Here is a 72,089-nt window from a genome sequence, read left to right on the forward strand (position 1 = left end):
TCGTACGAATCAGAAAGGGACTACATGATAAGATCAACCTATAATTCCTTGTCCATATTCATTTTGAGCTTGTGAAGCTTTTTAATATCTTTGATCATTGTCAGACAATGATCGTGCACGGATTGTTTATCACGTATCTTTGCTCTAAAAAGTCTTCAAGAGATTTCAAAGCGAGCTATGTGATTCTGCTCATCATATAATTCTTGCAGATGAGTTAGAATTTACCTGACAGTTCTCATATCTTCATACTGGCACTTAAGATCGTTGGACATGGATGCAAGAATATAGCATCTAGCCCTATTATCTATGTACATCTATTTTTCAAGTGCAACTCGTTGATCAGAGAATGGACGAGCCAGCAACATAGGCATCTACTGGTCTAGAACATTGGTCAATTTTTTAGAGCTGAAAATAAATCTCAAGTTTCGAAGTCAGTCTTTGTAGTTTAATCCGATCAACCTATTTGTATCAAGGATTTGGGCTAGAAGATTTGAACTCGACATGGTTAATTAACTACAGAGAAAAAATAATTTTTAATTAGATGTTTGTACTTGTAAATATTTATTATAGGAACTTTAATAAACAAACAATGCTTCCATTATTTCTATGAGTCTTTGACACTCTTTGGATGGAGAAACGAAAATCTATATGTGATCAGTTTTTAATGGGTACTGCGCTCCCACTGATCCACATGTACCTCATCTAATAGTTATTAGTAACGTGTAGATCAATGAGTGGACAACATCTTGTCCATTGCTTCACTAAGCAAGATGTAGCAGGTTCAGTCTCTTAATTCTGTGGCCTCACCTAACAGTTATTAACATATTTTTTAGTTAAGTCGACCCACCATACATTAGCAGACGTAAAGCTGTCATTAGATTCCTCACCTAATAGTTATTGGACCAACCCTATCTCTACCTTGGGGTATCTTATGTCATAAAGTGATTGTGTCTTCCTGATGCAATCGAACCACTGTGACCAATCAAGAATGATCAACGTCAGGAAGACACTCACATCTCTATAATGCTGGAAGACCGTTAGACATAATATTTGATTGAGAAGATTTAGGTTCAGATCTCATCTTTAATTAGTCATAACGCTTATGACTAACCTAATGACATGGGCTAGCTCAAATCAACAAGTAACCTAATACAAAATATAATCTTCCAAAATGGCTAGATAAGTTAAGATGAGTAGGAGTCCCTCCGTTGCTTTCTTTAGACACCAACGAATTGATCAGGTCAGATAATGAAACTAATTAAAGAATCACTATCTAAGTACTTGCCTTAGACACCAAATTGATTTATTAGAATTGATCAAGTTAGCCTATTGACCCGAGCTCAAACTACTGAGCCAAATTAAATCTTAAGTTGATCAATAGCATGTAGCTGTTAATCGATCTGACCAAACTACAACTAATTGGATTGGTCATGAGCATATTTGATCTAATCCTAATCAATATTTGATTCAGTTTGATCAACCACTCAAACTAGACCTAATTGAGCTATCCACACCTAAAGCCTCATATTTTATACGATAAAATTTAGATCTTAAATTTATAATTCTAGATCTTTTAATTTTAATTCTTAATTCTCAATTAAGTGTATTATAAACATAGATTTAGTTTAGATATCAAAATAATTTTTAATCTAAATTAATTTATATTGTATCGCATATAATTTTGCTATCTGCAGACTCAAGTCGACTCACTTTGGAACTCGAGTTGACTGGTCTGTGATGAACAAAAATTATAATGCTCGGCCTGCAAGATTGAGTCGATTCATATATAAATGAGCCTCTCATCAAGGTTTCGAGTTGACTCCAACAAGGATGAGTCTACTCGTTAAGGACTCGAGTTGACTCGAACTAAATTCGAGTCGACTCGACAGGCATGCTAGCCACAATTTTAGGATTACATGCAAACAAATCCTAGGATTTCAGATCTAAAATTTTGCAGAAATTAAATTTTAAATCATGTATCAACAAATTATATATTATATATATAATTTTACGATATAAAATTAATCAAAAATATATATCTAATATATGCATGAAAACAAAATTTAGATCAAAAACATGTATCTGATACATCTAAGATCTTTTGTTCGTGGTTCTTCTTCATGGGAGATCATCACAAATGGTACCTCTATATGTCATAAGAGAACCCATTGACTGGATAAGTGAGGGGCTTTAACCCTTGCTTTCTTTTATGGCTGGATGGCCATGATGATGCACCCAATCTAAGTACTAGGCTACTAGGAATTTAATCTAACATATCAAAATATGTAATCTATTAAATTTCAGATTAGATTATCTTTTATATATTAGATATATGAACAATAAATCAGATCATATGAATATAATTTCAGATCTAAAATTTATTTAAAACATGTTAGATCAATGTGGCTTTAATACCACTATTAGTTTGCAGGGTGATTCGCATGCAAGATTATTCAAGTTACGTTAACTACAGCGGAAGTAGAACATAAAAATATTTTTATATAATCTAAGCATGCTGATATTAAATCAAAATCACCTAAAATCATCTAACATGTATAAATAAATTTATAAATTAGATCTAAAATCAAAACAGAAAGAAAGAAAATATATCTGATCGCTTTTCTTTATTTTTTCTCGGATCGGACCTATGGATGTCTAGGATTCCTGTCGTAGCCGCACACGTACTCAGACTCTGCTGGTATCCACATGGAGATGTCTCAATCAGAACTCCGAAGCCTCCGGAGTGCTAGCTTTCTTGCAGACTTTGTTCCTCAGCTTGCATCAAAGTCTTTTTTTTATATTCTTGAAGCAGCCCTATTATTGAATCCTTGGGATTGATCCCAATCACCAAGAAGAATCAAGAACCCTTTTTTGATTTTTCTTTCTCTCTCTAAAGGCTCTCTCTCAGATCTGATCTAGAGGGAGTGGGGCGTGGAGATAGAATAGAGAGGAAGGGAGGCGTGAAGAAGGAATAACGATGGGAAGGAGTCAACGCACACTTCTATGGAAGAAAAATTATCGCACTACCCCAACCCCCTTTTTATTTTGTCGCACAAAATCTCCTCCTTTCCCACACCAAAATATGATAAGGATTAATCCATAATTAACTTTAAATTCAAACTAAATTTAGTTAGGATAAAAACTTATCATATAGAGTCCTAACCAATCAAGAAGGTGGGTGCAACAACCCACGTGCTCTAAGAAAGGATTGCATGAGAAAAACCATCACCCCATCCTTTTTCTGATCAGCCAAGTGGAGAGAGAAGCCTAGGGAGCTTGGGCTTAAGAGATTATGTTCAATTGATTCAATCTGGGTTCAAATCGAATCCAATTCGAGTTAGATTTGAATTAAATTTAAAAGGCTGTCAAACTTGATCCAATCATAGTTGAAATCCAAATCTAATTTGAATAATTAAACCCAATTAGCATTAAATTAAATCAAACCTAATTAAATCAAATCTAATTTAAATTAATTAGAATTTGATTTATAATTTAATCAATCTCAATTAAATTATAATATTTACAATTAAGATCCTCTGTTAACAAATAGTAGTTACTAAATTTATAATACTTACAAATCAATTCAAATCATCAATCCAATTGATAATTTGACTTTGATCGAAATCGTTGATTGGGTCAAGCTTTTTTTGTGTGTGAAGTCTTAGGTTCTATTCTGTCTGATAGTGAGACATATTATGATTTCTATCACAGTATCATTGAAACTCCTTTCAATAGATTAGAATAATTCTAGCTCAACCCAACAAGAATCATTGATTCGTAAACAATCATAGTGAGTTCTCACAATCCACCAGTGACATCTAACAGCATGTAATGGCAATTCAGTAGAATAAAAAAAATTTAAACTTCTAGATGTAGTTACCATATGATTCAGTCTTTCTATCGTGAGTTTCAACTCGATGGAGGTCATAGAGAACTCGTCAAATTCTATCACGAGTCAAATACTAGATTGGCTCGACTCGAGTCCATATGTGAATCTCTTAGAAATTTTTTTCAGTATTTAGACTTGTTTCGATCGAAGACCTCCTAAAGTCAGTCTTGTAAATCACATAGGACTACTTCTTTTCTATCAAGATCGATAGATTTCATCTAGGTGCATCCTACTCCAAACAGCAAATTTGAACTTATTGAAGTCAATATACATAACAAGAATCCGAATGGCTAGGGACCAAGTGAACATACAGTCAAACTCAATAGCCTCACTACGAATAGCCAATACACCACAGATCAAAGAATGATTCACACCACTGTAATATTAAAAAAATCACTGGTGAGTGAGTAGACATCTAAATAATTTTTCGTATTGATCACGTTCGATGCAAGTTGTCTCTAACAACCACCTGCACTCTCATCCTAGTATCTTTACACCACAGACTCAAGGCTCATCCATTTGGAAGGGAGGTGATCCATGCATTGATCTTAAATAGATTGATCACTGTCTTCCGTGATGATTCTACGATTGAGAGCATTTAGAAACTAATCACTAGTAATGTATGTCTCAAATTCTCAACACTTTGAGAATATACAAAATTATCTTTGTTGATTTTTAAGATAAATCATGGACACATAACTATGATTGAAAATAAAAATTACTTATTATCAATAATAAAAAAATTATAAATATAAAAATAGGTTCTAGAATTATAAAATGTGTCAGCCAACAATTGGCTTCTAGGGCACACATCTAACATAAAGACCTCGGCGATTAAAAAGAAAGAGAGATGGAGGCTTTTTCTCAAACTTTTTGATAAAAATAATTATTAATAAAATAAATATTTTTATATATTAATGAAATATATATTTTGATAAAAATATTTTCTAAATATTTTATGTCTATATATTTATATTTTCTAAATATTGTAATTAATAAAAAAATATTTTGGAGAATATAGGCTTTCTAAATAAAAAAGATGGGATTGGCAAAGCCTCCCTCTATCATGTTTACGATTAAGTATTCATATATGAAAGGATTTTTGAAGGATATTTTTTTAATATAGTAGAAATAAAAGAGCATTTCAATGTAGAATCTTGCAACTCTCCAAGTATTTCTATGGTCGGTTTTGTTATAATCTTAATACGACAATATTAATAATAATGATGATAAAAAACAGCATCTTCATAAAAACATAATTGAGAAAACTAATATTTTTATTAATAATATTTTGAAAAATTAATAATGTTTAAGAATATATTAATGTATTATTTAAATAAAATTTTAATAAAACTAATAAAAATATTTATTAAAAAAATAAATTTTATATACTAATAAAATATATATTATTGTTTAAAAAATTATATAGATAACAAAAATAATTCTTTTAGGATGTTATATCTTTTAAATAAAAGATGTATCCCGCACATTGTGTGGGTTGCATACTAGTTATATTCTATTTTATCTATCTTATATTAAATTTCAAAAGATTAGAGGAAGGAGGAAAATTACACCATGTACATTGTTGGGTTACGGTGGTATGTATCTAAAATAAAGATTCAACTATGCCGAGCCCTTCATTCATTTAATAGGATATTGTTAATATATATTAATATGTTATTATATGGTTCTTTATTATATTTATTTTATTATTATATCTATTTTATAGAATGTTAAGGGCCAAAAAAGGGAAAAAAAGAAAAAAAAGGTAATGCAGATGTTAAATTACTGGTAGCCTCAACACCCGGAGAGCTGCTAACGCATCGGCTGCGAGGTCTTGGGCATGTCAATGTAACCAGAATTTGGCTCTGTGACGGGTCATGGTAACTGCTTGGTTGGGTGGCAGCCCGGCGGCCTTGGTGGCAATTTTCTGCTGCCCCAGACACCGGTTCGACACCGACCTCCCTGTGCAGCGGTTCGCTTGCCGTAGGATAAAGATCGAACGGCAAGGAACAGAAGGTAACACCCACCGCACCGATATGAAATTCGGCAACCCGGAACAGATTTCTTCCCGCGATTCGGACCCAAGCGGCAGGCCAACTTCTCTCTGTTCGCGTGGGGTGAGCGAGCAGAACGACCGAGGGAGAGAGAGTGAGAGGAGGAGCGGACGAGAGCGAGAGAGGAGTCCTCCTCTCTGTCCTCTTCGGCATCGTCGCAGCGTCGTCGCCTTTTGATTCCGAGCGACTTCGGGTATTTCCCCCTTGTTCGCCCTCTCTTCCCCTCCCCCTTTCTCCATGCTCGAACACGGAAGCCGGAACAACGAACAACCGTAGAAAGTCTCGTTCCTTTTCTTGAATGATCGCAATAGGGCTTCTTTGAAGCTTCAGAGGCTTCGGGCACAATTTGGCTTGTTTTCCTTTAAAATCCCTTTCCTTGGTGGTAGTTGCCGCCATACTTTCGATTGTCCGTTTGCTTGGGTTCTTCAAGATTACGTGCAACATGGTTGGGGCCTTCAGATTAGATCAAGTGGCTTGTTTTCTGATGCCCTCAGGCATCAGTGTCGGAGCTTTTTGCTCGCAGAACTGTTTTTAGTGAGAAAGGGTCAGATAGGGTTCTTTTATCTTTTTTGTGTGCTTAAGCTAAGTCTCCCCATGTGGTAGGGTTTAGGGATTTATCCATTTTGCATCAAAATTTGAACTTTGCACTCTTCTCCTGCCGCATCAGGGCAGAACCGATATTGACCTCGGCACATCTCTGTGTACGGAGACTGTGAATGGTGGCGCCTTCCTCTGGGTGAAGGGTAAGCTATGTCCTTTAATCCTTTGCTTATGTGCATCGACATGGGAGTATGTGATTCTGATATTTTAACTCCAAAGTCTTGTCCTTTGTATGAAAAATTCTACGATCCATGTCTGATTTCGTTAACATTGTCATACATATTAATGCCAATGTTAAAGTAGTCAGCTAGCCACCTTAACTCTCCTCCCATAACTTAAAATATAAAGTATTATGATCAAATAAACATTTTATCCTCGTGTTGGTACCAAAATTAAATATGGAGGACCACTAAAGTTTCAGCTGAAAAATTGACCTTGATTATTTGGCTTAAAATATACACTCTAAGCAGTTATTTAGCTATTCAAAATTTGAAGGCTTATGTGAGTTGGAAATGAATGTTACTGTAAGATGGGCATATAATAAACCATTTTCTTTTTTTTTTCTTCCCTAACACCTTGTTTTCCTCGTTTGTCTTAAAGTTTATATTGCAGTCAACTGCTTTTTACTATCATTTTTTTATTAGAGGAAAAATGAAAGCCATGCATGCTGAAAAAGTATGAATATTGGTATGAACTGAAGGAGGTGAAGTTTAGCGGTTCAGATGTTCAGTATATAGAGAAGAGCTGGAGTGAGAACAATAGAATCCATGGTACATTATCAGTTCACAATAGAACAATGGTAGGCTTATTCTTTAAAATTTAATATTATAAGCCGAGAATGGTTATTCCTTCGAAATTGAATCTTGGATTGTTGGCTATTGCCATATTTATTAACAAGACTATCGAGATTATTTTGAGGGGGACACGGCCTTGTTTGTTGTCTTACTTGAAAGAATTATCTGTATATTGGAGATGTATCGATCTCTGCATATAAACAGGTGTACCTATTTATAATGAACATGATGTGCAAGACTATTTCCAAGAATTTTGGCATATCAGGTGTTTAGTTGGGTAGTTGTTTAGCTGCATTATGAATCATGAATGCATTTATGGATGCCCTGAACGACCCTTGTCTCTATTTTCTGAGGACTGCAAGAGAGATGCCTCTTTAAGCTGTATTTTATTCCCTAAGAGGGATTTTTATATCTTTTATATTTTGAATGTCCATCCCCATCATGTACTTGGATATCAGGTCAAAGGACATGGATTTTCTGCTGTCCTTTATCATATCAGTATCCAGTTTTATTTCTTATGCAATAGCAACACTCAAATATTTATTTTGTTGAATGGTTTGATGGTGCTGAATGATAATTGCTTTAATTTGTTGTCGAGTAGACATGCTTGAGTAAATATCCCACATGAAAAGATACATTATAATGGTTATTTTTTTGGTTTGAATAGATTGCCTAAACAATAATTTTCTAGCAATGAGTTTTTAATGCAATGAGATCATATACTGGTTAAATATTTCTTGTTCACTGAGATTCTTAGTGTATCATGTAACAAGGTTTGAGTAGGGAAGGTTTATCAGGCCATTTAAAGTGAGGTCCTGGTAACATTCATAATGTCCTTGATGAGATTTTAATATCTTAAATGTTGCTTGTGTGTTAGAACATTGGCATGGTGTGTTACAAATTCAACTATATGTAATTTCTCATTGTTCGATGGTAAGGAAATTAGAAAAGTTCAGGAGGAACCACAGCCAACTGAATGGCTATGCATTTTGGTATGAACGTAAAGAAAACTGAACTAATCTTACTACCAAATGCTGCCTCAAATGCATGTTTATTTTATTCTTTTTTGACTTTTGAAAGTTTGACGAGGGATTTGGATCCTTGACTGCCTTTTTAATCCAATTCAATTATTCATTTTTACTATTGATGTTAGTCTTACTGCTATTCTAGTGCTTGTTGCTGCTTAAATCTCTGCTATGAATGGCCAGCAATCCACATTTTTCTGGGGCACATGTAGCATACATAACTCTTTAATTCTCTTGCCATTTTAATGATGTACCATCTTGTCAATCTAAATGAATTTGCCCCCCTTTTGTTTGTTTGGTCTTTTTTCTGTTGCATGAACATAATACTGTGTTATTTTATTTTGTAAAGCCCCTTAGGCCTGCAGTGGTCAGGTCCACAGTTCCACCTCAAAATTTTGGTCCACCAATGCCTATGCAGGCGAGAATATATTTCTCTGCTGGAATTTCAGATATGTTGCTATATGCTGAATTCCCTTCATTATATCTAAAAGCATGCTATTATGAGGATGTTGCAGTTTAGGCCTGTGGTTCCAGCTCAACAAATGCATCAGTTCATCCCAGCAGCCTCTCAGCATTCCGACCTGTTGGACAAGGTGTTCATGGTTCAAATTTTGGAATGCCTTCTAATCAAAGTCAACAACCTGCACACCATTTACCTCCAAGATCAGGCCCAGCAACATCACAGTCTTCACAAGCAATTCCAATGCCATATGTTCTGCCAAGCAGGCCTATGACATCTGGGACACTGCAGCCCCAGCAAAATCCTCAGATGCCTAACAGTCATCTGCCTAATTTAGGTGGCTTAAGAATGCCTCTTTCTTCATCTTATACAGTAAGATCTCTGATATCCATATTCTGGAGTTGCCGCTAACATATTGCTCCTTTTTTCTTTTTGCTTTTGTTAGCTTTGGTTATGTGACTTTGTGCTAATACATGACTGCAGTTTACGATGTCTTATGGCCAGCCACAACATACTATCAATATCCCATCCCAATATCAACCAGCATCCCAGGTGCAAGCACCCATTACACCTGCAGTCGGACAACCTTGGTCTACACCTGGGACTCAGAATGTACCTCTTGTTACACCTTTAGTGCAGGTTGCTGCACAATCTTCAGCTGTGGCAGGCACAGTTGCTGTGAGAATCTTCCGTACTTTTAATTACTTTGCATGAAAATGTTCCCTCCAAATTCATGTTGATCATGGAGCTTGCTTGCAGCTTTCTTCTCTCCTTCTGAAAAATCGAGACAACAAATGCACAACCTAGCTCTGCTGAACAGGCCTTTTCTGATTGGCAAGTGCACACATCTGATGATGGAAAAAGTATATTTTTAATGGACATTCATACTTCCATGGCATTCTTTTCCTTCCGGCGTTTTCAGATCTCGCATTCTTTTGCTTTTGGCTTTTGGTTTTATTATAAATGTAGGCAGCGGCTGATGTAATTTCTACATCTTTCATTGGCTCATTTGTATCTTTGTCCCCCTACTGTGTTGGACCATTTTTTCTTATTCTGATTCAGCTGCAACATTTAATTATTTAGACATTATTACAATAAGAAGACCAGACAGTCTAGCTAGGAGAAGCCCTTTGAGTTGATGACACCTATTGAGGTAAGTCATACTATTGGATGTCTAGATGTAATGACTCTACTTCCTCTTCCTTTGCTATCATACTAGTGGTTGCCATTATGGTTCCTTTCATTAATGCTGCAGTTATAAGTTATAACTGTACTAGTGTTGATCAAATTTGTTTTATGTGGATTCTCTGTTTCTTTGCATGTTCTTCTACTGGTCTGTAGATGTCTTTTGGCACGTCTGGAGCAAAAAAATGACTGCTCTATATGGTCATTTTGAAGACGGGGTTTCAGTTTTCTCAAGGCAGCCAATGATTGCTGAATTCTTTCTTACATCAAGGGGCCTGCCGTTTTGTAATTTTAGTGGTGGTGGGTGTGATCTGTAGAAAACATGAAGTAACAAAACATGATTCATTTCCTCTGTATATTTGGATAATTTGGAGTGAATTTTTGTTGCTTTTAACGCTTAAGGGTTGTCACTTGCTGAACTGCTCACTCAATGAAATCTTTAATTGACACCAACAACAGAAATTCCATAGCATAGTTCTTCCCATACTATTGTACCACAGGTTTTATATGATTTTGTTTTGTCAATTGTTGACTTTTTTTTTTTAATTGTGGACTATGGTATTATCAATGTTGTATACCTGTTTTACATGATAGCATGGTTGCAAGTATTGGATACAGTAAATTCTCAAAAAGCGCATGCAACATGGAAGGTATATGATGGTGACATGAATCTGTATCCTAATTACTATGATCCAGCTGATATGCTTAATTATTTCAAAACAATTTGTTGCAGTATGATGAATGACTTGATTTCAATCACAGTAAGTTTTTTCTATCATCCTAGATCTCACTTTCACTATCACATTCTAATTTACTTTGAATTGCATGGGCAAGATTGATACTGATGACAAACACAGATATTGGGTAAAATGATACTGACTTGCTACAGATACTGAAGCTTCTATCTCAAACTTCGGTGTTTCTAAATTTGTTCATTATGATACAACTTTGTGAGTTCTTTATTTATGTAAATGGCATACCTGATGACAATTGAAGATTTTACTATGAGCATTAATTCTAGTCTCATATGAATACCCAAATGCTGTGTAAAGTTTCTGCTGTCAATCATGAGCTGTGATTTCAGGACCCATCAAGTGCTGTGGCACAGATGTCACAAGCATTTAGTCACTTGCTTATGATGTTTCTGAACTCGTTGGTTTGACTCTTTACTCTGCAAAGGGCACTCTTTTCATTTCTTCCCCTTCTGTATGAAGCATACATTCACCTATTTCTGTCGTGAAATTATTTGTCCTATTTGGCTCATAATGGTGATCCATGTAATGGCGTAATTTTGATTTCCTCAATGTTGATTCATTTGACATCAATACTTTCTTAAGGTTGCTCATGGGTACTTGATTTGTATAGTCACAAGAGAGGTATGATATGTTATGTGGTGCATGTTCATTGCAATATTTCTTGGTCAGATTAAGTTAGACTGTATTCATTATTCTGTTTGTCTGTCAATATCACCTGTGAGATGCATTCTGCACATTTTTAGTTGAGGCTTTCTGCCTGCATTTTATTGTAAACAAGAGTATTTTGCACCATTGAGTCTTGTTGCATTAAATTGTGTTACTTTACATGCATAAGCATGTTGTTTCAAGTTTCAGCAAAATGTTAATTACTTGATATTGTGCGCGATGTTTTTAGTAGAACCTTATGATCAAATTAATTGTTATATAACTAAGTCACATTTCTGCCTGCTGCTTTGTGAAGCTTGGTACTATATTTGTGGGTGCATTCTGGTTTATTTGCTGCTTATTGTGGATGGCTGAGTCATCATCATCATTATGATTATTATTATTATTGTTGTTGTTATTATATATAGTTCCTCATTGTGAAACTCAGGTAGTCAAGTTGTTTTACTGAAGCTTTAACTCCAAATCCTATCAGAGAGATTGTATTATGTATATCTCATCAATGTCGTAGAGTATTGAGAATTCTAATTAGTTCATTGATTTGGGACAAAGCCAAGCGATACATATGATAGACGAAGGAAGTGCCCACCTTGCAGAAGGGCGTGTGCCCTGTAGTTTTTCAGTTGCAAACTCCTTGAAGTCTTAGCCCTGAGTTTTGAAGCAACAAGCAACGGCTTTCACTGTTGCTCGTTAGCGCAACTGTTTTGAAGTTGAGGAAGGCAAGTTTGATCAGGGATGGAATATATGACAAAGGTGGAATGTTGTAGTGTATCTATTAATCAGTCGTGTCATGTAGGTCCGAGTCAGAAATCAAATTGCTTTGATTGAAAAAATAAATAAATAAATAAATACATACATTACATGTATACATATGTATACATCTATATACATACATCTATATATATACATCTATACATCTATGCATACATTTATATACATACATCTATATATATATATATATATATATATATATATATATATATATATATATATATATATGTATACATGTATACATATACATATACATGTATACATATACATATACATGTATACATATACATATACATGTATACATATACATATACATGTATACATGTATACATGTATACATGTATACATGTATAGATGTATACATGTATACATGTATAGATGTATACATGTATACATATAGATATATGTATGTATGTATGTATATGTGTACATACATACATACGTACGTACGTATGTATATATACATACGTACGTACGTATGTATGTATGTACACATATACATACATACATATATATATATGTATATGTATATGTATATGTATATATGTGTGTGTGTGTGTATGTATGTATGTATGTGTATATCTATACATACATACATGTATGTATGTATGTGTATACACATACATACATACCTATATGTACATACATACATACATGCATGCATATATATATATATGTATGTATGTATGTACACATACATACATACATATATCTATAGATATATATATATATAGATGTATATATATGTATGCATATATACATATATGTATAGATGTGTATACATCTATATATATATGTGTGTGTGTGTGTGTGTGTGCATATATATATATATATATATATAGATGCATATATATGTGTGCATATACATACATACATATAGATGTATATGCATCTATATATATATATATATATGCACACATATATATACATCTATACATACATACATACATATATATATGTATAGATGTATATATATATGCACACATGTATGTATGTATGTATGTATGTATGTATGTGTGTGTGTGTGTGTGTGTGTATGTATGTGTGTGTGTGTGTGTGTGTGTGTGTACACACATACACACATACATATATATAGATATATATATATGTATAGATGTATATATATGTGTGCATATATATATATAGATGCATATACATCTATATATATATATATATCTAGATGTATATATATGCATACATATATATATCTATACATATATATATATTTGTATAGGACTTGCGAACTATCATAAACTTGTGGCTCCATCCCACACACATATCACTGCTTCCATGCATACGCGCGTGGTCCGGGTCAATTTTGGTATCAGAGCCAAGTTGTGTCGTGGAGGGGATCTGACGATTTTTACCTTAGCCATCTGTGATCGCCGTTTGGTTGTGCAAGTATCCCCATGTTAGCTGTGAGGAAAGGCATAAAAAAGGGTCAATCTAGTCGCTTGATTGTTTTGTGTTGTCCCCATGGTTGGTATTCTTAGATCTTTTGCCTAACTTTTTAGAACTGATATTGATCTATAACTTATTTATGCTTATAAAATCCTCGTAAAAGCAAAATGAATAAAAAACTTGTAACTATTGAGGAGTTAGAAGATAGTTCAGATGTTTATAGTATAGAACTTAAAATAAAAACTTCAGTTGACTCTTTTGGTAATATAAAAATAGATGTAAAATGAATAGCTAGATTAATTGTAGAAGACATATTTAGCACATATTTAGATGTAAATACTTAAAAGTAGCTGATGTTCAAATAGATAGGGAACTGCTTAGTGCAGACTTCGATTCTATTAAAAATCAAAAAAAAAAGTATGGTTTTATAAAATCTATAATAATAAACAACGAAGTTTTATAAGAGAAGTTTGGTTTGTCCAAATGAGAACTGAAGAAAGAGATATTTTTTTCTTTGACCGGTTTACAAAGTGTTATCCTAAAGGTCTTGAAAATATAAACCTTAGATTTCAGGAGTTTGGAATTGAGGTTTTTTCTCAAAACTGGGTGATATCTCCATCTAGAAAAAAAAAAGCAAATATTCAGCCAACAAGATGCCAAAAGTCTGCTAAAAATTTTATTGAAGATCTAAAAGTTATCCTAAAACCTTGTAAGCCAATGACTGTTCCAAAGAAAATAAGCACCAGTCTGCAGAAGGTAATAACTAAGGATCATAAAGAAACTCCTGTAGTAAAACATTTGGATCAGATTGAAATACTTCCATCCAAACCAAACTCTATACTCAACCCCTTAGACGGACAGATTGAAGAATACAAATTAAATCCTCTTTACTCTCTAAAAACTCTAGATCAGCCTACTTTTATAGAATCTCCTTTATTTTCTAAAATCAAGAGGAGTTGTAGATCTGAAGAAAATTTCAAAAGTCTATGCTTCTCTAAGAAGAAGGATGATTGTTTATCTGATGATAAGATCAGAGGACAAAAGGAAAGGGTCTTTGAGTTTAAAACTCATTATTTTAAATCTACCTGTGATAATTTACAAATCAAAATTCCTCGATTAAATAATCCTAAACTAAGCTTTAGAGTGACATTTAGAAATCAATATGAACAACAAAAGGTTCTAGATAAAAGAGAATTAAGTAACCTTTATTATCAATATGAACCTAGCAGAAATTATGACAAAAGAGCTAGAAAAATCCCTAAAAAGGAGAATGAAAAGGATCTTATCAGGCTATATTCTGCAATTTCTCTAAATAAGGAACAAGAAATTGAACATGATGATCATCAATGTTTTAAAAAGAAAAGCATTTTAGAAGTTTATACTAGAGAAAATATGATCTTAGTTTTAGCCAGAGATGAACAATTTATAGCTGAAATGTCAATTTTTCTATGAGAAAAAAGAGATTAAAATCTCTCCTAAACCAAGAAAAGAAGCAAGGAGCCGATAATGAAGAAGTTGAGAAGGATAAAATCTCCAAATCAGCTGATAGAAAATCCCATCTAGAAGATCTATTAAAAGAAAAAGCTTTGATGAAAAGAGAAATAGTCATACTTAAAGAAAAGTTAAAATTCTTTGAAGAAACTCCTGACAAAAGGTTAAGAGTATCTCAGCATATCTTAGACATCATTTCAGAAGATTTTGTAGAATCTATTGAAAGATATGTAAAACAAAAATGATTTTGTGAGATTTTATTTAAACTAAAAGGAGGATTTCAGTTTAAACAAATAGCTTTAATTGATTTAGGGACTGATGTAAACTATATCAAAGAAGGACTTGTTCCCTTCAGATATTTTGAAAAATCAACTCACAAAGTCCAAACAGCTAATGGAGGAGAACTTAAGGTAGAATATAAGATCCCTGAAGTTCATGTTTGTGTTGGGAAAACATGCATTCAAACCTCATTTTTACTTGTAAAAAATCTTACACAAGGTGTAATTTTAGGAAATCCTTTTTTAATCCTAATACAACCCTTTACTGTTACTGAAAAAAGAATTATCTTTTCTATAAAGGGTAAAAGAGTTAGATTCAGATTTTGCTCAAAATCAGAAGAGGCTTTTCTTAACCAACTAGAGAAAGCCATTAAAGGTAAAGAAAAATTTTTAGGTGAAATATCTTATGAAATAAAAAATATGAGGATTCAAAGAATCTTATCTAGTAAAAAATTTCAAGAAAAATCTTTAACATTAGAAAATTAATTTAAAGAAAATGTTTGTTCAAAACTATTCAGCCTTCTGGTATAGGAAGAAGCATCAGATTAGCCTACCTTATATTCCTGATTTTCATGAAGACAAGATCCCTACAAAAGCTAGATCCATTCAGATGAATAAAAGGCTTCTAGAAATTTGTAAGGAAGAAATTAAAACCCTATTAGAAAAAGGCTTGATTAGGAAAAGTTCTTCACCATGGAGTTGTGCAGCCTTTTATATTGAAAATGCAGCAGAAAAAGAAAGAGGGTTACTTGGATTAGTAATTAATTATAAACCTTTAAATAAAGTTTTTTAGTGGATAAGATCTCTTATACCTAATAAGTAAGACTTAATTAAAAGGATTCAAGGATCTAGGATATACTCTAAATTTGATATGAAATCGGAATTTTGGCAGATATAAATTAAAAAAGAAGATAGATATAAAACTGCTTTTATCACACCCTTTGGCTATTATGAATGGAATGTAATGTCTTTTGGATTGAAAAATGTTCCCTCTGAATTTCAAAAATCATGAATGAAATCTTCCTTACACTAATTTTTAATTGTATATATAGACGATGTACTTTTCTTCTCAGAAAATATAAATCAACACTGAAAACACTTGAACATCTTCTATAAAGTAATAATTTAAAATTGATTAGTAATTTCAGCAAGAAAAATAAAACTCTTTCAAACTGAGATTCAATTCTTAGGCTTCAAAATAAAATTTGATCAAATCTCTCCTATAAATAGAGTCATTTAATTGGCTGATAAATTTTTAGATGAAATTAAAGATTAAAGGCAATTACAAAGATTTTTAGGATGTTTAAGTTATGTTGCCGATTTTTATGAATTTCTTGCTAAAGATAGAAAAATTCTAACTGATCGACTCAGAAAAAATCCACCATTATGGAATGAGCACCATGCAATGGCGGTAAGAAAAATCAGTGAAAAGGTAAGACGTCTTCCCTATTTAAATATTGTCCATCAAGATGCCTCCAAAATTGTAGAAATCGATGCATCTGATATAGGATATGGAGGTATTTGAAACAAAGAATAGATGACAAAGAAAATCTGGTAAGATTTACTTTTGGTACATGGAATGATACCTAGAGAAACTACACCATAAAAAAAAAATCCTTGCAATTGTTAAGGTAATATCAAAATTTTAAGGAGATTTATTAAATCAATAATTTTTTTTACGAATTGCTTGTAAAGCAGCTAAAGATATTCTACAAAAAGATGTTGAAAATTTAATATCTAAACAAATATTTGCTAGATGACAAGCAATTCTTTCTGTATTTGATTTTAACATTGAATACGTTAAAGGAGAAACAAATTCTCTTCTTGACTTTTTATCTCGTAAATTTTTATAGGGGAAAATTCTGAAAGGAATAATCAAGTCAGAAGGACTGCTCTCAAGAATTTTTTTATTTTATTTTATAATCCGGGGCTACCATTCGAATCATATAATCTAATTAACTGGATATGAAAAACTCATCTCTTAAACTAAAAGGACTTTTGAAATGCCTTGACAGCCCTTGCTGATCATATGATAAAAAAAAATTATCTTTGATGATGATAAGAGAGCAGATAAAACTAGTAAGAGAACAATCAAGACAAACAACTCCTGAATTGATCACTCTCTATCAGATCTATAATCTAGTAGAGACGCCAACAATGGTTAAGCTAAAAAGACTTGATTGTTGGAAAAAGGCTCAAGAAGCTCTGAATCCTGAATTGCTTGATGATATTCTTCATAGGACAACTCAGCCCAATGAACTAAAAGATTTGCTTGAAGGACTACATATGTTTCTTATAAATGGATGGGATTATCCTAAGCTGTATCTACCACTATTTAATATCTTTGCCAAAAAGGAAGAAGTTCGAGCGCTATATAAGGTATTGGTCCAAATAGTATCTGTGGATCTCTTTTCAAGCCTACATATGTTTCCAACAGTAGTTAGTGAAGTTCTTTATGAAGTAGGAAGAAAGTTTCATAATTTATTGAAAGTTGAAATCTTTAGTGGCATTGAAAATAGAGAAATTAGAACAGTAATACATCATTTTCAAATCTATGAGATCAGTAGCTATAAGGAGGAAGAAGACTTTATTGTGATAATTGACAGACAAAAGAAAGAAAGAACTAAAAGTTTTTGATCTCAAAATATATCAAGCAAAATGTTATTTACAAGTCTATTGGGAGGCTCAAAAGAAAAAGACTCAACAATGCTGGTCAGATGGAAGGATTTGGGTAGCTACATCAATCTATATAAAAACAAAAGAAGCAATAGAAGAAGCTTGGGGTAGGATATGGGAACCTTTGCTGAATATCGAAAACTATCTCAAAGAAGTTCAAGACAAATTTTGGCATCAAGAAGATATTTTGCAAAATCTAGGACAAGACTATCAACTTGACGATCGTGTAATCTTTGAAGATCTGGCATCTCTTATTTTTGAAGATCTGGCATCTCCTGTCTTTGAAGATCTGGCATCTTCTGTTCTCGACCAATTTACTCCAGACAGTTGAGCTTTGAAAAAAAAAAGAAAAAAGAAAAGAAAAATATTTTTCTACCAATCCTTCTACCAAAATCTTGATAGAAAATTTTTTTTGTAGGTACAATTTTGTGGTTCTTTCATTAGCCACTTCAAAAGACCATACTATGTCTACACTAACAATCACGACTATTGATCTCGAAGCCGGTTTAATTCTCAAAGATGGTTCATCTTTAAAAGTCGGTTTACGTTAAGATTCAAAGATGACAAGCAAGTTACAAGAAGATTTCTGACATCACTACTATTCATCTATAGGAAGATTTCTGACATTGTACAAAGACAACAAGACGATATAGGAAATCGGACTTAAAGCCAATTAAGTTTCGACTTCGGTTTTGACTTCTACAAGCTTTCGAATTTCAAACCAAATGAAATCCGCCGGACTCCAAACTGATTGAAGTCCGCATATTTTCTTGTCTATAAATAAAGAGAAAGGCCTTCGTCCCAGGCATCAATCGAGCACGGGAGAAAGGCTGAGAGAGGTATTTCGGTTCTGAGTAGCAGAGTCCCTCTTCTTTCTTCTCCTCTCCTCTCTTCTCTTCTCCTCTTGTCTTCTTCCCTTTAATCTTCTTCCTTTCCGCTCATCTTCTCTATAGATCTCCTTTCCTCCTAATCCTACTCCATCTGCTTTCTTCATAGCAGACATTTTCACTGAAGGCTTTGGCTTCTCCGCATAAACAAAGCCTCTTCTCTGCCTCTTCACATGTCACTTCATTAAAATAACCTCTCCACATCCCATCTCTTGAGAGAGCCTCCATCATTTTTCTTTTTGTTTATTTATCATCTTCCACTCTTCTTTTGTTTCTTCCACATAAACAATGTCTCCTCTCATCTTTCTTCCGTTAAAAAACTCCAGCATCCCTTCTACTCTCCATTTCTTCCATTAAAATATTCCACCCTCTTCCTTCTTCCACAGATTCCTCCACATAAAATCTTGTTTCTCTGTCATTTAGCTTTGTAATCCATGTGAGTTTGTAAATAAGTGTTTACTCATGTATTAGTATATATTAGTTTTTATGGTGTGTATTTAAGTTTGCTTAAGCTTGATTAGTGTACATAAAGCTTATACGGTTTGTATTTCAGTTTCTACAAATCCCATGTAAGTGTGTTTTTGTAAATAAAGTCCATTTTTCTTTCATATTACTGCTTTTAATTATGTTTTAAGCTTTCTTTATATTTTAAGCTTTCTTATATTACTGTTCATAGTACTGTAGCTAATTACTGTAGTATATGCATTGTGCAGTACTGTAGCAGAAACACTGTATAATATTGTTGCGAACTGTAGCATGTTACTGTAGCACGACGGTAAACCACTCGAATACTACCAAGGTTGTGAAGTAAACAACGGATCAGTCTTAAGGATAAATAACCTTAAGATTGGTAGAGATTGTGAAGTAAACAACGGATCAATCAGGATAAACAACCAAAATACCATCTGTAACATGCTATAAGGTTGTACTAAAAATATAGTACAATCTATCGTACAATTGTGCTGTAAAGCAACAGCATAATTATATGCTATCGGATTAGCGAATGTACTTTATTTAAATTTTGCTTTTAAGCTTATGCTTATTTCTTTTATTCTTTATATTAAGCAGTTTTATTTTATTTCAAGCTTTGTTTTTATTTCAAGTTTTACTTACTGTACTTATGTTTATTTATCCTTATTTAAGCTTTGTTTCTTTCTGTTAGTCTTGCTCTTACTTATCTTATTTAAGTTTTACTTGTCTCACTTATAATTTTAAATTCGCTAATCGAGCATAGTTTATAGCTTAAAGTTTACAAGTTTACAGTAATTTATTCAGTAGTTTAGTAGTTTATTTACTGTATTTATGTTTATTTGCTTTGCTAGTTTACTTATAGTTTTAATCCTTCGTAGCTTTCAGCCTAGTCTATTTTATGTTGGATAGTTTTAGTTTTAATTATTTTAATCATTCGAAGTTTAGTTTATAGTTCATAACTTATGTTTTCTAGTTTACATCTGGTTATTAGTTTATGTTTCAACTTGTGTTCTCTTATATTAGCTTAGATCGTGCTCTAATTCGCCTTAGTTTATATTTTCTTACTTTAGCCTTCCATTAGTCTGTGTCTTAGTCTATATTTTCATCTTTTTAAGTTAAACTTAAGTAATCTGTCAGTGTGCTTGTTGTGTGTTCTGTCTGTATCTGTATGCTTGATCTTCTTAACTCAATCATAATCCATTTTGCTTTTACACTCTTGGGTTCTGGACTGTAAGTTATATGGTGCATGCGGGCAGTATCGTATACCTCATATTTTGTCTATCTATTTACTGCTTCCATATGTACGTACGTGGCTTGTTCGTCTATCCATTTACTACTACATGTACGCATGTGGTTTGTTCGTCTATCTATTTACTGCTTCTACGTGTACGCACGTGGCTTTTACTGATGTGTCACACTGTTATGACAAATTACTGCTGAGTCACTTATTACTGTGTGATACTTTCGCCTCGTGGTTATCGGGGTTCCTGATTTGCATCAAGAGAGTCTGTTAGGACTTGTGAACAATCATAAACCTGTGGCTCCGTCCCACGCACATACCACTGCTTCCATGCGTACGCGTGTGGTTTGGGTTAATTCTAGTATCAAAGCCAAGTTATGCCAGAGAGGGGATCTGATGATTTTTACTTTAGCCATCTACGGTCGCCGTTCGGTCGTGCAAGTATACCCGTGTTAGCCATGAGGAAAGGCGTGAAAAAGGGTCAATCTAGTTGCTTGACTATTTTGTGTCATCCCTATGGCTGGTATCTTTAGATCTCTTAACTTCTGAGAACTGATATTGATTTGTAACCTATCTGTGCTAAAGATAACTTATTTGTGCTTATAAAATGCCTCATAAAAGCAAAATGAATAAAAATCTAGTAACTGTTGAGGAGTTAATTAGTAGTCTAGATGTTTATTTTATAGAACTTAAGATAAAAACTTAGTTTGATTCTTTAGGCAATATAGAAATAGATTAGCTAGACTAGTTAAGGTAGATATATTTAGCACATATTTAGATAATAAGTAGCTGATTCTCTCAAAATAATAAAATAGATGAAGATCTTGAAGCCTTTGATGTGGAGGACTGGGTGGAAGATGATGTAGAAGATGATATAGAATCCATTTACTCTGAAGATATAGAAGAAGAAGTATTTTCCCCAGATGTACTTGAAGAAACTGATAGAGAAAATAAAGAATGATTCTTTAATTATTATCTTCGGGATCTTGAAAGAATAGAATCTAGACTAAAAAATCTTGGGATAAAGAAATTCTTTAAGACGGAGAAAACCTCACCATTCAACTTGAAAAATACTGAGCTTCAGAAATCTACCTGCATTCAAACCATGTCTTTAAATAAATCTTCTGTAACTTTGAGAGAGTTAGAAAATAGTCCAAATAGTTATAGTATAAAACCTATTATAGATATTTCACATAATTAGATGGAAAAGTAAAAAATTAAAATAAAAAAAATTAGCTAGGTTAGTTATAGAAAGTCCATATGGGCCTTATCTTGACTCTAATATAATAGAAGTAGCCGAATTTTCTATAAATAAAGAACTACTAAAAGAAGATTTTGATTCTAAAGAAAACAAAGATAAAAAAGACTGGTTCTTTGAAACTTACAATAAAAGGGAAAGAAATTTTATTAGAGAAATATGGTTCAGTCAGATGAGGATTGAAGAGAGATACATTTTCTTCTTTGGCTGGTTCGATAAGTGTTATATCAAAGGCCTTGAGGAAGCTAGTCCTGAAATGCAAGAAACTGTGATTAAAAGGATTGCTGAATCATGGAAATTTTGTGGAAGCTTTAAAGCTGAACTTGTTTTCAAGACAATTCAGGTTCAAAAAGAAAAGAATACCAGTTTAATTAAGGTTTCTACCAATGATTTTGATCAAATCTCTAAAGTAGAAACTCTTTCTAATAAAACCTCTAAACATCTAGATCAGGTTGAGGAACAATAAAATTGTATGGATTATTTCCTCAACTTTAAAGAAACACAGACTGATAGCTTTCTAGAGGATAAAGAGAATCTGAATTTGATTAGGATCATTCATTAGTAAAGGTTGATGATTTTTTCATAACGATCGATCTTATATCCAATCTCCTAGGAGTCGAAACTGAAAATGATTCATTTAAAGAATCTGATAAAATCTTGATCAAAGAAAACCCTTCCGATGAAATCATTGAGATTGTTCATAGTCCTGACCCTGATACTAAAATTAATTTGAACTTTATATCTTTATTAAAACCCTCTGAGTCAAGTCCAGACATCAGTCAGTTGAAGGTATCGATCGAAAATTACAATAAGATCGTTGAAGAAGAATATTTGGATCTAACTGAGGTACCTCCAACACCCGACATTTTAGAAGCACAATTAGAAAAGGAATTCTTAGAAGAAATCATATTGAATTAAGCTGATGAAATTCTTTCTGACGAAACTCTTGAAAAAATTGTTTCTATATTTGATCTGTGCGATTTAAAGATCAGGTCAGACCCTTTACCTGCTTTGAAATCTTTGAACCAGCTTACCTTGAATCCGTCATCTTCATCTAGTAGGTCTATATTAATCCCTTTATATAAAGAAATTCATGAAACCTCATGCTTCTCTAAGGATAAAGGAATTAGTAATCTTCTAGAAATTAATAATTCTTTAGGAATTAGTAATCTCTTAGTCTCAGAAAACTCTGAGAATAAGAGAATAATTAGTAAAAAGAGAATAGTTAATAAATTGTTTATTCCAAAAAACATCGAAGATAAATCAATTTCTAACTATAAACTTATAGTTCAGGTTCCTAGGATAATAAATCATTATCTTAGACCGATCTTCATGGATTTACAGTTGATAGAAATTTCTGACAACTTATCCACTATCCATTCCAATAGAAGAACTTTTGGTTGGAACACTGATGGACTTATAGAATATCAAATTATTAACTATTGTCATTAACCGACAATGATATATTTGAAAGCCTATAAGATTCATGACTATTTACAAATTCCAATAGCCAAGACAATGATAAATTACTTGTTAAGGCAATTGAAAGGTTGGTGGAAAACTCCTTCCACTAACTCAGAAATTGTGAATATTGTTTAGAAGAACTCTAAAGGTAATAATCCCGTAGATTATTCTTTGAACACTATAGATAAATTATATATAGATATTAATAATCAGTTTAGTCTTAGGAGTATGAGTTTAGCTGAGTTTAGATGGTATAGACATACTTACTCTGCTATATTAGGTTTAAAAGGATTTTTTTTAGAACTATCTCCTTTAGGTTTAAAATAATTTTTTTTAAAGTCATTATCTTTAGGTATAAAAGTTAATTTAGGAATAGCTCCTTTATTCTTCGAAAAGAATAAAATTAGATTAGAGTATATAGATAATATTAGCAAGTCAGATAGAGTAATTCTTTTTGGTGGATTTGAATTGAACAACAGCTCGAGGATTAGAGATCAATTTACAAAGACACATAGAAGAGAAAAGATAAATGATCTCTATATTTTAGAAGATTTCTGTTATCAATTTGGATTCCAACTAGATAAATTGTATATAAAAATATATAAAATCCAAAAAGAAGTTTGATAAGAGAGCTCGAAAGATCTCTAAAAAGAAGAAGGCAAAAAATCTTTCGAGGCTATATTGAACCTAATAAATGAGCACCATTAGACTGCTAACAAATAATACTACAGAATATATAGGAAAATATCTAACCCTTAATGATATCGATAGATTTAAAAGATATTCATGAGTTCTTCACTGATAGCTGATTTGATCTATAATCTGAAAGTCTAGAAAATTGTCAGAATCAGATTGAGAGATTTCTACCTGAAGCCCTAGGCTTTCTTAAACACAATTATGAAGCAAGATAAAGTTTTCCAATACTAAGCAGAAAACCCTAACTTAAGAAGACTTTTTATGAAGACAAACTCTGTTGATAAAATAGATGATCTTGCTCAAACAAAAGCTTTTACCTTTCTAAAGAAATGGTAAGAAAATCTTAAGAAAGATCTTATAAGACCAATAGAAAATCATGTAAAACATAATTGGTTTTATAAAATCTTATTACCTTAAACAAAACCCTTGGTATATTCTGAAGCTGATACTATAATAGTAGGGAATTAAGTTCAAACTATTTGTAACGATGTCTGCTCAGAATCAGAAGAATCTATCAGAATTTTTTGAACTGTTATCATAAAACTTGCCATCAAGTCATTTTATAAATTCTTCTGAATTATAGGAACAGGGACGTTGTCAACACCGAAAGATAAGAAATTTCTCTTAAAAGAGCTCTAGGGTTAATCCTTAATTTTTTTGAGATACTCACATCTTTATTTTTCAGAGATTCAAAAAGGAAGAAAAAGGGAAAAGCCTCTTTATATTACAAATTGAGTAAAGATCTAAAAGCTATGGAATCTTTCCATTCGGATCTTCTCCAAAAAATATGTTCTATAATTTATAAGGCATGGGATGCTTATCTATTCTGATCTGAAAAGGAGTTTCTCCATCATATGACTAGTCTGATCAACCATTTAGCAGCAAAAAATATTCTTTGAAAACTATCAAAGAACATATTTACAAAGTTAGAAGACAGATAACACAACCTACCTCTGAACTCATCTCTCTCTATAATCTCTGTGAAATATCAGAGACACCAACAATGATTAAGTTCAAAAGACTTGATTATTGAAAAAAGGCACATGAAGTTTTAAATTCAGAACTCCAAAAAGATATCTATCAAAAAGCAACCCAGCCTGATGAATCAAAGGAGCTCCTTGAAGAAGTACAGTTGTTTTTAGACAATTGGACCTATCTCAAGCTCTTTCCATCCCTAATCAATATACTTACCAGATCAGAAGAAGTTAGAGCTTTATATAAAGGGCTTGTGAAGTTAATTTCAATAGATTGTGCCATGCCATATGATATATTTCCTTCCATTGTTGCCACTATACTAAGTAGAAAAAAATCGAGAGTATCTTGAAGTAAAAATATACAGTGGTATAGAAGATAAGAAGATAGGAGGTGTTGAGTATCCTTTCTAGATTTATAATATCAGTACTTTTGAGGATGTAGATAATCAAGTAGGATTTCGGCCAAGAATGACAAAAGAAAAAGAAACATTTGCCAAAGATTTTGATCTCAAACTTTACGAGGTAATATCATATTTAGAAGTTTATTGGATAGTCAGAAAATTGCAACAACAAAAATGCCAGATTGATGGGCGAATTTGGATGACTACCAATCTTCCAACAAGAATACCAATTCAAGAGGACCCCTAAGATTTGTGCAAGGAAAATTCATATCCAGAATGGCATCCTCTTTTGAACTTAGAAAATTATCCTGAAAAAATTCGAAGTCAAAAACTATTTAAAGAAGTTATATCATGCCTAAGAATTGAAGAAGAATTTGGATACAACTGCAGGCAAATAGACGTCCATCTATATTATGGTTCAGAAAGTTGAGTAAGACAATTTTCTCTAGTATTCAATTAATTCACTCTAGAAGGTTGAGCTTTGTAAAAGAAAGAAAAAAGAAGAAAATATTTTTCTACTAACTCTTTTACCAAATTTTGGTAGAAAAGTTTTCTTGTGGGTACAAATTTTGTGGCTCTTCCATTGGCCACTTCAGAAGATCATACTGTCTACAACAATCATGACTACTGATTTCAAAGTTGGTTTAATTCTCAGAGACGGTTCATTTTTAAAAGTCGGTCTATGCTAAAATCCAAAGACGACAAGCAAGCTACAGAAAGATTCCTATCATTACTACTATTCATCTACAGGAAGATTTCTGATACTGTACAAAGACGACAAGATGTTACAGGAAATCGGACTTAAAGCCAATTAAGTTCCGATTTCGGTTTTGACTTCTACAAGTTTTCGAATTTCAAACCAAATGAAGTCCATCAGACTCCAAACTAATTAAAGTCCGCATAGTTCCTTCCCTCGCCTATAAATAAAGGAAAAGTCTTTCGTCCAGGGCATCGATCGAGCACAGGAAATAGGTCGAGAGAGGGGTTTCGGTTCTGAGTAGCAGAGTCCCTTTTTTTTCTTCTCCCATCCTTTCTTCTCTTCTCCTCGTCTTCTTCCCTCTAATTTTCTTCCTTTCTACTCATCTTCTCCACAGATCTCCTTTCCTCGTAATCCTCCATCTGCTTCCTTCATAGCAGACATCTTCATCGAAAGTTTTGGCTTCTCCGTATAAACAAAGCCTCTTCACCTGCTCCATTAAAATATTTCTCCACATCACATCTCCAGAGAAGTTCTTTCATCATTTTTTTTGTTTATTCCATCACATGTCATCGTCTTCACCATTCTTCCATTAAAATATTTCACTCCTTCCTTTCACAGTTTCTTCCACAGAACTCTCTGGTATTTAGCTCAGTAATCCATGTGAGTTTGTAAATAAGTGTGTTTACCTGTGTATTTACTCATATATTAGCATATATTAGCTTTTATGGTGTGTATTTAAGTTTGCTTAAGCTTGATTAGTGTACATAAAGCTTGTACGATTTGTATTTCAGTTTCTACAAACCCCATATAAGTATGTTTTTGTAAATAAAGTTAATTTTTCTTTCATATTACTGCTTTTAATTATGTTTTAAGCTTTCTTTATATTTTAAGCTTTCTTATATTACTGTTTATAGTACTGTAGCTAATTACTGTCGCATATTTACTGTGCAGTACTGTAACAGAAATACTGTGCAGTATTGTTGCGCACTGTAGCATGTTACTGTAGCACGATGGTAAACCATCCGAATGTTACCAAGGCTGTAAAGTAAATAATGGATCACTCTTAAGGATAAACAACCCTAAGGTTGGTAGAGATTGTGAAGTAAATAATGGATTAATCAGGATAAACAACTGAAATACCATCTGTAACATGCTATAAGGTTATACTAAAAATATAGTACAATCTATCATGCAATTGTACTGTAAATCAACAGCATAATTATATGCTATCGGATTAGTCAATGTACTCTATTTAAATTTTACTTTTAAGCTTTTGCTTATTTCTTTTACTCTTTATATTAAGCAGTTTTATTTTATTTCAAGTTTTGTTCTAATTTCAAGTTTTACTTACTGCACTTATGTTTATTTATGCTTATTTAAGCTTTGTTTCTTTCTGTTAGTCTTGTTCTTACTTATCTTATTTAAGTTTTACTTGTTTCACTTATAATTTTAAGTTCGTTAATCGGCCATAGTTTATAGCTTAAAGTTTATAAGTTTACAGTAGTTTATTCAGTAGTTTAGTAGTTTATTTACTGCATTCATGTTTTTTGCTCTTATATTAGCTTGTTTACTTATAGTTTGGATAGTTTTAGTCATTCGAAGTTTAGTTTATCTTAATCGGCTAAAGTTTATAGTTCATAACTTATGTTTTCTAATTTATATCTAGTTTATGTTTCAGTTTAGCTTGCGCTTTAGTTCATCTTAGTTTAGGTTTGCATCTTGTGTACTTAGTTTGTCCTTAGAATTTCATTAGTCTGATCATCTCGTGTCTGAATACTTGTAGGTCTATCTTTTAGCTTAATTCTGTATGCCTATCTGTTCATCATTTAAGTTTGTTGTCTGTATCTATATGCTTGACCTCCTTAACTCAATCATAATCCATTTTGCTTTTACACTCTTGAGTTCCGGACTGTAAGTTATACGGTATATGCGGGCAGTATCGTAGATCTCATAATTCGTCTATCCATTTACTACTTCCATGTATACGCACGTGGCTTGTTCATCTACCCATTTACTGCTTCTACGTGTACGCACGTGGTTTTTACTGCTGTCACACTGTTGTGACAAACTATTGCTGAGTCACTGCTGTGTGATATTTTCGCTTCATGGTTATCAGGGTTCTTGATCTGCATCAGGAGAGTCTGTTCGGGCTTGCGAATTATCATAAACCTGTGGCTCCGTCCCACACACACACCACTGCTTCCATGTATATGCACATGGCTCGGGTCAATTCTGGTACCAGAATACAACCTCATTATTCTAAATCTACATACCACTGCTTTCATGCGTACGCACGTGGCTCTGATACCAAAATTGACTCGGGCCACGCACGTACATGTGGAAGCAGTGCTATGTGTGGGACGGAGCCACAGGTTTATGATAGTTCGCAAGTCCTAATGGACTCTTCTGACTTAGATCAGGAACCACGATAACCACGAGGCGGAAGTATTACACAGCAGTGACTTAGCAGTAGTTTGTCACAACAGTGTGATACAGCAGTAAAAGCCACCCGCACACATGTGGAAGCAGTAAATGGGTAAACGAACAAGTCATGTGCGTATACGTGGAAGCAGTAAATGGATAGACGAACAAGCCATGTGCGTACACATGGAAGCAGTAAATGGATAGACGAACTATGAGGTATACGATAGTGCCCGTATGCACCATATGACTTACAGCTCGAAATCCAGGAGTGTAAAAACAAAATGGATTATGATTGAGGAGTTAAGGAGGTCAAGCATAAGATACAGACAACAAACTTAAATGATGAACAGATAGGCATACAGAATGGAGGTAAAGGACAGACCTACAAGCACTCAGACACGAGATGATCAGACTAATGGAATTCTAAGGACAACCTAAGTACACAAGATGCAAACCTAAACTAAGGCGATCTAAAGTGCAAGCTAAGCTGAAACATAAACTAGATATAAATTAGAAAACATAAGTTATGAACTATAAACTTCACTCGATTAAGATAAACTAAACTTCGAATGACTAAAACTATCTATACTATAAGTAAAGAAGCTAATATAAGAGCAAAAAATATAAATGCAGCAAATAAACTACTAAGCTATTGAATAAACTATTGTAAACTTTAAGTTATAAACTATGGCCGATTAGCGAACTTAAAATTATAAGTGAGACAAGTAAAACTTAAATAAGTTAAGTACGAACAAGACTAATAGAAAGAAACAAAGCTTAAACAAGGATAAATAAATATAAGTGCAGTAAGTAAAACTTGAAATAAGAACAAAGCTTGAAATAAAATAAAACTGCTTAATATAAAGAGTTAAAAAAATAAGCAAAAGCTTAAAAGCAAAATTTAAATAGAGTACATTTACTAATCCGATAGCATATAATTATGCTGTTGGTTTACAGTGCAATTGCACGATAGATTGTACTATATTTTTAGGACAATTTTATAGCATATTATAGATGGTATTTGGGTTGTTTACCCTAATTGATCTGTTGTTTACTTCACAATCTCTACCAACCTTAGGGTTGTTTACTCTTAAGACTGATCCGTTGTTTACTTCATAGCCTTGGTAGCATTTGGATGGTTTATCATTGTGTTACAGTAACATGCTACAGTGCGCAACAGTACTGCACAGTATTTCTGTTACAGTATTGCACAGTGCATATGCTACAGTAATTAGCTACGGTACTATGAACAGTAATATAAACAGTAATATAAGAAAGCTTAAAATGTAAAGAAAATTTAAAACATAATTAAAAGTAATAATATGAAAAAAAAGGGCTTTATTTAAAAAAGCACACTTACATGAGGTTTGTAGAAACTGAAATACAAATCGTACAAGCTTTATATATACTAATCAAGCTTAAGCAAACTTAAATACACACCATAAAAGCTAATATATGCTAATACATGAATAAACACACAAGTAAACACACTTATAAACTCACATGGATTACGGAGCTAAATGGCAGAGAAATAAGGTTTTCTGTGGAGGAATCTGTGGAAGGAGGAAGAGGGTGGAATATTTTAATGGAAGAAATGGAGAGTGGAAGGGATGATGGATAAACAAAGAAAAAAATGATGGAGACTCTGGAGATGGGATGTGGAGAGGTTATTTTAATGGAGTGATGTGAAAAGACGGAGAAGAGGCTTTGTTTATACGGAGAAGCCAAAGCCTTCAGTGAAGATGTGTGCTATGAAGGCAGCAGATGGAGGAGGATTACGAGGAAAGAAGGAGATCTGTGGAGAAGATGAGCGAAAAGGAAGGAGATTAGAGGGAAGAAGACGAGGAGAGGATGGGAGAAGAAAGAAGAGGGACTCTGTCACTCAGAATCGAAATTCCTCTCTCGGCCTATCTTTTGTGCTCGGTCGATGTCCTGGATGAAGGCCTTCTTTTTTATTTATAGGCGAAGGAAGGAACTATACAGACTTCAATCAGTTTGGAGTTCAGCGGACTTCATTTGGTTTGAAATTCGAAAGCTTGTAGAAGTCGGAATCGAAGTCGGAACTTAATTGGCTTTAAGTTCGTTTTTCTGTATCGTCTTCTTGTCTTTGTATAGTGTCAGAAATCTTTCTGTACATGAATAGTAGTGATGTTAGGAATCTTCCTGTAGCTTGTCGTCTTTGGATCTTGACGTAGACCGACTTTTTAAGATGAACCGTCTCTGAGAATTAAACCGGCTTCGAGATCAGTAGTTGTGATTGTTGGTGTAGACAGTATGGTCTTTTGAAGTGGCTAATGGAAGAGCCACAAAATTATACCTACAAAAAAAATTTTCTACCAAGATTTTGGTAGAAGGATTAGTAGAAAAATATTTTTCTTTTTTTTCTTTTTCTTTTTTTTTTTCTTCTCTCTTTTTTTTTTCAAAGCTCAACCTTTTGGAGTAAATTGGTTGAGAACAGGAGATGCCAGATCTTTAAAGACAGGAGATGTCAGATCTTCAAAAATAAGAGATGTCAGATCTTCAAAGGTTGCATGATCGTCAAGTTGATAGTCTTGTCCTAGATTTTGCAAAATATCTTTTTGATGTCAAAATTTGTCTTGAACTTCTTTGGGATAGTTTTCGATATTCAGCAAAGATTTTCATGTCCTACCTCAAGCTTCTTCTGTTGCTTCTTCTGTTTTTATACAGATTGATGTAGTTACCTAAATCCTTCCATCTGACCAGCATTGTTGAGTCTTTTTCTTTTGAGCTTCCCAATAGACTTGTAAATAACATTTTGCTTGATATTCTTTGAGGTCAAAATTTTTTGGGAGTTCTTCCTTTTCTCTGTCAGTTATCACACTATAGTCTTCTTCCTCCTTATAGCTACTGACCTTATAGATTTGAAAAGGATGTATTACTGTTCCAATTTCTCTATTTTCAATGTCACTAAAGATTTCAATTTTCAATAAATCATGAAACTTTCTTCCTACTTCATAAAGAACTTCACTGACTACTGCTGGAAACATATGTAGGCTTGAAAAGGGATCCACAGATACTATTTGGATCAATCCCTTATATAAAGCTCGAACTTCTTCCTTTTTGGCAAAGGTATTAAATAGTGGTAGATACAGCTTAGGGTAATTCCATCAATTTATAAGAAACATATATAGTCCTTCAAGCAAATCTGTTAGTTCATTGGGCTGAGTTGCCCTATGAAGAATATCATCAAGCAATTCAGGATTTAGAGCTTCTTGAGCCTTTTTCCAACAGTCTAGCCTTTTTAGCTTAACCATTGTTAGCGTCTCTACTAGATCATAGAAGTAGATCATAGATCTGATAGAGAGTGACCAATTCAGGAGTTGTTTGTCTTGATTGTTCTCCTACTAGTTTTATCTACTCTCTTATCATCATCAGAGATAATTTTTTTTTGTCATATGATCAGCAAAGGCTGTCAAGGCTTTTCAAATGTCCTTTTGGTTTAAGAGATGAGTTTTTCATATCTGGTTAATTAGATTATATGATTCTAATGGTAGCCCCGGATTATAAAATAAGTAATTTTCTTTCTTGATAGCAGTCTTAACTTGATTATTTCTTTCGGAATTCCTCTTCCTGCAAAAATTTATGAGATAAAAAGTCAGGAAGAGAGTTTGTTTCTCCTTTAATGTATTCAATGTTAAAATCAAATGCAGAAAGAATTGCTTGCCATCTAGCAAATATTTGTTTAGATACTAAATTTTCAATATCTTTTTGTAGAATATCTCTAGCTGCTTTACAATCAATTCGTAAAAGAAATTGTTGATTTAATAAATCTCTTTGGAATTTTGATATTACCTTAACAATTGCAATTTTTTTTTTTTTTATGGTGTAGTTTCTCTGGGTATCATTCTATGTACCAGAAGTAAATCTTATCAAATTTTCTTTATCATCTATTCTTTGTTTCAATATGCCTTTATATTTTATATTAGATGCATCGATTTCTACAATTTTGGAGGCATCTTGATGGACAATTTTTAAACAGGAAAGATGTTTTATCTTTTTTTTTTATTTTTCTTATCGTCATTGTATGGTGCTTATTTCATGCTGATGGATTTTTTCTGAGTCGATCGGTTAGAATTTTTCTGTCTTTAGCAAGGAATTCATAAAAATCGACGACATAATTTAAACATCCTAAAAATCTTTGTAATTGTCTTTTATCTTTAATTTCATCTAAAAATTTATCTGCAAATTGAATGACTCTATTTATAGGAGAGATTTGATCAAATTTTATTTTGAAGCCTAAGAATTGAATCTCAGTTTGAAAGAATTTTATATTTCTTGCTGAAATTACTAATCCATTTTGAATTATTGCTTTATAGAAGATGTTCAAATGTTTCCGGTGTTGATTTATATTTTCTGAGAAGATAAGTACATCGTCTATATATGTAATTATAAAATTAGTGTAAGGAAGGAAGATTTTGTTCATGATTTTCTGCAATTCAGAGGGAGCATTTTTCAGTCCAAACGACATTACATTCCATACATAGTGGCTAAAGGGTGTGGTAAAAGTAGTTTTATATCTATCTTCTTCTTTAATTTGTATCCGCCAAAATTTCGATTTCATATCAAATTTAGAATATATCCTAGATCCTTGAATCCTTTTAATTAAGTCTTGCTTATTAGGTATAGGAGATCTTATCCACTGTAAAATTTTATTTAAAGGTTTATAGTTAATTACTAATCTAGGTACCTCTCTTTCTTTTTCTGCTGCATTTTCAATATAAAAGGCTGCACAACTCCATGGTGAAGAATTTTTCCTAATCAATTTTTTCTAATAGGGTTTTAATTTTTTCCTTACAAATTTCTAGAAGGCTTTTATTCATCTGAATGGGTCTAGCTTTTGTAGGGATCTTGTCTTCATGAAAAGCAGGAATATAAGGTAGGCTAACCTGATGCTTCTTCCTATACCAGAAGGTTGAAGGTAGTTCTGAACAAATATTTTTTTTAAATTAATTTTTTAATGCTTAAGATTTTTCTTGAAATTTTACTGGATAGGATTCTTTGAATCCTCATATTTTTTATTTCATATGGTATTTCACCTAGAAATTTTTCTTTACCTTTAATGGCTTTCTCTAATTGGTTAAAAAAAGCCTCTTCTGGTTTTGAGCAAAATCTGAATCTAACTCTTTTACTCTTTATAGAAGAGATAATTCCTTTTTCAGTAATAGTAAAGGGTTGTATTAGGGTTAAAAAAGGATTTTCTAGAATTATACTTTGTGTAAGATTTTTTACAAGTAAAAATGAGGTTTGAATGCATGTTTTCTCAATACAAACATGAACTTCAGGGATCTTATATTCTACCTTAAGTTCTCCTCCATTCGCTGTTTGGACTTTGTGAGTTGATTTTTCAAAATATCTGGAGGGAACAAGTCCTTCTCTGATATAGTTTACATCAGCTCCTGAATCAATTAAAGCTATTTGTTTAAACTGAAATCCTTCTTTTAGTTTAAATAAAATCTCACAAAATCATTTTTGTTTGACATATCTTTCAATTGATTCTACAAAATCTTTTGAAATGATATCTAAGATATGCTGAGACTCTCTTAACCTTTTGCCAGGAGTTTCTTCAAAAAATTTTAACTTTTCTTTAAGTATGGCTATTTTTCTTTTCATCAAAGCTTTCTCTCTTAATAGATCTTCTAGGCGGGATTTTCTATTAGCTGATTTGGAGATTTCATCCTTCTCAACTTCTTCATTATCGGCTCATTGCTTCTTTTCTTGGTTTAGGAGAGATTTTAATCTCTTTTCTCTCATAGAAAAATTGATCATGTCAGCTATAAATTGTTCATCTCTAAGCTAAAACTAAGATCATGTTTTCTTTAGGATGATCTTCTAAAATGCTTTTCTTTTAAAATATTGATGGTCATCATGTTCAATTTCTTGTTCCTTATTTAGGGGAATTGCAGAATATAGCCTGATAAGATTTTTTTCATTTTCCTTTTTAGGGATTTTTCTAGCTCTTTTGTCATAATTCCTGCTAGGTTCATATTGATTTCTAAATGTCACTCTAAAGCTTAGTTTAGGATTATTTAATCGAGGAATTTTGATCTGTAAATTATCACCGATAGATTTAGAATAATGAGTTTTAAACTCAAAGACCCTTTCTTTTTGTCCTCTGATCTTACACACACACACACACACACACACACATATATATATATATATGTATGTATGTATGTATGTATGTATGTAAACATATACATATATGTATATACATATATATATTATATATATTTTTTCGATTAAAGCAATTTGATGTTTGACTCAGACCTACATGACACAACTGATTGATAGATATACTACAACATTCCACCTTCGTCATATATTCCATCTCCGATCAAACTTGTCTTTCTCAACTTCAAAACGGCTGTGCTAACGAGCAACAGCGAAAGCCGTTGCTTGTTGCTTCAAAACTACAGGGCTAAGGCTTCAAGGAGTTTGCAACTGAAAAACTACAGGGCACATGCCCTTCTATAGGGTGGGTGCTTCCTTCGTCTATCATATGTATCGCTTGGCTTTGTCCCAAACCAACGAACTAATTAGAATTCTCAATACTTTACGACGTCGATGGGATATACATAATACAGTCTCTCTGATAGGGTTTGGAGTTAAAGCTTCAGTAAAACAACTTGACTACTTGAGTTTCACAATGAGGAACTATATATAACAACAACAACAACAATAATAATAATAATAATCATGATGATGATGATGACACAGCCATCCACAATAAGCAGAAAATAAACCAGAATGCACCCATAAATATAGTACCAAGCTTCACTAAGCAGTGGCAGAAGTGTGACTTAGTTATATAACAATTAATTTGATCATGAGGTTCTATTAAAAATATCGCGCGCATTATCAAGTAATTAACATTTTGCTGAAACTTGAAACAACATGCTTATGCATGTAAAGTAACACAATTTAATGCAACATGACTCAATGGTTCAAAATACTCTTGTTTACAATAAAATGCAGGCAGAAAGCCTCAACTAGAAATGTGCAGAATGCATCTCCAAGGTGATACTGACAGACAAACAGAATAATGAATACAATCTAACTTAATTTGATCAAGAAATATTGCAATGAACATGCACCACATAACATATCGTACCTCTCTTGTGACTATATGCATATGATAGGTGAAGGAAGCGCCCACCTTGCAGGAGGGCTTGTGCCCTGTAGTTTTTCAGTTGCAAACTCCTTGAAGCCTTAGCCCTGTAGTTTTGAAGCAGCAAGCAATGGCTTTTGCTGTTGCTCGTTAGTGCAGCCATTTTGAAGTTGAGGAAGGCAAGTTGGATCGGGGATGGAATATATGACAAAGGTGGAATGTTGTAGTATATCTATCAATCAGTCGTGTCATGTAGGTCCGAGTCAGACATCAAATTGCTTTGATTGAAAATACACACACACACGCACACACACGCATGCACACACGCACATGCACGCACGCGCACACACGCACACGCACACACACACATGCACGCACGCACGCACACATAGATACACACACACACACACACACACACATACATACATACATACATACATACATATATATAGACACATACACATACATACATACATACATACATATATATAGATACACACACACACACATACATGCATACATACATCCATGTACATATATATATATATATATACACACACATCTATATAGATGTATATATGTATGTATGTATGTATATATATGGATGGATGGATGCATGCATGTATATGTATATAAATGGTCTGCTATATTGGTCATAATATGATTTGTCAAGGTTGAGAACCTCTTACACCTAGATCAAACCGGACATTGTACTTCTGTATATACATTAGAGTACACATAATAGGCTAAGAAATGACAAGTACTTTGTTTCCTTCTTCTGTTTGTTTGCAATTGGCATCTCCTTATGGTCTCTCACTTTCGGGTTGAATTAGGTTCGGTGTTACTTTTACCTTGAGGTTCCAGTATTCAACTCGAAGTCAGTGTCTACAAATCAATAAGTATATTTTTTGATAAATGGGAGTGTTGATCAGATTCTAAAGACCATTTATTATCTTAAATTATCTTTTTTTTTATCTGTGTGTATAGTTGCTTGCCTTTGTTCCCAATTGAACTGGGCTCTAAGTAGACAAATTTTAGAAATAGTTTATTGAGAGTGCAAAATACTAGGATTGAATATTGGTTATTTAAAGTCTCCGATGAGGAATATCTTGTATTTGATGGGACTTGTGGAAAATGGGAGAATATTGTCATGTTGCTGGATTTCACTTTTTCTTAATTTATGTATATAACATAAAAAAAAAACTTATAACACATTCATGCATCCATATTTCATTGTCGAAATGAAAGTATTGCAGGGGATTGTAATATGCTTTGCCAATTTTATAATGTTGAACTGAGTTTGTTGTATGACTCTTTCGATTGACTGCAATTTGACATGTTAAAGATGGCATAATTGCTGCACAGGTGGATGAATTGCTATGGTTATTTTTTGGCCATAATCACTGATCTCATCAATTTAGATGAAGCTTTGGGTTTTATTATTATGGCATGTCACTAGTGAAATGCTACAACATTGAAAGTCTATCTTGCCCCTGAGCTGCATGATTTCAGTGAAGGGATGGTTTTTTTAACTGCTGCATTTGTGGTCCTTAATGATTTAAGGCATAATGATTGCTTATCCTAAATAACTGATATGAATTTGTGTAAGATGCGATGCCAAAATTATCACTAAGATGAATAACTGACCTTTTGTCAGTTAGTCACTTTGGCTGTGCTTTACTCCTTGATGCACACTCTTAATCTGGGTACCTGGCTTTTAATCGGTTGCATTCATTACTCTTTCATCTTTGTGCTTATTTAACCTTTTTGTCTTTCACAGAGGGCTGATTCTTCAACTGATTGGTAGGAATTCACCACTCCAGATGGACGAATGTAAGTAATTTTCTTGTACCTTTAATGAGTTATTGTCTAATTTCTTGCCAATGCATATTGTAGTTTGAAATCATCTAGACATCTTTGTTGTTTAACAGTCATAATCTTTTCCATTTGTGGAATATTTTACAGATACTATTATAACAAGGTCACAAACGTATCCAAATGGATCATTCCTGCAGAGCTCAAGGTTTTAAAATGACCAACCTATCAGTTTTGTCATTTTGTATGCTCAACAGCAATGCATATTTTTCATTTCAATTCTGATTCAGTGTAGTTCTTGTTCAGTTAGCTTGTGAACAAGCATTAAGGGCTGCTGCTCAGCAGGCATGTACAGAAACTGGAGCAGCTTCTGTTGCCCCAGCTGCTCCAACTGTTTCGTCTTGGGAGATCCCTCCTACAGCTTCTGTTACTCCTGGAGCAACATCTGCAGTAGTATGAAGCCCAGTTTCAGTGGCAGCCAATGCTATTATACCTCCCGGTGTGATGCCTTCAGTATCATCATCTGTTGCTGTTGTACTGTCTGCTGGAATCCCTTCTAGTTCCTCTTTGGGAATTCTAAACAAAGTTGGCGCATCAAATCTTCAGACACCTGTAACTCCATTACTGGCACCTGTTCCTGCAAATACAGTGGTTCCTACTGTTGCAATAGAAGCTTCATCATCTAACACAAAGTATGGTTTCTTGAGCTGCTATGGATGCCTTTGTTACTTTTTATCTGTTTTTCTTCTTTTTTTAGTTGAAAATAACCAATCATATTTTCAGGAGTAATCATGACAATTCCTCTCATGTAAATATTGCAAGTTTGCCTGATGGAGCTTCTGCTCAGGATTTGGAGGTACGGCCAATTTGTAACCTCCTGATTGAGTTCCTTCTTCAATGTATTCTGCTTTATCACTTGTGATATTAAAGTTTTGTCATGTTGTGAACTGGTTTCTGTTACATGTTTAGTTTGACTTTATTGTGGAAACCGGAAAGAATGAACTTCTAGTTACATGTTCAGTTTTGTCATGTATTGGTTAGTTCAGCATTTTATTTATTTATTTATTAAATGATTCTTGTAATTAATTTCATCTTAACTCAGTATCATATTTGTTGGTGCATTTCGACCTCTTGACTTTTATTTCTTTAGTTGATAATGACGAACATATAGCAAAAAGAAAGAGATGGTTATTAGCACCCCTTATATTGTTTCTTGATGACATCTGCTATTCTCCTTTTGTTATTTCTCTTGAAGAGATGGTTACAATAAATACTTCAAAGCTTCGATACCTCGATGACTCATTGGCATCTAGAACCATCAAATGAAAAAGCTATGCATGAGTAGCTGGGCTTGCAATTTGTCTCGAAAAGGTTTGCTCGGTTAGTAAATAAACCAACCGGTACCCTAAAATTTGAGCTAGAAATGTAGACAAATTGAGCTTGAGGTTGGTCTATCTCACTAATGTTTGACTTTATTAAGCTGGAAATATATCTGTTAAAGATAATCACTTCTATGTTTATTTAGCATTCTAACTAGTTGATGCAACCACTTAGTAAATACAATTGTTAGCTATATATCTTTATCTCGTAGCTGGAACATTTAATATTTTTGGCTGTTGGATCAGGATCTAGTGCTTGACATTAAATCCTTGAACTAGCCTCATCTCAATCCTAATGGAAGCCCTATTTTGTGGTGGATTAGTCACATTCAGACTTCACATTGCATGATATAGCCTTTTGCTCTCCCCTTTCTCCTTTTCCTCTTCCCAAAGCGTAGTCACCTCCACAGACCGAAGTGAGTTTGCAAGTGAGAAGGATCTAGATGATGTCCATGCACAATTGTCCTAGGTCTTGGAATAACATTAATGTGGAGGCATTGGGAATTATTGATGGTGAATGGGGCAGGTGGGTCTGTTGGTGGTTGGCAAGGGCTTCAAAATTGGTGGGATTCCAAGGGGTAGATGGGAAAAGAATGAAGCCTTGATGTCTGTTGTTGTACTGGTTCTTTTAGGTTATCTCCTCTGTCGCCTTTCCTTCACCCCCTTCTCTTTTCCCTCTTGCTTGTATGTTAGACGCTTGAGCTTTTGAACAGCTGGTTTATGCTGGAAACTCACCTAGATCTAAGCTTGAGCTACCTAGCCCTTGCTTGTTTCAAAATATGAGCCAAACTAGAGCTAGTCAGTGGACTGAGTCAAGTTTGAGCTATCCCCAGTTGGCTCAATTATGCTTCTAATGACACTGGATGGATTGGGTGTTATGTATGGTATTTTCAATGTAATGGGATATCCACGACACAAATGTCTGGACAAGTTGACTATTTTATCGGTCGGATCTGCCATTCTTTCCCTTGGGAAACTTGTATCTTAACACTTCTGCCTTGTTGGTGGGGGTTTCTTTCATTAATCACAATTTCTACCTTGTTTATTTTGTTGAACATAATTTACATCTCTATGATTACTTATGTTACTTTGTGGTGTATGATAATATAACCTTGTTGGATTAGAAAGGAGGGATGCTTGATATACTAGAAGAGATGTGGATAACAAGAAAAAACGTGGAGTGAGTGCAAGGTGGGAGCTACACAAATACAAAAAGGAGATCAATAATCTTGAATGATAGGTTTCCAAGTTGATGGGATGTGTGACACCCCCTTGTGTGCTAAATGTTGCTGAAGCTCTAACTACGTAGTTTGTGGAGTACCTTTAGGAACAACTAAATAACCGTATTACTTGGGTTGGTTGGCTGAATGGGCACTTAGTTTGGAATGTCCATACCTAGGTATGGGTGCTCCAGCATGCCTGATCCAGTATCAACTAATGACCCTCATTGCTTGGGCCTGGTCTTAACGAGCATTAACTTTGGGTTCTCTCTATGCATCCAGGAATTAGACCTAGAAATCGGTCACCTGATCCACCTGGAACAGTCATTTGGCTGTTGGTCGTGGATTTCCAGCTCTTAGATATGCCAGGGTCTAGTTTTTATACTCAAATGATTTTCAGCTCAGCTTGTTCGCACCAAAAACACAACACAGTGGCTCTGATTTGTACAGAGGCTGGCTTGTTCTTTAGAGGAGCTCTGTACAAATCATGCTCTTAGTAGTTGGTGGCGACAGATGCTTTTGAACTTTGTGCTGTCACTGTTCAATGCAATCTGCATAATAGCTATATTTAGTTTGATGTCTATTTTTAGGCATTTGTATTGGTAAATTTCTTGTAGGAAGCGAAAAAGGGTATGCAAGTTACTGGAAGAAGCAATGCCACTCCATTGGAGGAGAAAACAGTTGATGAAGAACCTTTGTTTATGCTAATAAGCAGGTATGGTAATTGGTTGTGTATCAGTTCATTTCTCTTGTTTGTTCATGACAAGTTTGTGTTTCCTATTTGTTTCTTTTAGGAGGCAAAAAATGCATTCAAAGCCCTACTGGAATCTGCAAATGTTGAAGCTGATTGGACTTGGGAGCAGGTTTTTTTTCCCCTGAATCAATAACGTGGCATTCTTTTTGACTGTTATGTAATTATATGATATTGGCGGGGATATTCTCAGGCAATGAGAGTTATTATTAGTAACAAGAGATACAGCGCATTAAAGACACTTGGTGAGAGGAAACAAGCATTTAATGAGGTGAGTTTGCAGATGGATTATTCCTGTACCTGAAATGTAATTTGACTTAACAAGTGGCTGTAGTACATCATAGGGCTGGTCTTTCTCTAATGCTTAGAGAAATCACCTTGTGTATTAGTGATTGATTTTTTTGCTCTTGCTAGTTGATTTCTCTTCACTTTATCCCAGTACTTGGGGCGAAGGAAAAAACAGGAAGCTGAGGAAGGCACATTAAACAGAAGAAAGCACGAGAAGACTTCACCCAAATGTTGGAAGTATGTTGCATTGTTTTCTTTATGAAGGGACACATAATAGTTTCTTCTATATGATTGATAATTTTTAATCATATCTTATGCAGGAATGTAAAGAACTTACTTCGTCAACCTGGTGGAGGTCTGTTTTCTATTTCTGTGCATGTTGTTATGTATGCAAGAAAAGAAACTAGTTAAAAGTCTAATACATGTTTATAATAAAAATCTGCTTGAATTGGAAACTTAGAAACTAATTATCTGAATTAAGACTTTCTGTTGCCTTTATTAAGCCTTACATCATGCGTACTTAGTAGTTGATTGTATCCATTCAGTAGAGCTGTAGCCATGGTTGAGAGTGATGAACGGTTTAATGCTGTTGAGCGGGCAAGAGATCATGAGGATCTTTTTGAAAGCTATTTGGTGGATCTCCAGAAGGTCAGAGCTTGCCAGATTATCTTTTTCATGTGGTCCTGATTTCTTTCTTTTTGAGAATTGTGAATACATTTTGTTTGTTAGACTCAAAATTAAAATATTTTTTTGGATGAGGCAAATAGATATAACTTGTTTCTTGTTTTTGTTTCATTTGCTTGAATTGTAAAAATAGGTACCTGATATTCTTGTTACTATGATTTTCCACCTGCATTTAATCCTTATTTTGACATAGGATCCTTACGTTGCCAGCATAAAGCAAAATATGAGTTTATTTGATAACCTTGACTCTCTACCCTTATCCCAACTATTTGGGGCTGGCTTTATCTATCCTCATTTGCCAAGCATTGAGTTTATTTTATTTAGTTGTAAGATATAAAATTTGTATCTTATTATATGTGTGTATACCAGCAATGAAGCTAATGTAAGAGACTTTTGAAACAATACCTAGTGTTGGAATTGACTATAAGGTTCAAAAGCATAAAATTAACTTAAATTCAAGATGTGTAGGTAGAGATACTTGTAGAGGAAACCTAGATTTTGAAACTGTCTGCGAGCCTAGAATTTTAAAGTTACATCTAAGAGTACCATACTTGAAAAATGAAAAAGCAAGTCTTAAATTCAAAAGCATGGAAAATTACTTAAAATGATTGATTTTTGGGAAAGACTAGGATTTAAACTTTTAGAACACGACAAGTTCCAAAACACAAATCATGATTGAAATTCAGGCTCAAGGTTCGCTATCTCAGTAACAGACTTAGTGTCTTTGTTTTTACCATTGTTATTGAAGTGGATGTTAAATATGCTGACACAAGCCCCCTTGTGAATGCTTCTAATCAAATTTTATTTAGAGGAAAATAGGATTTATGGAACATCAGCTACATTGTGTTGATTGAATGAACAAGCTGATACGCACAAGTGTATCTGGTTGTGCTATATAAAAATAATTTCTAAAATATTAAAAAATTCTTGAATTATTCCTTTTTTAAACTTCACCAAATGATTACCGTTTCTTCTCTGTAAACATATCTTTTTTTCCTTTTGAGCACTAGCTGGGATTTGAACCCTAGGCCATAGAGGTGACATGCCAACTGTGCTAACAATAATTATAACTGTCCTTAAACAATTTATTCTCCATAAAGAAATCAATCAAGAATTATTTTATTTATTCACAGATTTACAATGTTTCATGAATTAATCGCAACTAATTCAAGAAAGATTTAAGAGTTACAAACTAATGATTAGGGGTGGCAATCGGGTTGGGTTAGACCAGATACTGATCAGCTCAGATACAGGTTAGGTTGAAAATGTGTCAACCCGAACTCGACTTGTTTATTAAATGGTTCAAAAATTCAGACCTGAAGCTGACTATTTTATTAAACAGATAGCTCAACCAGACCTACAACAGGTAGAATCAAGTTAAACTGGTTAAACAAGTTAAGCATTGCCACCATACTAATGATGCCATGCGTTGCTGGCTTGCTGCTGGTGGTATTGTTTTTGTATTGTTCATTGTCCTTTCATCTGTGATGCTTGTTTTCACGTATGTAGATGCATATACTGGCAAAGTTTTTAAGAGGACAGGGAAAAAGCTCATTCAAAGTTGAAAAACTGAGGTTGCAGAAATGGAAATCTGAAATATTAAATATGATCGATGAGTTCTAACGTCCTTACAAGCTTAAAAACATGTTGTGGGGACCCTTTTCTGCTCATCAAGTTGTCTTATGACAAAAACATCGTATCATGCCATTAAAATTATTAATTTTGAGACAACTTGATTTGTAGGCAAGGGGTCTCCGGAACATGTATACTTTTTTTTTTTTTTTTTTGTTTATAGACATTTTAGACGTTATAGGCGTAGCCAACAATTTAGATATTCCAATAAGCAATTTTGAATTCAGTAATGTGTTAACTGGTTTTTCTTCCCACCTTGTGTGCCAACAATTTAGGTTTTCCAATAATCAAACTTTTGTGTGTGTTTTTTTTTTTTTTTATTCCCGGGGCGGGGGGGGGGGGGGGGGTGTTGGGGGTTTAAAGTTGTATTGCTTCAAAAAAGCAAGTTTGAAGTGGCTCCCAATAGCCAATATCTTTTTTTTACCCTTGGTGGCTTTCATTTCACAGGGTTATTTTGATTATTTAAACCATGCCGGCATAGCAACTTTTCTTGTAATGGTTACTTTACTTTTCAATACTGATTCTGTGGGTCAAATGGCGAAACTACTTGCATGCATATGAAATCGTGGGGTAAAAGAAGCAACTTTAAGGTAGGAGCAAGTTAGACCTACTCCAATCAGCGCAATGCAACTCTACCCTATACAAACACCAAGTTTTCAACAATCATGTATTTTTTACTTCTTTTTGTTAAATTTAAATAAGCTTTTTCCATCCAAACTTTTGGTAAGTTGTCTGGATTCTGTTCCCAAATTCAGAGTCATTTCCTTTACCCAAGTTGTTACAAAATGCCAAATTGGTGACTATGATCTGGAACTGGTTGTATTAGCTTCTTTGACACTTGTAGCATGGGCTATAAAGATTCTGCTTAGCGCTGAACACTTAAAGTTTAAGCTTCAATTAGCATACCATGTGTTTCATTTAAAAGCTTGATCATTTTGATGTGTTCAATATCACTTAATTTTATTTCCGTCCGTGGAATCATACTTTGTATTTCTTATATCTACTTGCATTTCTTAAGCATCGAATAATAATTGTTGGTATCATCTTATTTGTATAGCGGATTTGTATAGGCTAGTCATGGACAACTTGCTGATTTAACTGCATTCATCCAGGATAAATGGATAGTGCAAACTGCATGTTGTGCCTAAATCAGATACATATTAGATGTTGATACTCATCAGTACAGTCAACATATTTCAGTAAAAAGTCAACATATTTCAATATAATTATTGAGTAATAAATCTCAAAATTATATATATATATACATACATACATATATATGTATATGTATGTATATGTATATATATGTATATGTATGTATATGTATATATATGTATATGTGTGTATATGTATGTATATGTATATATATGTATATCCATATATGTATATATAGATATACAGATATACACATATAGACACACACATATAGATATATACATATAGATATATATGTATATATGTATATATCTATATGTATATATAGATATACAGATATACACATATAGATATATACATATAGATATATACACATATAGATATATACAGATATACAGATATACACATATAGATATACACATATATATATATACATATACATATATACACATATAGATATATACATATACATATATACATATATACATATATATACATATACATACATACATATACATATACATATACATATACATATATATATACATATAGATATACATATAGAAATACACACACACACACATATGTATGTACATACGTATATATATGTATAGATACATACATATATATACATGTATATACGTATATATACGTACGTATGTATATACGTATATATACGTACGTATGTATATATGTATATACGTACGTGTGTATATATATATCAGGGTGAGGTAGATATTAGGGTGAGGTTCAGGTTACAGCTAGTGTAACTCTTATATAGTTCACGTTTCTCGACCTTTTCGAATTGGATGATAGAATTCCACATTGATAGATAGTAGGGTGAGGTTCATGTTACGACTTGTGTAACTCTTATATAGTTACACCATTTTGAGCTTTTTGAATTGCATGATAAAGTTTCACATTGATGATCCAAGCTGTCGGACGTGATCTACTACCTTTAGAATGCCTATAAAAAATTATAGGATTTGGAAACCACTAGCCTATGCATCATGTGGTCAAAAATTGGATGGTTAAAATAATATTAAATAATTTATATTTTTTTGACCACTTGATGTATAGGTTAGGGGTTTTCAAATTATAGATAGATAGATATTAGGGTGAGGTTCAGGTTACAGCTAGTGTAACTTTTATATAGTTACACCCAAGATTTGCCATACCGTGCCGAACCGGCCAGTACACTCCATCTCGTACTGGACCGACGGGGAACCAGCACGATTCGGCCGGTAAAATCGGTACACCGACGGTACCGAAGAAAAAAGAACAGAAAGTGAGAAAGAGAGAGGGGAGGGAGGTGGGAGCCGCCGGAGGCCGGCGGTGGCCGGTTGCGGCTGTCGGAGGGCTTCCAAGCCCTGTATCGCCCGATAGGGCTTTCAAGAGAGCAAAAAAGAGAGAGAGAGCGCTCGGAGGGGAGGGCGGAGAACCTACCGGACGGACGGTGCCTCCGTTGCGAGGCTCCCGGTGGCCGGCGAGCCGACGGCCTGAGGGCAGTCGAGCGGGCGGAGCCGTGGGCGAGCCGACGGCCTGAGGGCAGTCGAGCGGGCAGAGCCCCTCCACAGCTCCGCCCCCTTCTTTTTCGAAACAGACAACGTCTGTTTTGATTTTTTCTTTTTTTTGTTTTAAACTTATGAAGTCGGCAACCCAAGAATTAAAAAAAAAAATAAAAATCGTGAAGCCAGCAAATCGTTTGCCAACTTCACTTAAAACCATATTTTTTAAAAAAAATTGCGAAACAAGGGCGATGCCCCTGTTTCACACCTGCGGCGCCGTGTGCATGGACTACGCCCTCCGACGGTCAGTCAGAGGCCGTCTGGCGGCCCCGCCGGCTCCTTCCCCTCCCTCTTTTTTTTTCTTCCTCTTTCTCTCTCTCTATTTCTTTTCCGATTCCGATTGTCGGTTCGGTACGGTACGGTATGAAACCATACCGAACCATACCGTCCCATACCGTCGGCCGGCCGAAACGGCCGGCGGTACCGGTTCAGCATACCTTGGTTACACCTATTCTAACCTTTTCGAATTGGATGATAGAGTTCCACATTGATGATCCAAGCCATCGAATGTGATCTACTATCTCTAGAATACCTATAAAAAAATATAGGATTTGGAAACCACTAGTCTATGCATCATGTGGTCGAAAATTGAATGATAAAATAATATTAAATAATTTATATTTTTTGACCACTTGATGTATAGGCTAGGGGTCTTTAAATCTCATGATTTTGGATGTGTAAGCAGTTTAGAGATGGTAGATCACGTTCAATGGGTCAGATCATTGATGTGGGCCTCCTATTGTCCAATTCAAAAAAGGTACAACTCTATAAGAGTTATACTAGAAGTAACTTGGACTTGACCTATATGTGTGTCTGTGTATGTATGTGTATATGCATATGTGTGTGTGTGTATCAAGTGGTCAAAAGAACATGTATTGCTTCATATTATTTAAACTATCTAATTTTTGACCACTTGGTGTCAAACATATTTCACGTGCTCCTACACTTTACTTTCTCGTATCATTTTTGCTCTTAAAATACACTGGTATCATTATAAATCCACTTGTTAATAACTTGGTGCATGCAGATGCTTCATGCAGTTTAGATATTGCCTTTTGTTCCAGGAGTTTGGATCCTTAGATTATTAGTATTCTTATGATTTTTCAATAAATAATGGTCATCAGATTTCTTCTAAAATGTTATAGATTGCCTATAATAATAATAAGCCTATTAGTATATAAATAATAATAAGATGTTCCTTTTTTGCCTGTTTTCTGTGAACCAAATACATGTAATTGTGATAATTTGATGATACAGGAATATCATATTAATTTTATTAACTTTTAGGAAGCTACCTAGACACCCAGGCATTCCACCTAGGTATTTCAAGTGCCCACCACCTTGGAGTGCTGCATATTTTGACAACCTTAGGCAATGAGCTGCATCATCCAAAATGCAGTGGTGTTAACCATTTTAATTATTAAAAATAATTTAAAAGTAGGCACAATAGCCATAATTGGCCACTGGAAACTTTTTCTGTTATGTCTAGTGGAGATAAAGAATATTTATTTGCAATCATGCTAGATAGAGATGGGTTGCGTTTAGGCAAGTATGGTCTGGCTCATTATTATATGGCCCCTGCATCTCTGGCTTCATTCTAATGACAGTAGAATGGAATTTATGATAGACTACATATGCATTATACTGTTTTTCATCTAGATTGTTTTCTTTGAAGTATTGAGTTGAATCAGATGGTATAAGTCCAGTCCCATTGTGCAGCTTACAATTTTATCTGCCATGCTGTGTTTTCATTTGAAAGGGGCTTGGAAATATCTATTTTGGTATTCATTGTTCGTGGCTGTAATGGTGTGCTAAGGTGGACATGATAGTTATGAGAGATTCAGGTGTTGTACCCATCCATGTGTTGCATGCCAAGCTGCCAGGAAAAATTCTTTTTCCATTCTAATATTTTTTTTTGTCATGGGGAAATGATTCTTGATGTTGTATGAGTTGTTGCTTGCCCATCCACCCAATTGTTTTTAGATCTCTTTGTTGGATAAATATAATACACAGATTAATTTTGCTCAAAGTAGATGTTTTTGGTTTTCTGGCAGTTTAAGAATCATGTGCCAGGTCACTGAGGCAAGAGATTTCCACATTTAATGTGGTGATGGGATGCGTGCATCTTACTGGTTCAAGACATGCCTTCCAGCATGCTGTTCCATCTATTATCATTTCCTTGCTCTATTCACCCTTGATAATATTTAGAGGGTACCTGACAACCATTTGTCTTGATCCCAAATCCTCGGATGGTTATGAGCTCCTTTGAGGTGATTTTCTCAGGCCACAAGATATCGCCATTTGCTTCAGCAAAGTTTTGAGCTCCATCCCATGGTTGGTGGTAAAACTCTAGTATTTTGTGTGGCAATGCTGGTGCTTTAAGTTCCATTCTGATAGCCTTTGTATGGTCTATATTGCCAAGCTCTTGGAGGCGTGATACATCTGGCTTATCAGGTGGAGCTTTCAGTTGCTCATAGTTTCCATAATGTCACCTATATCTATATGCCCTGGTGGGATCCAGAGTTCTGTATAGCTACTTCAACTGTTTTGCATTGTTTCTTATATATGGTCAATGTGTTCAGTTTTACTAATTCTGATATAGATGAAGAGATGAGTAGGATACTGAACTAATTCTTTATTTATTTATTTATTTGCATTTAGCCAAATATTATGATATCTTACTGATAGTTAATTTAATTTTTTTAATAGCCTTGTAGCTGGGTTTTGCTGCAGTAATTCTTTCGGTTTTTTAATTTATTGCAACTGCCTTTTGGAATTGACTAGTCAGTAGCCAACCAGAGGGACTCCTTGGTTATGAATTGGGTGACAGGTATTGAGCTGCATGCGTTTATGCTTCTACAAATTTTATTAGGCCATCTTGTTTGGATGCAGTGCTGTCTTTGATTTCTTTTGGCCCACCTAATAGAAAGCTTGTTGGTGCATAATTAGTAAAAGAAAGAGGATGGATGGATAAGAAAACTGGGATGTTAGATGCCAGATGGTATGAGTGAAGCTGAAATTTGTTTTGGTGGAAAATTTTGGACTGTTAAGTTGATGGTTGCTTGTGAAGCCTTGGCCAGCTACCATGTTGGTTTGCTAGAAAATCTTCTCTTGGCATAGTAGCTTTCGGGATGGAAGTTGCTGCTAAAAAACAAGCTATCTGGGTTTCATTCAATTTTGAAGGATGGGTCATCTATACGTAATGCTGAGGTATATAGTTATGAACTCGATTATGCCAACGCCATCAATACCAAAAAGGATGGGTCCAAGTGAGACTTACAGCGTTAAGTACCTGTTTAACCTGATGATAAGGGTGATAAAATTAGTTAGAGTACCTGTTTGATTCGATCTGTTGTAGGTCAAGTTAGAGTTGCCCATTTGATAAAATGGTCAGGTTTGTGTTGATAGATTTTTGATCTATCCCATCCTGATCCGATTTGTATCTGGTCTAACTCAACTCGATGGCCGCCACTATTTGAGGAGGTGTGTATTTGGATGCAGAGTTTAAAAACGGAAGCTGCCATTTCAATCCTTTTGGGTCCAGAGAAATGAGATGAAATTGAACTACTACCTTTAATTTTTTTTCCTCTTTACTGGAGTGCTAGAGTGACGTCGATAGAAGAAAAGAGGACACCTAGTCGTTGGTTTTTGATTATTTCTTTGTTAAATTATTCCCGTGTGCTTGGTTCTTTAGGTTCTGCAGCAATGTGTAAAGCAGCCCATTGTCAAAATATAATGTCATCAGATTATCATTATCAGATTATGATGGCATCCTCCTAAATCATTAAGGATATACTTTAACCATTGAAAGTCACTGGAAGCTATGGCCATGGCACGATATTCCAACTTCAGCTGACGATCTTGATACAATACTTGGGCCTTCCAAGGTATTGTTGTGATGCCAAGGTGTAGTAACCGGAAGTTGAATGCCTTGTTATCGGACTTGTCCGATTCAAGTCGAGGTAGGCTGTTGGCTTGTTCGAAGGAGAAACCCTTCTAGTTCCTTTCATGCATACCTGACCATATGGCAAAACTAGCGCAAGATAATAATGAAGGGGTTTCACACGAAGCACTCTAGACCGACAGATGGTAACTTAGAGATTGAGGCTTTAACACATTCTATTTGGGGAAATAGATCAAATAAGCATGGAGATGGCTTAGCATAGGATCTATGACATTTTGTATGTTGACTGTGGCTTGTACTTTGGTGTGATCTGGTTTGTCATCTCATCCGACTATTTTGATGAGGCAATCCAAGCATATCTAAGCCCTCCGCTATCACCATAGGCCTTTTGCGGGCGTGTGAGAGTGCAACATATGATACAAATTCAATATGTTTTTGGATTTTAGTTGGCCCGTTTAAACATTTTGGTATTTTCTTATTATTTAAGGGTTTGATGTATGTATGTGTTTGTGTGTGTATATATATAGTAATCATGTATTTTGTTATTTCAACGCCAAACATTATAGTGATCATTGCTTATTCTCTTTGTATTCTATTTTTTGATATAGAGAGATCTCTTTTCATTTTTGTTGTGAGCGTGGGCTAGAGGTCGAACTATGTAAATCGCTGTCTTTTATTTTCTATGTAATTGCTTATTATTATTTTGAATTTTATATTAATTAATAGATAATTTTGCAGCATTATAGATTGAGAAAGAAGAACATTTGCCAAGGCAAGCAAGATAATTGCCGAAGATAGGCCAAACAAAAACCCACCATGGCGAGTTTGAGGCCGATCAGGTATAGTGATCTATGAAATTTCCTTAAGGTTTGGTAGGTAGATCATATTATAGTGCAAGACCATATATTAGAATGTGGATAGTGGAGGGAGGTTAGTGCCGGTTACTAGAACCATCGGAGAAGTGAGAGACAAGATATGGGTAAGTGTTGACACTAGAGACGAGTGGTTGCTAGACCCTTCGTATTGTTATGTATAAATAATAGGATGTTAACTATGCAAAAAAAATACTGTTGGCCAATCAAACACTAATCGTCGATTTTACCTTGATCTTTATTCTTGTATTTACGTGTAAGTTACTTGCTTTGGTTATCCTAGCTTATCCATAGTTCTTATCATAGTCCTAGTTATAACCTACCTTCTTCCTTTTCGAGCAGGTAGTATTATTATAGTGAAAGTCTTTAAAATTTAAGGTATTAAAACTTGTACTATCAATCCTTTACTTTTTGTTCTTTCTGATTATTGATGTCGATGGCGCCGTTCTTCCATGCAGTAGAAAATCTGGCGGCCAATATATCTTTTCGGACATGCCTAATGGGATCATTCGAATAGCTATCATCGTGCCATCCAGAAAGTAGATTGATGCTCCATCTTTAAGACTATTGGGAAGTCCACTACACCATGCTGAGGAGCCTAGAATTTCTTAAGCCAGGCTATCAATAGGCACACATGAAATTAAAGGCTTCAATGACCAAACTAGTTCTATTCTTCTTCAGGAAGTTGGCTTTGAAAACCAAGTTTCTTAGATAGAGTTGATCCATCTAGATACGGTCATGCAGTTCAAGTTCTATATAGATGAGAGTTGATGTGTTCTACCAGAAGTAGTCACCTATCAAGTGGCCATTATATTAGGGCCACTTGTAGAACGACGAAAAACAACTTTGAATTTGATTTCAGAGCATGTTGAAAGGCTTGTCCTTATCATCAAGGCTCAGTATATGCTGTAGCATGCCTCGGCATATACTATAGTGAACTTGGCTGACCATACCTTTGTAGATGGTAAATTGATCTACAATCTTGGCAAAATATTAGGGTCCTCAAAGAATCTAACCTTCAATTTTTTTTACCTATTGCCGAGACTGTCCTGGAGAGTCCTTGGGACTCACAAGCTGAGGTGAGAAAAAAAATTATTTTGCAAGTAAATATAGTACCATTTCCGACCAAACGAAGAGTCATTAATGCTTGAATAGATATTAGATCAATGTGCAGATCTAAGGTTTCTAGTCATTTTGCTTTATAGATTATCGAGAAAAAAATTGGTGGAACCATGCTGACATAAGTTTCTACTATTATAGGTGGGTCATCCCTTTGTGATTGTGGGTAGGGGATAGCACTATTATCGTCTTGTAATATATCTACCTTTGTCATCAAGGGTAGGAGGCCACTATGTCAATGGGCACCACCATTCTTTCTTCGCCCATCGTGCATGCTAAGTTCATATATTGAGGGGCAACATTGTGAAGGTGTTTTTTGGAAAAGGTTTTATTTGGTTTGGAATTTGGTCATTTAGATTAACAAGAATCCAGACATTTACTATGGATAAACTAGTTTCTCATACTATGTAAATATCCACTAAAGGAAAGGAATGGGAGCCCTAAGTTCAGTTCAAAGTGGAGTCAAGAATAAAATAAGCTGTATTAGTGACTAATGAAGTACACAACACTGATTGACCATTAAAAAAAGGATTTGTTCATTCATTGATTTTCGGCCAAAAAGCCAAGACATTGATTTAATACTTAGAGTTTCCAAGAAGACGGGGCTCGCAAATTGTTAGCCATGTTCTTGATTTGTTTCCGGTTGCATTTGTTAGAAAATCAGATAGGCAGTACGTGTAGATTTCAAAATTTTGAAAACAGGCAGTGAAAAATAAAACGGATTAAACCCTTTAATCTCACATGCTAAATCTCACATGCTAGAGATCAAATCTAAATCTATCCAAGCTCAGGAGAAAGCACATATCATGAATATGAAATTTAAAAAATTTATGAGATCAGATCTCATTTTCTTGGTGCGGATAGATATTCACCGCTTCTGATGATCTCGGATTCATAGAAGATTGAGCCGCATACGTGTCCGGACTCTAGGATATCCATCAAGATCTATCTCAAACTTCTTTCTTCTTGTAGAAGATTCTTTCTCTCAAGAAGAATCTTGATCTTGAAGACTTTGATCAACTCCTTTGATCTTAACTGTGAGATCAATTCCTTGATTTGCAGTCTTCTTCTTTTTTTTCGATCTGCAATCTTCATATCACCAACACTGCTTTTGGGCGTGTGGAAGAGAGGCACCCAACTTTTGGGGTGGAAAGGAAGAGAGGGAGGTAGGAGGCGTGGAGAAGGGAGAGGATTTTCTTTGATAAAAAATTCAACCACTTAAAAAATCCTAGAGTCCTCCCTTTAAATGGACACTATCCTAACATATATGAGGAATCCAATCAACTTAAAAAAGTAGATCCTTATTTCATAAGAATTTTTTATTTTTTAATTTGATTTGTCAAATAAAATCAAATATAGATGGTAATTAATCAGCTCCTTAAAGCATGTATAAGAGGCATCATGGAATATTTGTCAGTAGAGTTGGCGTCCACAAAGGTATCTCTAGCCAAAAGAGATGGGGCATGGACCCACTCTCTCCACGCCATGACACATATGGGGGTGGGCCCCTCAAGAATTTGGCACTCAAAAATTTTCAAAAAGAAAAGGATGCTCTACTCAATCTTCATTTATTCCACTGTACACTTAAAGATAATTAGGAGATAAAGAAAGATAATTTTAGGATAATTATGCAACTAATTGATTTAATCAAATCCTTTTGGGTTCACAATTAAGAGTTTAATTAAATCCAAATAGATTTAGATTAGTTTCAAGGCTATGGACTTGATCGAATGAAGTTCGAGAAGAATTAGATTTAATCATGTGCTAGCATGATTCTCATAAACCTAATAGGATTTCAATAAATCCTAATCCAATTAAACTTCATAAGTCCAATTGAAAAATCAAGATTAAATTCTTTAATGTATGGCCTATAGGTTCTAAATTTTTTCGATGGATTGGAACATTTTCAATTTTACCTTCGAGGGCCATCGATCATCAAGATGACGTCGATGAGTTCACAATCCACCAGTGATATCTAGCAGTATGTAGTGGCAATCCAGTAGAATGAAAGTACGAACCCTAGATGCAGTTATATATGATTCAGTCTTTTATTGTGAGTACCGACTTGACGGAATTATGGAGAACTCGTCAAATCCATCATCATCATATGCTAGACTGGCTCGACTCGAGTTTATTTGTGAATCTCATGAAATTTTTTTTCAATGTTCACATTTTTTTGGCCAAAGACTTTCTGAATCAATCTCACAGATCGCATAAGACTTCTCTTTTTCTTCAAGATCAATAGATTCCATCTAGGTGCATCATACTCCAAACAGTGAATCTGAACCTACTAAAGTAACATACACAGCAAGACTCAAATGGTTAGGAACAAGGAATGTGCAGTTAAATCCAGTAGCCTCACTGCGAATAGCCAATGACACCGTAGGTCAAAGGACCACTCACACCACTGCAGGTCGAGAAGACACTATGAGTGAGTAGACATCCATGTGGTTTTCATGTTGGTCAGTTTAGTGCAAGTTTATCTAATAACTACCTGCACTTTCACCCAAGGTCTCTACATCGCAGATTCGAGTAAATTGGTGTACCGATTTCAAATGGATTGATCACTTCCTCTATGATATCCGTTGATCGGAAGTATTTAGAAATTAATTACTAATTAATATATGTCTCAAATTCTTAACTCTTTAAGAATATACAAAAATTATCTTTATTAATTTTTAAGACAAATCATGGACACATATACATGATTGGAATGAAAAAATTCTTTATTGATAAAAAAAGATTACAAGTACAAGTTTAGGCCCTATAAGTACATAATAGTGTCAACCAACAATTGGCTTCTAGGGCACAAATATAATAAACTCCCACTTGACTTAAAGTCAATTGGCATATACCTAAGATCCATCTTCTCAAGTGAGCTTCGGTCTTCTGCTGGCTGAGAGGCTTGGTCAATGGGTCTGTCACGTTCAGTGCGGAGTCGATTTTTGCATCTTGACGAACTTCTTCTCAAGTATTTGCGTATGATGTGAAATCGCGCTCTATGTGCTTGGATTTCTGGTGAGACTTGGACTTCTTAGCGAGAGCTATGGCGCCGTTTTGTTGTAGTGCAGTGCAATGGCATCACATCCAGTTCCACAATAAACTTCTTGACCAAAAGGTTTCTTAGCAGCTTTAGAGGCGGCGATGTATTGCTTCCATTATTGAATTTGCAATGATCGGCTGTTTGAAACTCTTCCAGCTAACCGCACCATCATTATACAAGAAGATAAATCCTGATGTAGATTTCTATCATCGACATCAGTCATAAAGTTTGAATCGGTGTATTCCTCAACTTTCAGATCTGATCTTCCATCAAAGACCAACATCAAATCCTTAGTCCTTCTCAAGTACTTAAGGATGTTTTTAACAGCAATCCAATGTTCTTCACCTGGATTCGCTTGATATCTATTCGTGATACTCACGATAAGTGCTATATCAGGGTGTGTACATAACATGAATACATGAGACTCCTTATTACTGAAGCATAAGAGATCTTGCTTATGCGCTGGATCTCCTTAGGTGTGTCAGGGCGCATCTTCTTGGAGAGATGAATGACATGTCTAGGGGGCAAAAGATCTCTTTTGGAGTTTTTCATACTGAACCTCTTCAGTACCTCTTCTATGTAAATATGCTGTGAGAGTCTTATCATTCTATTGGATTATTTCTATAGATCTTTATACCAAAATATAGGAAGCTTCTCCTAGGTCTTTCATGGCGAACTCTTTTGACAACCATACTTTGACAACGTCAGCATGGAACATCATTCCCAATCAGGAGGATGTCATTCACGTACAATATGAGGAATGTGACAGGCTCCCACTAACCTTTTTGGACACACAGACTCCTCATTTTTGATGAAATAAAACGTTTTGATCACATCATTGAAGCGAGTGTTCCAACTCGAGATGCTTACTTGAGTCCATATATGGACCTTTGTAGCTTGCAAATCTTATGATCACTATCACTGGACGTGAAACACAGAGGCTGCTCCATATAAATATCTTCCTAAGATATCCATTTAGGAAGCAGTTTTCACATCCATTTGTCAGATTTCATAATCATGAAATACTGCTATGGCAAGTATACGGATGGATTTCAGCATGGCTACGAACGAAAATTTCATGATAGTCGATGCCTTCGCGTTGACTATAACTTTTGCGACTAGCCTTATCTTATAGGTCTCTACCTTACCATCCGATCTAATCTTCTTTTTGTAAATCCATTTACATCCAATAGGTACAATACCTTCAGATGGATCTACTAAGGACCAAACTTGGTTGGAATGTATGGAGTCAATTTCTAACTTCATCGTATCCATCTATTTTTGGAGTCTATATCTAACATTGCCTCACTTAGTTTTGGGATCATTCCTAATATCCCTATCTCCACAAGGAATCTTTCTCTAAATCCTCTGTAAGAATATTTAAGTACCTTTCAGTAGGACAGAAATCCTACTTGATCTACGAGATGGAGGTATCATATCTACTGGCTCATTATTGGGTTAGGTTTTGGACTCAATGCTCTTTAGAGACTTTCTCTTCAAGCTCAATCTTCCTTCCACTGCCTCATCTTGGATAAACTCTTTTTTAAAAAGACGACGTGCGGCTCACAATCACATTGTGATCCTCAGGAAGATAGAAGTAGTATCCATGATTTTCTTAGGAATCCTATAAAATGAGTCTTAAAAGACTAGCCTCTAACTTGTCTATTTGCTGTCGCTTACATGGGCCAGACATCTCCAAATCTGAGGTATCCAAGAGTTGGCTTTTTATCATGCTATAATTCATATGATGTGGTAGGAACGGATTTAGAGGAATCTGATTCATGAGATGAATCACAAAAGGTAAAGCATATCCCCGAAAAAGTTTGGAAGGTCTGTGAAGTTCATCATGGATCGGACCATATCTAATAGGGTCCGATTCCTTTTTGGATATCCTGTTGAGTGAGATGTCCCTAGAGGTGTCCAATGTGAGACTATATCATTTTCTTTGGATAAGTCTGAAATTCTTCATTAAGATATTGCCTCTCGATCTGATCGAAAAATTTTATAGATTTTTGGTCTATTTTTCTACTTCATATTGAACTCTATGAACTTTTCAAAGGCTTCAAACTTTCGGTGCATTAGATACACGAACTATACCGTGAATAATCATCGGTAAAGATTATGAAGTAGATATAGCCACCTCTAGCTTGTACATCAAATGGACCACAACGTCAGTGTGTACAGGGCTAATATCTTAGTGGTCTTTTTTCTTTCCCACAAAGGCATTTGGTCATTTTTTTTGAAGACACGATTCATAGACTGGATAAGATCTAAAGTCAATGATCCAAGAAGATCATTTTCTTCAGTTTGATGAGTCTGTCTTCTCCAATATGGCCTAACCTAAGGTGCCACAGATATTTTGGCTAATCTATCTCAGATCTCTTAGATCTATGTATTCATTATTTGCTCGTTAATATTTATACTAGTATCCGTATGCAAATGGTAAAGACATCAATCAAAAAGCACGTACCATAGTTTATTTTCAAAATAAATAGAAACATATCTTTATTGAAATGAAAATTGTAATTTCTTGTCAGTATAGAGATAGAAATCAAATTTTTATTGGCTACAGGTACATAGAAACAATCTTTTAAAAGCAAACTAAATCTTAATGGTAGTCGCAGAGGGTAGGTCCGACGGCCATAGCAGCAACCCTTGCTCCATTGTCGATCCGGAGAGTGATCTCACCTTCCCTCAGTCTCCTACTTCTTCAAGACTCTGCATTGAAGTGCACAAATGAGCATTTGAATCAGAATCAAGAATCCAACTAGAAAAGAGGAAACCATTAGATTAGTTTAATAACGAGCAACTCAGATGTACCTTCAGAAGTCCATTCTTCTTCTGCTCTTGACAATCGCCAGATAGGTCGGACAGTTCCTTCTTCAGTGGCCTTCGACATTGCAATGAAAATATTTTTTTTTATCATCGGTCTTCTTCGAAACCTGTTTCTTGGGCTTGGCCTTGTTCTTCTACTTCTTTGTGGTTTTTTTTCTTGAAAGAAGATTTTTTTTTAGAGGAAGTCCGCTTCATAGCCAGAACTGTATCCCTTGAATTCTTCAAGGTGCCCTCTGCAGTCACCAGCATATTCAATAACTCTGGCAAAGTGGCATCAATCTTATTCATATGGTAGTTTATAATGAATTGCTCATATGAATCAGAAAGAGATTGGAGGATCAAATCCACCTGCAGTTCCTTGTCCATGTTTATCTCAAGCTTCTGAAGCTCCTCTATGTCTTGATCATTGTCAAACAATGATCATTGACGGACTGTCCATCATGCATCTTCACTCTGAAAATTTTCTGGAGATCTCAAAGTGAGCCGTGCGACTCTGTTCACCATACAACTCTTGCAGGTGAACCAGCATCTCTCTGACAGTTCTCATATCTTTATGCTGTTGCTGAAGATCATTGGATATGAACGTTAAGATATAGCATTTCGCCTTGTTATCTTCGTCCATTCACTTTCAAATACAGCTATTGATCAACGGATGGGTGAGCAGGTAATGCAGGGCTTCTTGATCAGGACATAGGTGAGTTTTTCAGAATTGAGAACAATTCTCAAATTTTGGAGCCAGTCTTTGTAATTGTGCCGGTCAACTTATTTGTATCAAGGATTCGGGCTAAGAGTTTGAATTCGATATGATTATCTGCAGAGAGAATAATTTTTAGTTAGATTTTGTATTTATAAAATTATTTGTTCTAAGGACTTTAAAAACAAACAAAGGCTCTCACTATTTTTCGAATCTCCCACACTCCTCGGGTGGAGAAATGAAAATTTATACGCGATCGATTTCAAGTGGTACTACAGTCTCATTAATTTATACACACATCACTAACAGTTATTGATGAGTACAGACCAATAAGTGGATAACATTTATCATTACTTCGTAAGCAAGATGCATGGGCTTAGTCTTTAAGTCCTGTGGCCTTATCTAACAGTTATTGGCACATTTCTTAGTTAAGTCAGATCCATTGTTCATTAGCGAGCATAAAGTCATCATTGGGATCTCACCTAACAGTTATTGGGTCCAACCCATCTTTATCTTGGACATTAAATGTCAATAGAGTGGTTGTACTTTTTCGATGCAATCGAACCACTGTAACAGCCGAGAAGATTAACGTCAGGAAGGATCCGCATCTCTACAACGATGGAAGACCTCTAGACGTAATATTTAATGAGGAGATTTGGGTTTAGGTCTCTTCTAAATCAGCAATCTGATATCGATTGATTAAATCAGGTTAGCACATCAATATGTCTAACCATTTTAGTTGGCATGGGTGAACTCGAGTCAACAAGTAACCTAACACGAAATTGAATCTCCAAGATGGCCAGGTAAGTTAAGATGCATGGGGATCCTTCGTTACTTTTTTAGACACCAATCAAAATTGGTCAGATCAGACAACGTAACCAATTAAATAACCACATCTAAATACTTGCTTTAGATACTAAGTTGATCGATTAGAATCGATTAGATTAATCTATTAAACGGATCCGAACGACTGAGCCAAATTCAGTCTTAAGTCAATCAACTCATATTAAAATGTGAATCGATACGACCAACTACAACTAAAGTTGATTTTGATTAGGTTCAATCAACTGCTCAAAATCGAAGATGGGTTCTAACCTGATCTAATTAATTAGACCATAATTGTAGTTTTTCAATTAGACCTAATTTATTCAACCTACACCCACATGCAAGAACATAATTTCAATTTAAAAATATTTTTAGATTATGTTTCATTGCATGCATTAATGGCTTATGATCTTGAAACTGTTTCAGATCTAAATCTAGTTTTCATATATCGAATATATGTAGTTTCAATCTAAATCAAATATGCATCACATATACATTAATTTAATTTAAAACTAAATTTATATATATAAATATATATAAAATCAGATTGAAATAATGATCAAAATATTTCAAAATAATTTTTCAAAAATTGATTCACATCAAACTAGGAAATCTTTACAATATAGGGAGTAAACCCTATATCAGAACAATCTTATATCAGTTTGATGTAAACTTTTAATCATTCTAATTTCAGATATAAACACAAATTAAACATATCACATATGTTAATTTTTAGATCTAAAAGATTTGATTTAATTATTTTGAAAATAATTTTCAAAATCGATTAATCTTGTGCTATGACAATTTTACAGTATAGGAGATAAACTCTATACCAGGACAACCTTATGTTAGCACAAAATTGATTTTAAATCATTAAAATTTTTAGATCTAATCTAAAAATCAGATCATATGTGTTTTCAAAACTTGTGGCTCTGATATCACTGTTAGAAAATCGGATAGGCAGCATGTATAGATTTCAAAACTTTGAAAACAAATAGCGAAAAATAAAACGGGTTAAACCTTTAACCCCACGTGCTAGGGATCAAATTTAAACCTACCCAAGCCAGGAGAAAGCACATATTGTCAATCTGAAATTTAAAAAAAATTATGAGATCAGATCTCATTACCTTAGCGTGGATAGATATTCACACTTTTGAAGATTTCGAATTCGTAGAAGGTTGAGCCACCAGCTTCTATGGGTATCCATCGGGATCTATCTCGAATTTTTTTTTTCGTAGAAGATTCTTTTTGAGAAAAGAATCTTGACCTTAAAGATTTTGATCAACTCCTTTGATCTTAACTGTGAGATCAATTTTTGATCTACAGCCTTCTTCTTCTCTCGATTTACAATCTCAAGTCACCAACACTGCTTTTAGATGTGTGGAAGAGAGGCACCCAACTTTTGGCGTGGAAAGGAAGAGAGGGAGGAGAGGAGGCATGGAGAAGGGAGAGAATTTTCTTTGATAAAAATTCAACCACTTAAGAAACTTAGAGTCCTTCCTTTAAATAGATACTGCCCTGACATATATGAGGAATCCAATCAACTTAAAAAGGTAGATCTTATCTCATAAGAATCTTCTACTTTTTTAATCTAATTTATGTAAAATAAAATCAAATATAAATGGTAATTAATCAGTCTCTTAAAGTATGTACAAGAGGCATCATGGAATATTTGTCAGGTAGTAGAGTTGGCACCCCACAAAAGGTTCTCTAGCCAAAAGAGATGGGATGTGGACCCCACTCTCTCTCCTCCATATCATGACATATAAGAGGAGGTGGGCCCCTTAAGGATTTGATGCCCAAAAATTTTCAAAAAGAAAAGAATGCTCCATCCAATCTTTCATCTATTCCACATGCACACATAGAGATAATCAGAAGATAAAGAAAAGATAATTTTAGAATAATTATGCCAACTAATTGACTTAATCAAATCTTTTTAGGTTCAAATTAAGAGTCCAATTAAATCTAAATAGATTTAGATTAGGTTAAGACTATGAATTGATCGAATCAAAATCCGAGAAGAATTATGTTTAATCATGTGCTAGCATGGTTTTCATAAATCTAATAGGATTTCAATAAATCCTAATCCAATTGAACTTTATAAGTCAATTGACAAATTGAGATTAAATCCTTAATGTGTGACTTATAGGTTCTATTCTATCTGGTAATGAGATATTTTGTGATCTCTATCAAATATCATCAAAATTCTTTTCGATAGATTGGAATATTTTTAATTCTACTCTTCGAGAGTCATCGATATCAAGATGATGCCCGATGAGTCTCATAATCCGTCAATGATTCTAGCAGTATGTAGTGGCAATCCAGTAGAATGAAAGTACAAATCTCTAGTGCAATTATCATATATTCAGTCTTCTATCGTGAGTTCCAATTGACGGAGGTCATGGAGAACTCGTTAAACCCATCATCAGTCATATGCTAGACTAGCTCGACTCGAGTTGATTTGTGAATCTCGTAAAATTTTTTTCAGTATTCACATTTGCTTTGGCCAAAGATTTCTGAACTCAGTCTTACAAATCGCATAGGACTTCTTCTTTTTACCAAATCGATAGATTTTATATAGATATCCTACTCCAAACACGAATTGAACCTACTGAAGCAACATACACAGCAAGGACTCAAATGGCTAGGGACTAAGAAAATGTGCAGTCAAACCAATAGCCTTGCTGCGAATAGCCAATGACACCGTAGGTCAAAGGATCACTCACACCACTACAGCATCGAGAAGATCACTGACGAGTGAGTAGACATCTATGTGGTTCTCGTGTTGGTCACGTTCAGTGCTAGTTGTTCTCTAACAACTATTGTACTTCATCCTGGTGTCTCTACACTGCAGATCCGAGACTCACTGTCTACAAGGGAGGTGAACCATGCACCGATCTCAAATGGATTGATCACTGTCCTCATAACAATCCATTGATCGGGAGTATTTAGAAATTAATCACTAATTAATATATGTTTGAATTTTAACTCTTTAAGAATATACAAAAATCATCTTTGTTAATTTCTAGGGCAAATTATGGACACATATACATGATTGAAATGAAAATTTTTTTATTAATAATAAAAAAATTATAAGTACAAATTTAGGTTTCATAAATACGTAATGTGTCAGTTAATAATTGACTTCTAAGATACAAATCTAACAATGTTGTAACTATTAGACCATCTCATCAGCCTCACTCATACTATAGAAAAGTTTTGGAAGTGGGGGAATGCTATCACGGAGTCAAGCTTGTGCTTTGTCCAGAGCCTTTTCAAACTTCACCTCGTTAATTCTCTCCTCATCTCGTGTCGCCTCCAAAGCCTTCAATTTATCGTAAGCCTTGATTAGCTGGGTCACGGCAAAGTACTAAAATGCTCGATCGATTTAATCTCGTCCTGGAGATCATCATAAACGTTCTTACTTGGTTTATCTTCGAGAATGGCTGCGTCAAACTCGAGCTCTTTTTTTTAGTATAACTTGTTGCTTAAATAGACTTTCAAGGCTTTGACGAATAGTGGATCATTGTCCGTGATTATAGTATCATCGACCTAAATAAAGAAAAAATTGAGAAAAATCAAAGTGTAAGCAAACAGAGAATCATATACTTTAGATTGCATAAAACCTGTAGCTAATGTGAGAATTTAGCACACTAGCTGCGAGAAAGTTTCTTGAGACTGTAAAATGATTTATCAAGTTTCCATACACAACGCTCTTCCGCTTATGAAAAATGGTTGCAAGCATTACCTTCTCTTCTTCATCCCAATCACCATGCAAGAAGACATTGTGGACGTCAAATTGTTGAAATTCTCCGTCCACACATCGAACCCAGAGCCAAAAGAAACGTTACTATAACCAGCTTAGCAACAAGATCAGATCACCATCCCATCTGGGCGATATTTCACCATGCCAAAAGACACCTTACTATATCAAGCCCCTCCTTTTGCTTGCAGTCCTCCCATATATATCCAATATTCCATCAATGCAATATGGAAACGAATTTAGAGACATGACACAAACAACTAGAACCACAAAAGGAAGACTCGTTTTGTAATTAGAGTTGTAGTTACATCATACCACAAGAGGTAAAGAGAAAGGCCATGATATCATTACAAGGAACTTTAATTGTGAGTTTAGCATAATAATTCATACACATGATATGTGTATATACACAAGTTGTCCGTAGTTAATTTCCAAGTTACAACAATATTGGTAGAATTATATAATAGCAGTACACGAAGGTAATCATGGCCATGATAGGAAGGTAATCAAATTTATCTCATCCATGCTTTTCTTCCAAGAATGAGATGACATACTTAGAAGGTGATCAAGCTTGTTTCTGGCAATACCATCCTTCTAAGAATGAATAGCTCAAATAAGAAAGAAGCAAACAGATCATGATTGCCTCCTGCGAAAACCTGACTGCGGCTGGGTAGGATCTTATCCATCTCTACGTTTATTGGTGATAGAGAACAAGAGGGAACAAGGAGAGAATAGAGGAAAGGTTGGGTAGGACCATGAGTCAAGAGTGCATGGATCACCACTATAAGCGCTCTAATTGGGGTGTGGAATGGCACATCCGAGGGTTGACCTCCAAACCACAAAAAAAAAAAAAAAGAAAAAAAAAAAAAAGGAGAAAAGAAAAAAAAGAAAAAAAAAGGAGAAAGGAATAAAAAAAAAAGAAGAGAGAGGAAATGATGACCACTCGATCAATATTTATCTCAGGTAGAATAGGCTCATCGGATAAAGAATTCATCGTTACAAAAATTTTAAAACAATTATAGTTAAAAAAAAATTTAAGATTATATCTAATAAAAAATAATATTTTTTGCATCCGTCTTTAATTGTTATGAATATTTTTTTAAAATTTATATCCATTCAAGATTTTAGATGGACCATTAAATTTGTTCCATTTGGATTGGATGTTCATTGCATCGGCATGTAATCGTAATCGCTCAGTTGAACTTTTCGACACCTAGTCCGTGTTGTGGACCGTGATCATAATAAAAATGGTAGGGAGGATGCCGTGAGCTTTCTCATCATTAGGACTGATAAAATATGATTCGATCCGTCAATCCGATTCGTGTTCGATTCCATACAATTGAGTTAGACTAAACGGGTTTGGATCATAAATGGATCAATCCATTTAATAAGTGGATCGAATTTGGATTTTAGATATTTGATCTGTTTAATCCATTTAATATTCAGGTTGGGTTGAGTCAAATAATCCATTTAATCTGTTTAACCTATTTCTGATCCATTTAACTCGATCTGTTTAATCTGTTTAATCCATTTAAGACCCATTTAACCTGTTTAATCCATTTCTGACCCATTTAATCCGACCTGTTTAATCTATTTAACCCATTTAATCTGTTTAATTCATTTAATTTAATTTAATTTATTTAATAAATAGGTTAAACGAGTTGGATCGAATTATTTGTTTAATAAACTGATCGGATTCAAGTTTGAATTTTTGATTCGTTTAATAAACAGATCGAATTTAGATTGATAATTTTTGAATCAATCCGTTTATAATTCGATCCAGTCCGATTGTCATTTCTACTCGTTACCTCTTTGCGACTTTAAATAATATCTCTTATCTTTTGTTAATATCATGTACTTACAATTAAATTCCATCAAAATTTTTTCTACAATATATAATTTTTTTTTTGTACTGAATCAAAAAAAGATATTTTCTTTTTCACGAGAGACGGCAGAGGTCTGTGATTACCAAAGTCTGAATTTTCGGCTACACATCATTTAGCACTCATTTGATTGGCGGGAAGTGGAGGAGAAAAGAGGCATTGTTGGGAAATAGAGAGAAGATATTTTATTTAATTAAAATTTTAAGGAGAGAGAGTGCTTTTCACATTTCATGGGAGCGATGAGTTTTGATATTTTTTATAAAATAAAAAATAATATTATTCTTTTAAAAATATTTTTTAAAATATACAGATAAAATTTTATAAAATATTAACGAATAGTTAAAATAAAATACTAAATAATGATATAATATTATATTAATATTATATTAATATTTATATAAATATAATATTAATATTATAATATTTATTATATTTTAATATTTATACTAACATAATATTTTTATTAATATCAATATTGTTGGGTATAAAATACTTCCAGCCGAAGTTTGTAAAAGGCCGACCCTTCCAGGGCTTTTCCGGCTTCCGATCTTGTGTGGCGTCTTTCTGAACTCCCTCGACCGTCCGAGCTTCCATATTACCATCTGGACTTCTCCGATAATAAGCTCCTCCATTCACGTACCGGGCTGAAACAAATACTCTTTGGACTTCAATATCAGTCGATTTTCTACAGTGATCGACTATTCTCCGAGTTCCTTCCAGACTCCTTCCGGATTTTGTCAGTGTCCGAGCTTCTCCGACAATAGGATTTCTACAGTAACCAGACTCCATCCAAGTTTCTATGACGGTCGATTATCTTCCGGATTCCATCTGAGCTCCTACGAGAATCAGATTTCAGCCGAACTCCTACAGTGGATGGATCCCAGACGAATTTCGACAACGAAAGGGCTCCACCAGCCGGATCTCTACTCCGAACTTCTACTGCAAGTAGTCTACTCCGAACTTCTACTGCAAGCGGCCTACTCCGAATTCTACTATGAGCGGTCTACTCCGGATCTCTACTGTAAGCGAATTCCATCCGAGCTTCTACTATAAACGAATTCCTTCCGAACTTCTGTTACAGGCTGACTTCAGCCGAGCTTCTTCAATAAGTGGTCTCCATCCAGACTTCTACAAGAATCGGACTCCGTCCGAACTTCCGTAGCGGATGAATTCCGAACGAACTTCTACAACAGACGGCTTCAGTAGCTGGATTTCTACAATGGCTGACCGCCTCCGGTGTCTGCCATACCTCCCCAGCCATCAACTTTCAATAGTGTCAGTCGGACTTCAACAACGCCAACCGGACTTCCACAGGATCCTCCAGTCCAGCAGACGAACCTCCCCAACGTATCTGAAGTCCACTGCCAGTCGACCCTCTGCTGGATTCCTCATGAAACCGGACTTTTCTCATAGAAAGTCCCCATCCGAGCTGCTACAGCAGATGGTTCCCGCCTGCAGCATCAGCGCTCTAGGCATCCGACAACAGTAAACCTCAGCAACTTCGAAAACATCCGAGCTTCTCCTGATTGATGAGACAGAAAGCCATTCCGCTCCATCAGACATCCCAGTCGAGCTTCAGCTGACAGATCCGAACTCTCTGGCAAGTCACGACAATGGCCGCTACCCTACTCCACTCTCTGTAACGGATTCCGGTGGCTCCACCACTCTCTGGCAAGTCGCGATAATAGACACCACTCCACTCTCCATAACAAACTCCACGTGGCCCTGAACGGCCCCCTGACACCACTACTCTCCGTAACAAACTCTGCGTGGCCTGAACGGCCCACTACCAGGTGGTTACAGACGTCGCTGTCAATCAGTTACGCTCTCCGTCTATAAAAAGGGACCCCCAGATACGTTCTTCTCTAAGCTCTAAACTCTATCTTGAAACTCTGCTAAAATTTCCATTCGAGTACTCCATTTCTGTTGAGGCAGAGTACTGACTTAAGCGTCGGAGGGTTTGCCGGAGCACCCCCAACTCCGGTTTAGACTTTCCTTACGGGTCCCGACGGCGGACGTGGTCATCTCAACTCCAGCTTCTCCGGTGTCGGCGGAATTCTGCACCAACAGAATTGGTGCTAGAAGGAGGGCTGTGTCTTCGCAGTACCCTTATTCTTAAAGGAGTGCTCAATGGGACTGTCTCCGCCACCTTCTCCGACATCTTCTTCTCCTTCTCTTGCCAGATCTCCACCTGATGCTTCCCCGAAAGACATCCACCAGGCGATCCACGACCTCCGCGGCCAGATCTCAGCGAGCTCCGCAAACTTTGGCCTCGTCTCCAGTTTCCCAGGCTCCTCCTCCGGCAACGACAGTCGGCATGGAGCAGTTCGACTTGCTGGTTCAGCAGGTCAGGGTCTCACCAAAGCAGTGCAGGTCATGCAGCAGCTGCAGCAGCCGCAGCATCAGTGCGGCTGGAAAGAGCATCGTCGGAGTTTCAGAATCCGGCGACCGGATGGGCCACTGGGCAAGTCGCCCCGTCTTCCCCGAAAGGGGAAGCAGAAGGCGGAGAGCCCACCATCCGATCATGATTCCACCTCCGGAGAGTCCCTACCTCCATTTCACCAGAAGACCCTCGAGACTCGCAGTCGAGAGGACCTCCTGGATCAAAGATTCTGAGAGATAAACCGGTGGATCGAAGAGCTCCACCATGCTCCCACTGCTTACGGTGAGGATATCTGCACTGACCCTCCCTTCTCTCAAATGATCATGCAGGAGCCAATCCCGTCGAACTTCAAGCTCCCCCAATTCGAGAGCTACGACGGAACCTCGGATCCGGTTGACCACCTGGAGGCCTTTCGGACAATGATGCTGCTCCATGGCGCGCCAAATGCATCCTGTGCCGAGCTTTCCCGTCTACCTTGAAGGGAGCAGCAAGAAATTGGTACTCGGCACTGAAGTCGGGTACTATCTTCTCCTTTGATCAGATGAGCCACCAGTTCGTTGCTCATTTCATCAGCAGTCGGCATCCCCGGAGAGGTTCGGAGTCCCTCATCAACATCAAGCAAAAGGAAGGAGAATCCATCCGAGTTTACATCAACCATTTTAACGTCGCCGCATTGGAGGTCCGGAACTTGGACCAATCGATCGCGATGGCCGCCCTGAAGGGCGGTCTTCAAAAGAACGATCTTCTTTTTTTTGGAAAAGAAGTATGCAAGGATTTGCTGATTTGCTAGCTTGGGCCGAAGGATATGCCCGAGCAGAAGAAGCCTTCAAGATGAAGGACGAGGAGGCCGCGAAGGAGCGGCAGGCGGAAGACTCCAGCAAGCCCACAGTTGAAAAAGGGCCGAGTGAAGCTCGATCACGTTTTCAAACTTTCTTCGGACACAAGCGTGTCCAGACTCCTCCCCAGGCTCGTAGGCAGAGAAGTATGGACCGTAGATTTCGGTGGGGCTCTCCCCCGGGAAGATTCCACAGCTACGCCCCTTTCAACGCATCGAAAACTCAAATGCTGATGGAGGTTAGGGAGCAGCTGCCAAGGCCGGAAAGGATGCGCACACACTCCGGAAAATGCAATCCTAACAAGTTCTGCCTCTATCATCCTGACTATGGCCACGACACGGAGGAATGCATTCAGCTCCGAGACGAGATTGAGCAGCTCATCAGACGAGGTCGGCTCGACAGATTCATTCGATGCCGACCTGAAGGTAGGGAAGATCGGCTGAGGGTCCTACCGCAACCGGAGCCACCAAGGAGGGAGGAGCAGCCTGAAGATCGGCTTCCAATTGGGATTATCAACTCCATCTCTGGAGGATCCCGACGGAGAGCAGATCTTCCAGGCTATGGGATTCGAAAAATCTATGAATATATTACCAATAACTTTGCCTTAAATAAAAGTTTCTTTCATATTTGCATATCTTTTTTTTTTTGTGAGTTCATAACGGCAGGGAGTAGCTCCTTCCGACAATCGAAACTAAGCGTGTTAGGAACAGGAGGAGGACCTCGTCCTAACACGAGCAAAGTTGAAGGCCCGATTATGTAAAGATCGGATGGGGGGAGAGGCCCTTACAACGGTCCTTATGTGCCCCCACAGCCATGTTAGGAATAGGAGGAGAACCTCGTCCTAACATGAGCAAAGTCGAAGGTCCGGTTACTTAAAGATCGGATGGGGGAGAGGCCTTTATAACGGCCTTATGTGCCCCCACAGCTATGTTAGGAACAGGAGGAGAACCTTGTCCTAACATGAGCAAAGTTGAAGGCCTGATTATATAAAGACCGGATGGGGGGAGAGGCCCTTACAACGGCCCTTATGTGCCCCCACAGCCATGTTAGGAACAGGAGGAGAACCTCATCCTAACATGAGCAAAGTGAAGGTCCGGTTATTTAAAGATCGGATGGGGGGAGAGGTCGTTACAACGGTCCTTATGTGCCCCCACAGCCATGTTAGGAACAGGAGGAGAATCTCATCCTAACATGAGCAAAGTCGAAGGTCCGATTATTTAAAGATCGGATGGGGGAGAGACCCTTACAACGGCCCTTATGTGCTCCCACAGCTATGTTAGAAACAGGAGGAGAACCTCATCCTAACATGAGCAAAGTCGAAGGCTCGGTTATCTAGAGACTGGATAAGGGAAGAGACTCTTGCAACGGCTTTACGTGCCCCCACAGCCCTGTTAGGAACAGGAGGAGAACCTCGTTCTAACATAAGCTGAAATTGACTGTCAAAAATAGGAGGAGAACCTCGTTCTGACACAAATGAAGATCCGATCGATCAAGATCGGACTAGGAGGAAAGCCTCCTCAATGGCTCCTCTACACTCCCACAATCCCGTTAAGAGCAGAGGGAAAACCCTCACTCGAACATAAAGAAAAAAAAGAGGGGGAGATGAAAAGGGAAAGTGACAAACTACATCAGTAACAAGTGAAAAACAAACTACATCAAAGACACAAGGGACCTCGTCTCAACGAGGAAGAAAACTCTTATCAAAAACCCTCAGTCTCTAAGAGGAAACTCAACACAGGCCGAGGAAAAATTGACTTCCTTAAGGTAACGAGGAGTTCGGGCCCCCAAGTTTGAGCACCGGGAGGAAGCGTCAAACTCAAATGGCTTCGAAAAGATCTACGGTCATTAACAAAAAAGGCAAATCAACACGGCAACGATCAAAAACCTTCAAACAACGTCGGCATCGAACAAGACAAAAGATAAAAGAAGTTCGATAAACGATGACTCAAAATAAGAATAGACGAGGAATTACAAACAACGCCGATGTCGAACAAGACGGAAGATAAAAGAAGTTTGGTAAACGATGACTCAAAGCAAGAATAGACGAGGAATTACAAACAACGCCGACGTCGAATAAGACGGAAGACAAAAGAAGTTTGGTAAACAACAACTTAATACAAGAATGGACAAGGTAATGAAAATTTTCTTTTCATTTCATTAGTGAAGTGTACGTTACAAAGCCCTGAAGGTCTAAAAAAGAAAAACGACAAAAAAAGAAAAAGAATACATGGAAGGACGAAAGATAAGAAAAGCTCTAAGGAAGCTCGGCTTCTTCCGACTTCGAGCTCTCGGTTCCAGTCCTTATTAGGGATTGCTTTAAGTTTTCGACTTCTTCTTCCAGTTTCATATTTCTTAGCAGCATCTCCTGGTACATCTGGTGGAACCATCGACTTTCGCCCTTCGACCCCCGAAGCCTCTTCCTCAGGACCTCAGACTCTGCCTCGGCATCTTTGACCGTCTGCTGCTCGTGGGCCAGCTGAATCTTCAGCCACTGCAGTTCGGCCTCCTCCCGCCCAAGGGCCACAGATAGTTCTGCCATGGTCTCTCTTAAGGAGAGGAGCTCGTCGGAGCCTTGTGCAGAGGCGGGCTGGACTCTCTCAGACAACTGCCTCTGAAGGTGGGCAACTTCATCGATCGCCGTCTTGAGCTTCCTTCGATAGTCCTCTACTTGCTCGCACCAGCCGACTCGGTAGGCGTTGTAGTTCGTCTCAGCATCCTGCAGCTGCTTTTGAAGGTCGGAGAATTTTATGACCAGTCTCGGTCGTGTTCGGCCTGAGTTGCGAGCCAGGACGAGCTCCCTTCCAATTGGCCGACCTTTTCTCGTGCAGTCGCCAGCTCAACTTCAAGAGAGCTGATCTTGGAAGCCTGAGTCCAAGATCGATCGCTGGCACGTTTTCAGAATTCCTCAAGCTTCGCCATGAAGTCGGCCTTTCTCTGGGTGTATTCCATGAAACCCTTTTTGTGGAGGTCCCGAAAGCGAGTAGCCTCCGCAGTGACCTCCGAATGGCTCTTCCTCAGTCGGTGAAGTTCATCATCCAGCTTCTTGGATTTCTTCGTCAACTGACGAACTTTCCTTCTGAGGTCTCGGATCATCGACTTTAGAGGAATCTCTGTGGTAGGAGAAGAGCTTCGGCAGGGCACTGTCGTTGGAGACGAGTGCCACAACTCAAATTAGTGCCAGAAGACAAAAGAGAAGAAAAAAAATGCAGATGAAGAAAAAGGAGCTCTCTGTAAAGAAGAATCCAATTTCGTTGATTAAATAATTTTTAAAGTACAAGAGAACAAAGAAAAGTCACCACAAAGAAAAAATACAAAACTAGAGGTTTCGGACCTCTAGGACAGAAGTGGAGGAGCTCGGTGCCCCTGGAAGGTCGGTTGCGACAGCCGCGGCAGTTGAGGAGTCCCTGCTGGAGGAGGATCGATCGCGGCTTCGGAAGGTCCGATTTCATCATCAGACGCCTCATCCAAGAAGTTGAGATCCAGTTCAGAAAATTTTTGGCCACCTTCTCTTGGCAGAGCTTGAAGCCCTTGATGAAGGCGTCCTGGCCGAACTGGACCTGCAGATCCTCCATCTCGGAGGAGGTCTTGAACTCCTCCACCGCTCGGGCCCTGCCTCTGAGACTAGAGACGGGATCTGTACCTTCAGCTCGGAGACCTGCGCCTTCAGCTCGGAGACCTCAGCCTCTGCCTTCTTTCTTTCCTCCTCCAAGGCGGCCCTCAGATCGGACGAGGTTTGTCCCTCCTTCTGCAG

General features: G+C 35.7%; 1 pseudogene; it reads left to right on the forward strand.

Annotated features, from left to right (window-relative positions):
- The first annotated feature begins 5,769 nt into the window (after positions 1 to 5,769).
- On the forward strand, positions 5,770 to 48,210 carry LOC105061123 (pre-mRNA-processing protein 40A-like; annotated as a pseudogene).
- The last annotated feature ends 23,879 nt before the right edge of the window (positions 48,211 to 72,089 follow it).

Source organism: Elaeis guineensis, chromosome 11 (assembly GCF_000442705.2).
Source record: "Elaeis guineensis isolate ETL-2024a chromosome 11, EG11, whole genome shotgun sequence".
In the NCBI taxonomy this organism is placed as follows: domain Eukaryota; kingdom Viridiplantae; phylum Streptophyta; class Magnoliopsida; order Arecales; family Arecaceae; genus Elaeis; species Elaeis guineensis.